Raw genomic sequence first — 65,692 nt, forward strand, 5'->3', positions numbered from 1 at the left:
TTAAACTATTGAATTAATCTAATTCGATTTAGCTCTGAAAATTAACTAGATCGAAATTGAGTTTACTAATTGATATTAACAGTAGTGTTTTCATTGGAATTACAGACAAAGAAGAGAAAAGAACAATCAAAGACCGGAAGGGGAAAACAGGTCCTAGAAGAAGAACCTAAGCCTCCGCGCGAGACACATAAATTGCTTCAGGTTTGCATTTCAAAAACATTTTAGCTGAATGCGTGGCTGCTAATGGAGAATTCCCCCTTTTTTCTTACCTGGTCAATGCGCAATTTTTGAGTTAGAGAAGACTGATCTTTTAGTGCAATGTATGAAATATTGTAGTACTGGATGCAACAGTAGGATGGTTGAAATATTTACTTGAATGCTTTCTTGTTTGTTGCTTCATAAATGATTACATTTAAAGAAAAGCTGCATTAAGAGCTAATGCTTGACGTGTAACCTAATGAATTTAGAAGTGCAAGTTCATTTTGTGGAAAAATCTTTGAATTCTGCGGTCTGCTTTGGTGCATTTGTTGATAATTGAAAGCATGTCTAAGATTCCACTGCACACTGATAGTCCAAATATTGTATGGGCTTAATCCCATAAAATTTTGCATGTCTACACTTACCAAACTAGGTAAGCTAGTTATATAGCTTGCTTAGCAAAAATTTGTAATTCATTTTCCTAGTGTAGGCATCGTGTGAGGATGCGATTTTTGTCAGACAAGCAAGTAGTTGTGATATCTTTGTTATTAAAAGGAGTTTTTGTTCAGGTTGTTGGGGGGACGGCTCGAAGGAAGAAATTGCTCTCACCAAAGAGCATGGATGTGCGTCCCATGATGGAAGTTGTAAAAGCTGCTGCATTTGGTATTTTGCAAGTGAGATTAGCCGTTAAGAGCAGTTTTTCTTTCATGTAACGCTAGATACACCATTTTGTAATGTCGTTAAATAAAAATTGTTCTCTGCTGTCTAGGCAGCCGGAGGTTGCCCTGCATCTTTGAGGCCTGGCCGTTGGTTGGACCTGTATAGCGGGACAGGATCAGTTGGTATAGAAGCCATCAGCCGAGGGTGTTCTGAGGTCAGCATTAAATTTGTAACAACTCTTTCTGTAACATATGCTAGATTTTATTTACTCATTAATAGTGATACTTTTATTGGCTTTTTGTGATTGAAGTTAGCTGTTGATTTGTGGAGCTTTATATTTTATTCAGTTTTTCGGTATCATTTTTTCTCTCATAGCATTTATGTTTGCAAACCCCTAGGTACATTTTGTTGAGATGGATCCCTGGGTTGTTTCAGATGTTCTGCGGCCAAATTTAGAATGGACTGGTTTCCTTGATGTATCAGTCATACATACTGTCCGCGTTGAAACCTTCTTGGAGCGGGCAGAACATTTTCTTGGTAAGAGTTTCTCTTCCTGTCGATCTGGCAAAGTATGTTAGGGAGTTACTGGTATCATGAATGAATAATTCTGATTCTCAAATGGAGATCTGTCTTTCTCTCTTAGAAGGTTTATTGAATATTTTATCATGTTTTCTTGTACATTTTGTGTAAAGCATTAGAAGGTTATTACTCGCTGCAAAAAATGAATCAAAAACAAGGTTCATTTACTTGCCCTGGAAATGTATAAAATACAAGGTTTGTTTGCAAAGGAAACAGAAAACTGAAATGTCTTGAACATTTTTACTGAAGTTAATTCTTAAATGCGTAATCTTGGATTTGCTACACTTCAGCCGAGGGTCTTTCGGAAACAGCCTCTCCACCTCCCCGAGGTAGTGGTAAGGTCTTTGTACAATTTACCCCCAGACTTCAGTGGGATTTTGCTAGGTATTGTTGTCGTTGTTGTTTGCATATGTCATTTGGAGGTAAGCCTTTCTTTCTTGCCTAACATGGTACTAACAGTAGGCTGTCTCTAACTGTTGCCATTATCGGGATTCCTTATCCTACTGATGAAATAGATTTCGAAGGCATGGAAATACTATTAAGCAAATGTGGATTAAATTGTAAATTTAGGTTTTTTAAGTCGAACAATCAGTAAAGATAGTTGTGATCCATATTGCAATAATCATTTGTCAGTAACGTTTCACAAGGAGGTCTCTAAATGAAACTTAACCCGACTTCTAATATTTATCATCAGGAGTTGGTGTTGGTAATTTCTTGGTAGAGGAGAGTGATAAGAGGTTTGGGTTTCAAGTAGGTATTACAGATATGGTTAGTGCTAACTTATCACATGTTTGGCGCTAGGCCAGTTCAACCCATTTTCTGGAGGTTGCCGCAATATTGTAGTTGATTGTGGCAAGTCAATCCTTTATACCTGCACCTTCACCATTCTGTACTTCCGGAAAATTTGCGAGCCGTATAGTTTCTCTTCTCTTTTAATTCACTCGCATGATTTCTTTGCTATTTCGTCTGGCAGTATTCAAGAACTAAACATTAGTTACAATTGAGGGATGATGTGTTCCAAAACCAAAGTTCTAGCTATGAAAATTTTATCATGCACTGAAATATAACAATCTAGGATTTGTTTCTTTACTTTTATCAGGTGAAGGTGGTATTTTTGATTATATAAGTGTTACACCACCGTATGCTGCAGTCGATTACAGTATATTAATGAATCAGATATCAAAATCATCAATAGTGGGAGAGAATACATTTATAGTAAGTGTTTCAGTAATTGTGCTTTATAAGTCCATTGCATTGATTATCTGCCCACAAATTTCTTTTGTGGTTGTAAGCATATTTTTGTGTATTCAGGTGGTGGAATATCCCTTGCGAACTGACATGCTGGATTCGTGTGGATGCCTTGTTAAGGTATTGAGAAGTTTAATATTTCTGTATTAGGACAGTACACGCCCCTCCCATGCTTGAGTGCATTTACCAAGACAATTCATTTTTGGATATTACCGTTATAAATATTGGTTATTGCTTAATGTGTATGCTGTGATATTCTCCATTCTGTCTCTAGCAGATGTGTCTGGATGGTGTTTTCTCTTCAGCAGAAACTGAATGTTTTTCAGAGCTAGCTAGATGTGTGGATCGTCAAATAATATACACAAGAACTAATCCTTTTTCTCTTGTTACTAAAAATACAGATATCTGATCGGCGGTTTGGTCGAACGCATTTGGCAATATATGGACCAAAGTGGGCACAAAAGAAGAAATACGTAGAGAAGACAAAGAGAAAGCAGGAAAAGCTGGATTTGCGTAGGGAAGTGGAGAGTTCGGCATCTTAAGTTTAGCTACTGAGAATTGCATTACACATCTTATAGTCAAGAGAGGGTGTAAAATGTTGTCAGACAGTTGATTGCCCCAGTTCTCACCATTTGTTCACATGGTAATTTTGCTTTGGTGGTCCTTTCCCTTGATACATCATGTTATAATCTACCCGGGGATATCTTCTGATTAATCTGATGGATCATTAAACTGCAGGTCAATTGATTCTTGGGGCATCCTGCATCCCGAGCTTCCCCGTTGGTATGCCGTACTTGACTCTCTCATAGTGAGCAGCCATCCTTAAGAAGGCATCACGAGTTTTCTGCAGGATTTTGCTTGTAAATGTAGATTTATGTTAGTGTTACCTAGTATTTTATACAATGGATTTTTAAGTTGTCACTTATATGGCCCTTGATAGTGGTAGCTTTAGTGCACCGGGCTGCCCCTTTTTCTTTTCACTTATATGGCCCTTGCTTAACCTATCCCTGACTGAAATGTCTGCATTATTATGCTAATGGATAACTCCAAAGAAATTTATTTTCAAATTTCAAAGCTTTGGTCTGATCCCCATAAATTTCGTCCAACGTCAAGTTGTATATGAAAAAATTGGTGTGTACTTTTCAAATTTACGAATAAAAAAACTGGATAAGGAGCATGATTTCTTTTGTAAAGATGGGTCAAGGAAAGATGGAATGGACCACGTTATTTAGTACCTTAATTTTATCAGAGGAAACTTCTTTGTCCTATATCTTCTCTGGACTGAGGAGTAAGTATGGTAGTATGTGGGCTTCTAATGGTTGGGAACCCCTGGATTCAGTATGATCAATTATCTAATGGCGCAGATAAGTGTGATTAAATGCTTTGTTTATTGAATATGGGTGCTGTTAGTCTCTAACGTAAATTGAATATACAGTCTGATATGCTACTTAACTTTTCTTATGTTGAATGTGTTATTTGTTATTTTATGGTGTTTTCGGGTACAAGAATCTGTATTTAGGCACAACAACTTCAACACTAGTTCAAGTTTAAAACAACAACACCATGAAGTACAAAACACCCTCAACAGAAGATCAAAGTGATCTTTCTAAGAAGTGTTTTTTTTTTTTTTCAGAAATTAAGATGAAACAGAAATATAAAGCCAAGTCCCCTGACTTTACAGAGTGTCCTTAAGGAATAATTCTCCTCACTATACCCGAGGTTTTGGAATCTTTCTCCCAGGATAGAATGGTTTTCAATCCAACTATAGTGGTACCTCAAATAATTGGATTCGTCGAACTCACTCAACGATTTGATTGATCACAAAGAATATTTTGAAGACCAGAAAAGTTTTTATTTCAGAAAATTTTTCATTCATTTCTAAACCTGTGGATGAAAGCAGGTTTATATAGCCATCAGATGCCTCTTCTGAAAGGTGACAATGGTTCACTTAAAAGGTGTATTTTTTGGAAGAGTCATATTTGTTCATTCGAAACATTGTGTCTTTTTTATGAACGGACACAACTATCTGAACAGTCACAACTTTTCCAAAACAATATGTCTTTTGCTCAAAGGTTGTGTCCCTCCATTTTCCATTCACATCAATTAAATCCAACAATCCCCCACATGAATGGAGAATAACTATTCTTTGTAAAACTTTACGGACAAGTATGTGATCATCAAGCAAAGACTGATTGCATCTGGATAAGTGGGTTTCCTTTTGAACTTTTCGTAGTGAACATGCATCGGATGCACTCGTTCAATCGATATATTTGATATCTTTGAACCGTCGAGCTTTAATGTACACCTAGACAACACATGTCATACAGCCAGCCTTTTACCGTTTATGGTTCTCACGGTTTTGTTCTTTTCATCTATGAACACGTCTCGGTTTCATGAGAGCTTAGAGAATAGACTTTTACTAACATTCTCCTTGAAGCGGCTTCCACTTCGCCCTCACGTAGGTGATTTTTAAATGTTCAATCCTATAGATTAAATCAAATCTACCAAATTCAGATAATCATTAAAAGATTTTTCACTTTAAGCTTTATCCTTGTTTACTAAATATTGTCTACATCATGAGAATGGGTTGGGTAATTGACAATATTGAACCTGTCAGACATAATTTTGTTTGATCTCTTTGAACCTAGCTCTTGGGATCTCCAGTCTGCTAGGTAGAGTTACCACCATGCTGACTTGTCCTAGGCCTTAACCCCATTTCCTTGGATGTCATTTCCACTCCTTTTCTAGATAGACCTTTTGTAAGTGGATCTGATACATTATCATTTGACTTCACATAGTCAACAGTGATAATTTCACTAGAGAGAAGTTCTCTAATGGTATTATACCTCCGTCATATGTGACGAGATTTACCGTTTGATACAAGAATAATCACAGAAATAGACTTATGTGGGTGTGCATTGAAAGCAACCAAGTGTATGTGCAAGAGAAGTGTAATTAAAGGCCCAAATACACACCAAAACAGCCCACTCCATGCACTAAAGGGGCAGCCCATTCTTGAAGGGCTTTTTTGGTCATTTTAACTTCTATTTGTTTTGTAATATATAAGGAACATGTTAGGTTTATTCACTTAGATTTTGAATGTTGAAAATGGTAGAACACACTTGAAACCCTCAAGTTCTCTCTCTTGTGAGGCTTGGACGAAACTAGGTTACAACATTAGGGTGGAATCTTTTATGGTGTTTGTTTGCTTGGAACTTGGGGTTCTTGAAGGATTAAGGTCCTCTCTCGTGTCTCTTTGAAGAGTGTAGGTGTTCCTACTATCATCATTAAGGGTCTTTGTGTGTCATCTACACTCAGGTTCTTAGTCATTATAGTAGTTTATGTCTCACTATCTATCCCTTTTTCTTTTGTAATCTTGTAACATTATATCTTGTTGTTGTGGAATCCGAATCTAGTTATTCTTGTTGTCATCTTGTTCATCTCGTTATTGTTGTGTTGTTGGTTGTTTTTGGGTGTCAAATGCACCCTTATTTCTTGTATTCTTGTTATACTTGTCGAATCCGAGTGAGGTCCCCTTTTGGTCCACATTTTTTCTTGAATTTGTGGATGTCTTATATCATTTGGTATCAAAGCCATCTTTGGTGTTGTTCTTACAATACCGATCTTGGGTTTTCTTGCTAAGAAAAAAAACTTGGGTGTTCTTGTTGTTCTTGGCTTTGAAAGTGTTGTTCTTGTTGTTTATCTTGGCCGAGATTGCTTGTAGCATCTAGATCTAGTAGTCCTTTGGTGTGTATTGTTGTTTCTTGTGTTAGTTACGTGATTCACTAACACTAAAAGGTGTCTAGATCTATATTTGAGCTTGAACTTGTTAAAGTTGTGTTGTGAACAAGGACCTAGGGCGAGAATTTGTGACTTGTTGTGTCCGGTTGGGTCTTGAATTTGTGAATATTGTTGTTGTTCTTGAAGGATTGTTGTGGTGTTCATCTTTTTTTTCATCTCATCTTACAACTTAAGACAACCAAAAGTGTAATATAGATTCAAAAAGGTGAACCTACAAGTTGTAAAGTTGTTTGTGAGAAGACTTGAGCCATCACTTCCTTGACTTGACATATACTTTTCAACCAGTTTTCCTTGTTTCAAGGGACCTTGTTTTGTGGGAATTGTACAAAGTCAAGTCTTGCCTTTTGAAGATTAGACTTAAAGGAGATTCAAGACATATACTTTCCCTCCAAAACCAATTGTTTCCATTATATAGTAACTAAAGTTTGTAAACTTCAACTAGTGACTAATTGTGGGGCTGTGACCAATAGTGTGCTGCCACATCACCCAAGTTACTATTCACACAAAAATTTTAAGCTCAAATTGTGATCTTTTAGTTTCATTTTGTTGTCTCATTAGTTTCGTTTGTTGATTCCAATACTAACTTACAAACTAGTGACAATTTACTAGATTGTAAGTTGGTTTTGAAACTATTTTTTCCGTGTTTACATTCCTTTGTGTGTTTTTATTCTTTTGAGTCATTGTACACACTCGGTATACCTCTCAACATCTCATGGATTACAAGAAAACTTACAACAATTGTGAGATCAAAAGTGAGAAAATCTGAGGGACAAAGGATTAAAGAGAGAGTATGAGGACCATTCTTGAACAACTAACTTGTTTATTGTTTTGTAGGTAACTTCTTGGCTACAATGGATAACAATGCTCTTGGTGCTATCTTGGAAAGACTTGAAACTATCAACCGAGGAATGGAAAGTATTCTCACGACTATGTCCACAATCCGAGGAGAGATGTCTACTATGAATGAGAGGTCAGATCGAATGGAGAGTCGAAGGAACTCTCGTGCTTCTACCCCTCAACCCCATGTTTCCTTAAGTGGTCATGACCAAAACCCTTCATCACCATTGCCTCCGAGACTTTGCCTACAAAAGTCAACCCTCCAAGTTCACGACAAAATGCCATCAGCCAAGTTACTAATTACCCTCAAAATCGAAAACAAGGTAGATCACTTCTTTCACAAGTTGATCAAGTCCCACAAGAAGGACTTGGAGGCCCATTCCCTCCCATTCAAGCTCCACAACCGAAGCTCCACATTACCAAAATATCCCCCTCAACTGAAACTCCACTTCCCCAAAACCGATATGTCCATATAGAGGAGTATGAAAGAAAGGGACACGAAGTATATGGAGTCTATGATGATTCTTATATGATGAAAGGAGACTCGAGTCGGATAAGATTGAAGCCAAGTCTTAAGATTGAGAGGAAGCTGAGGTTCAAAATGAAGATGTTGGCCGAGACTTGTTCATATTGATCTCTCGGGTTCTTCATGTTTTATGGACTATTTTGAGTGCTTTTTTTTAAGTGGCCAATTGAACGAAGTGGAGCCGTGAATTTGTGGGTAAATTCTTCTCAAGATGGAGAGAATGATACGAGAATAATAATGGAAATAGACTTATGTGGGTGTGCATTGAAAGCAACCAAGTGTATGTGCAAGAGAAGTGTAATTAAAGGCCTAAATACACACCAAAACAGCCCACTCCATGAACTAGAGGGGAAGCCCATTCTTGAAGGGCCTTTTGGGTCATTTTAACTTCTATTTGTTTTGTAATATATAAGGAACATGTTAGGGTTTATTCACTTAGTTTTTGAATGTTGAAAGTGGTAGAACACACTTGAAACCCTTAAGTTCTCTCTCTTGTGAGGCTTGGCCGAATCTAGGTTACAATATTAAGGTGAAATCTCTTTTGTTGTTTGTTTGCTTGGAATTTGGGGTGCTTGACGGATTGAGGTCCTCTCTTGTGTATCTTTGAAGAGTGTAGGTGTTCCTACTATCATCATTAAGGGTTTTTGTGTGTCATCTAGGCTTAGGTTCTTAGTCATTATAGTAGTTTATGTCTCACTATCTATCCCTTTGTCTTTTGTAATCTTGTAACGTTATATCTTGTTGTTATGGAATCCGAATCTGGTTATTCTTGTTGTCATCTTGTTTATCTCGTTATTGTTGTGTCGTTGGCTATTTTTGGGTGTCGAATACACCCTTGTTTCTTGTTTTCTTGTTATACTTGTCGAATTCGAGTGAGAGGTCCCCTTTTGGTCCACGTTTTTTCTTGAATTTGTGGATTGTTTGGGGTAGGTTTTGTGCTTTCCCTTATTTGTCTTATATCACCATTGTACATCATGCTCCCTGCCCTACCTATTGCTGCTTGACTATCACAGTATATACATACTGGTGCCACTGGTTTGAGCCAATAAGGAATATCTTACAAGAAATTTTGGAGCCATTCTGCTTCTTCACCGGCTTTATCCAATGCGATAAATTTAGATTTCATTGTAGAACGAGCAATAAAAGTCTATTTGGATGATTTCCAAGAGACTACTCCTCTAACGATAGTAAATACATATTCACTTGTGGATTTTACTTAGTTCGATCAGGTGATCCAATTTGCATCACTATATCCTTCGAGTACCGCAGGATATTTATTATAATGCAAGGCATAGTCTTGAGTGTATTTAAGATACCCCAAAACTCTTTTCTTTGCCATCCAATGAGTTTTGTTGGGATTACTCGTGTACCAACTCAATTTACTAATAGCACATGCTATGTCTGGTCGTGTACAGTTCATTATATACATTAAACATCCCAATACTCTTGCGTACTCCAATTGTGAGTCACTTTCATCTTCATTATTTCGAAGTGCAAAACTCACATCCAATGGAGTCTTGGCAATACCAAATTCCATATACTTGAATTTTTCAAGTACATTTTTGATATAATCAGACTGTGACAATGCCAACCCTTGTGGAGTTTTATGGATTTTTATTCCTAAGATTACATCCGCAACTCCAAGGTTTTTCATATCGAACTTACTCTCGAGCATTCATTTCGTTGCATTTATGTCAGAAATATCTCTACTGATGATCAACATATCATCCATATATAAACACACAATGACTTAGTGATTTGGAGTGTCTTTAATATAAACACATTTATCACATTCATTTATTTTGAATCAGTTTGCTAACATGGTTTGGTCAAACTTCGCATGCCATTGTTTAGGTGCTTGCTTTAGTCCATACAATGACTTAATAAGTTTACAACCTTATTCTCCTTTCCTGGAATCACAAAATCCTCAGGTTGTTCCATGTATATTTCTTCCTCCAATTCCCCATTTAGGAATGCAGTTTTCACATTCATTTGATGGATTTCAAGACTATATACCGCCGCCAAGGCAATTAACATTTGAATCGATGTTATCCTTATTACTGGCGAGTATGTATCAAAGTAATCAAGGCCTTCTTTTTGTTTGAAGCCTTTTACTACAAGTCTTGCCTTGTATTTGTCAATAGTATTATCCGCTTTTATTTTCCTTTTGAATATCCATTTAGAACCTAAAGGTTTATTTCCTGGAGGAAGATCAACCAATTCCTACGTATGGTTGCTTAAGATTGAATCAATCTCACTGTTGACTGCCTCTTTTCAAAAGGATGAGTCTGACGACGACATCACTTCTTTAAATGTTTAAGGCTCATTTTCTAAAAGAAATGTTACAAAATCTTATCCAAATGTAGTAGAAGTTCTTTGATGTGTACTACGTCTTGGATTCTCTACATTATGTACATTCTCACTTGGTTCATCTCGAGGTCGTTTAGACCCTCCACTAGACTATTCATGTCTAGTTTTATACGGGTAAATGTTTTCAAAGAATTTAGCATTATCTGATTCAATTATCGTATTTTTATTTATATCCGAATGTTCGGATTTATGAACCAAAAACCGCATGCTTTACTGGAGCACACAGTCCACAGTCTTAGGTCCTATCTTAACCCTTTTAGGCATAGGAACTTGGATTTTTGCTAGACACCCTTACACTTTGAAATATTTCAAGTTGGGTTTCCTTCCTTTCTATTTTTCATAAGGAATTGATTGCGTCTTACTATGGGGAACTCTATTGAGTATACAATTGGCTGTAAAGATAGTCTCCCCCCACAAGTTTTGCGGTAAATCAAAACTTATAAGTAAGGCATTCATCATTTTCTTCAAAGTTTGATTTTTCCTTTCCGCAATTCCATTAGATTAAGGTGACTACGGGGCCGTAGTTTGATGGACAATTTCATTCTCTACACATACTTCTGCGAAAGGAGATTCATATTCTCCGCTTCTATCACTTCTTGTCATTTTTATTTTTTCTCTAACTGATTTTCTACATCAGTTTTGTATTGCCTAAACACATCTATTGCTTCATCCTTACTATTTAACAAGTAGACATAACAATATGTAGTGCAATCGTCAATAAAAGTTATGAAATACTTTTTCCCACCACGTGATGGTGTTGACTTCATATCACAAATGTCAGTGTGTACTAAGTCTAAAGGACTGTAATTCCTTTCAACGGACTTATAAGGATGCTTTGCATACTTTGATTCCACACACGTTTGACACTTTGATTTATTGCACTCAAAGTTTGGCAAAACCTCTAAGTTAATCAGTTTTCGTAACGTTTTGTAATTAACATGGCCTAAACGTTCATGCCACAAACTATAAGACTCAAGCAAGTAAGAAGAATTTGAACTTTTATTGATTTCAACATTCATTACATTCATCTTATATAGGCCCTCGGTGAGATAGCCTTTTCCTACATACACTTCTCCTTTGCTAATTACAATTTTTTCAGAAACGGTTACACATTTAAATCCGTTCTTGTCTACAAGTGAAACAGAAATCAAGTTCCTACGTAACTCCAAAACGTACAAAACATTGTTAAGTGTCGAGACCTTTCCTGAAGTCATTTTCAAGCCCACTTTTCTTGTTCCTTCTACCTTAGCCATAGCGGAGTTAGCCATGTAGATCATTTCTTCTACTTGAGCCGGAGCGAATGACGAAAAAAACTCTTTGTTGGCACACACATGGCGGATGGCACCAGAATTCATCCACTATTCGCGAGGATTCCCCACCAAGTTGCATTCTGAGAACATAGCACACAGATCATCACATTCTTTGTTGGACTCAACCATATTAGATTGGTCCTTTTTCTTGCCTTTCTTAGGGGCATGACAATCCGTGGACTTATGGCCAATTTTGCCACAGTTGAAGCACTTTCCCTTGAATTTCTTCTTGGGTTGATTGCTTCCTTTTTCAACTTTCTTCCTTTTCTTAGAATTTGTTTGGTCATCTTCTACAATATGTGCTCCATTAATTGTAGAATTCCCTTTTTACCTTCTCTCGGCAGCCTTATTATCCTCTTCAATATGCAGCCGGACAATAAGATCTTCGACAGTCATCTCCTTACATTTGTGCTTCAAGTAGTTTTTGAAGTCTTTCCACATAGGTGGTAGCTTCTCAATGATCGCTGCTACTTGAAATGCATCTTCACAATCAAACCTACAAAACAGTTTATGTGAGTACTAAGAACATTTTCAATTTGTTCAACTAAGGTATTTTTCAAATATATACCTTCTGCTAAGAGATCATGGATGATTACTTGCAATTCCTGAACTTGAGAGACAACCGATTTTCTATCTATTATTTTAAAGTCTAGAAACCTTGCAACAAAGAATTTTTTAATTCCCGCATCCTCTGTCTTATATTTTCGTTCTAGTGCCCCCACAATTCCTTCGATGTCTTAGTTCCACTGTAATCATTGTAGAGGTTATCTTGGAGACCACTCAAGATATAATTCCTGCAAAGGAAGTCTGAGTGCTTCCAAGCCTCTACAATCATGAAATGCTCTTTGTTCGAGGTTCCCTCGGGCACCTCAGGGAGCATCCTCACTAGTGAACCTTTGAAGGCATAGAGTGGTGTGGTAAAAGAACATCTTTTGCTGCCATCGCTTAAAGTCAATGCCCGCAAATTTTTTGGGCTTCTCCGCAGGTGCCATTGGTTGCGAAGCATTTGCTCGACTTGTTGAGGCAATACTAGTTGCCCCCACAGTCGTAGTCGCATCTTGCATTTGACTTTCGTTAGTCATTTTTTCCTGTCACCACAAGATAATAAAATTTAGTATTTTCAGAATACTATTTATAAAGTTAAGCAACTTTAAACTCTTCTTCTTGTTTCTAATTAACGATGAAGTTTTTATGACTTCTAATCGTCAACCAAATGATCTTTAACTTGTGATGAAGATTTTATGTCTTCGAATCACTAGTTAAGTTCAAACGGAGTAAAAAACTTAAAGCTTTAATCTTCAAAAACAAGCAATACAAATTCTGCAGAAGATTATTCCTTAAGACTGTTATTTGTTATTTTATGGTGTTTTCGGGTACAAGAATCTGTATTTAGGTACAACAACTTCAACACCAGTTCAAGTTTAAAACAAGAACACTATGAAATACAAAAACACCCTCAATACAAGATCAAAGTGATCTTTCTAAGAAGTGTGTTTTATTTTTTTTTTCCAGAAATTAAGATGAAACAGAAATATAAAGTCAAGTCCTTCGACTTCATGGAGTGTCCTTAAGGAATAATTCCCCTCACTGTATCCGAAGTTTTGGAATCTTCCTCCCAGGATAAAATGGTTTTCAATCCAACTATAGTGGTACCTCAAATAATTGGATTTGTCGAACTCACTCAACGATTTGATTGATCACAAAGAATGTTTTGAAGACAAGAAGAGTTTTTATTTCAGAAATTTTTTCATTCATTTCTAAACCTGTGGATGAAAGCAGGTTTATATAGCCATCAGATGCCTCTTCTGAAAGGTGGTAATGGTTCACTTAAAAGGTGTATTCTTTGGAAGAGTCATGTCTGTTCATTCGAAACATTGTGTCTTTTTCTGAATAGACACAACTATCTGAACAGTCACACCTTTTCTAAAACAATGTCTTTTGCTCAAAGGTTGTGTCCCTCCATTTTCCATTTACACCAATTAAACCCAACGGAATGTTGACACTATGTTTCAAACTTTGAATGATTGATGTCATCTTATATCAAAATTTGGATGGTACCAATTCTAATGGGTTAAAGTTATTCTACTTCATCACTAGTATGCTAAACTTTGGTGCAATCATTGTATCTTTGATATTCTCATGTACACTTTCACATCTCAGAATCTCTTTTTGGTTGAAAGCTTTAGATTTGATAGGGACCATACAGTACTAGGCCTGACTGCGATTAGAAATACTGCTTAGCAGACTGCTTGCAGATAATGTGCCTCTTCGTAAATGTTTTATGCAGAAAATGGACATTATCTCGTTGAGTTTTAACTTTTATATACCTGACAAAGTGAAGATCTCTTTTATACTAATATTATTGTATTAAGTTTCTTTTTCTATAACTGTGGTATCCGGGCCAGTTTGTGTGCACCTCAATTAATTTCATAAGATTGTGCCAGCTCCCACCAACCTTATGTAACTTTGTCCACCATGCTAGATCAAATGAGAATAAATCACCTGAGTATTGAATTAAACATGAGAGTTTAGTGTACTGAAACACTTATTTTCCCTAGGCCTAAAGATTAAGGACTCGATAATGTGGTCAGAAGGTTTTAAATTCTTTTGCCGGCACTTCTTTTCAGGAATTCCATTTACAGATTCTTCGGATAAAGATACGAGACGTCAAGTATATTCCAAATTTCTGACACGTTCAAATCAATTCTGGATAAAGAACAAAGTTTTCTTTGATTTGCTTTCAGAGACGCAATGATTTTGGATCTGTTGACTAATTCTGTGTGTTCAAATCATCTTTTCAATGTCAGCAATCATGAATGACCAATTCGGTCGTAAACAAATTCAGAAATCAAATTTGATGAGTTCAACCTAAATTTTCCTCAGAATTTAAACTTGACAGTTCAACCTTTTTAACTTCTCTAAATTCGTTGCACACTTGAAATTATGGATTGAAAATGGATATTATTAGTATACATGTCGAAATTTTTGTGTAGTTAGTGAGGTAACCTTGGGTGGGTTGCAGTTGTACTAGGGAAGATATTCAGAGTAGCATGGGAACAATAAACATAAACAATAATTGGACATCTATCTTTGTTATTTACTGTTGTCGAGGCCTAAACTTTGTTATACACTGTTGTCGATCTATTCCTAGGCTATGTCTAGTTCTCTCCCCTTTTACCCCACATCTTGAATTATCCCCTTCCTTTTGTTGCTTTTGGTTTTGGACATAACCAATTTTTAACTTTTGCATGCTATATATTAATCTTATGGCAAATAAAAATCCTCGGTGAAAGAGCACCCGAACAACAGAATAAGATTGTTTATGTTTGCAGCTTCTGTCTACATAGTACCAGAGGATAAAATCCACTATATCCTTGTTTAAAATTTGGGGTTGGTGTGTTCCTCTGATTCACAAATGTGCATTGAAGAGCAAACACCGGAGAGGAATACTGGAATTATGTGTGGTGATGGTGCTGGTCGTGGCAGCTGTTTCTTGATGGCTCTTCTTTTACTTAGTTTTCTATGTTTTGTTTCTGCTGAGGTTTTAGTAAAGCCGGCAGCCAAAACTGTCACCAAAACAACTACTGGGACGACAAGCAATCAACATTTAGCTCTGCAAGAAACCAATCTCAATTATGTCAGTAAAAGAAGAGTACCTAGCGAACCTGATCCAATACACAACAGGTATTTTCAACCTTCAACATTCATGAGTAAGACGAGCATACTTCTATGCTTACGCAACCATGTTATGGTACACATGTATTTGCTTTTGAAAAATACTCCTCTACTGCCACAAAATATAACATGAATAGTGTTAAACCGTACTAAAAATAGATCGGTAAAATTGGACTTCTATTCTGACACATAGAATCCATATAGTCCCTGCTGGAGCTATGTTTAAGCCAAGGACAAATATGATATAACTTGCTAACGGACCTTTCCCTTCATTCATTATTATTAGATTACAAGTTATTGTTTCATTAATACTTATAAATGCCTCCTCAGGGAAGCAGGAGAACACATGGAAACACGCATCCGACCTTGAGCTTCAGGGAAAAAGTAAGAGGCTTGGCAATTGCTATTGCAAAGAGTATCAACTGTCAACAAGATTTTTTTTTCTGCTAGGAAACTTTAATTGTGCATTCTCTGTCTAAGTACTAAGGCCCCAGCACCATCTCATTGTAGAGAAGCTTACAATCAAAAATGAAAATTTAATCTTCTTTTTCATTAAATCTCCAATAAGCAAACATGTAGAAATGATCAGATAGTGTATCATCCACAAATTCTGAAGCATAATTTTCACTCACGTTTGGCTTAAGATTCGCTTCTGAATAAAGAATCAAACAATGCAGCAATTGGATCTTACAAACCATAAATGATGGTAAGGGACGCACTGAATATGTCTCGACCTTATAAAGGCCAATGCTCAGGTCAGTAGCAACAACAGCTAGATTAGTAGTATTACAGATTTCGAGAAACTATGTGACAGATTTTGCTTAGTATCTTGTTTAATGCATAAGTATGAGCAGCAGGGAAAACACAAAGCTAAGATACCAATAATACTTGCTATCTGTACGATAGATTTTGGCAGAACACTTCAGAATGATTTGACATTTCACGGTATAACACAGCAATATTTGTGGTAATTCTTCATAGAACCATATGTATCGTGCTTGATTACACTTGCACCTAAGGGAAGTGAAGAACTTACAATTATGCATTTGTGTTCAGCAGATGTGAAAAATCTCGTAATGCTTTTCCATTCATGCATCAAATGGGATTGCTGATCTCTTGTTTGTTAAAAAATAAGGGAAATTCGTCATACTGTTCAGAGAAACCTTGTTTCTCAGCCATGCTCTTCAGTGCTTCATATACCTGATACATAGACCACCTCTCCTTGGGCCGAGAAATTAGACAATTGCAAGCAATTTTGATGAATTTTACTATCTCTTCATCATGGCCCTTCCCACATATGTGCTTATCAATGGCATCTTTAATTCGACCAGAAACAGAGAGCTGATTTACCCAGTCCACCAAATTTCCCTTAAAACTTTCATCAGCTGCAGTGATTTCTAGTGGTCTTTGCCCAGTAGCCAACTCCAAAAGCACAACCCCAAAGCTATAAGCATCCCCTTTTAGTGAAGCCACCATTGTGCTTGAGTACTCCAGAGCAACATAGCCAAATTCACCCAACTCCCCGTTCACAAAACTGGTCTCCTTTGCGTCTGGAGGTGTCAACAACCTTGCCAACCCAAAATCCATTATTCTAGCATCAAAGTCCTCATCAAGGAAAATAACGTTAGAACATATGTTTTGGTGCAATATTGGCGGTTGGCAACCATGGTGAAGCCAAGCAAGGCCCCTCGCAGCACCCAAGCCAATCCTAAACCTAGTAGGCCAATCCAACACACTCGCGTTCCCATTCAACAACGAATACAAAGTACCATTCGACAGGTGCTTATAAACCAAAAGCTTTTCCTCCTCAACAACACAAAAACCCAAAAGTGGCACCAAATTAGGATGCCTAACTTGTCCTAGCTCATTCATCTCCATTTGAAACAACTTCTCACTCAACTTACAACTTTTAAGCCGTTTAATAGCAAGCGCAGAACCATCACGCAAAACAGCTCTAAACGTAGTCCCTGTCCTAGTCGAGTTAATCACACTCCTCGTACTAAAATTATTCGTGGCAGCCAACAAATCCGCCAACTTAACCTTCACAAGCGGTTTCTTAAGCAACGTAACCTGAGTAAGCCTATAACCTCTCAACTTATCCGCCCACCTCTCCGAATCAACTCTCCCTAACCCATACCCCATCTGCCTCCTCTTCCCGGCCTTCATAAAATACCAATACCAAGCCCCAAAACCCAACAACAAAGAAGCAGCAGCACCAAACACCCCAGCAGCAATAATAATAACTAAACCTTTCTCACTAACCCTCCTACATTTCCCTAACGGTCCACCACAAAGTCCATCATTCCCTCCAAAATCAACCGAATCAACCGAATCAAACGCTTCCGGAATCCTCCCAGAAAGCTCGTTATTCGCCACAGAGAAAGTCTTAAGCCTCCCTAAACTAGAAAAGTGAGGGGGTATATTACCATTAAGCTTATTATCATTAAGCATCAACTTATTCAAATAGGTACAACTAACAAGATCAACTGGTATAGTACCAGTAAATTCATTATTGGACAAATCAAGATTAACTAAGAAAGGCAACCAAGTACAAATGTCAGAAGGAATCGAACCCGAAAGTTTATTACCAGAAAGATCAAGATTCTGTAAACTTCCACAGTACTTTAAAGAATCTGGAACTTTGCCTTCGAGATTCATGTCACGAAGTTCAAGGTTAATAAGACGATTTTCACGGTCGTTCCAACAAGAAACACCAACAAATTTACAGATAAAACCAACTGTGGAGTTTGCAAAGTTCCATGAATTTAAGCTGTTTTTGGAATCTTGTAAGGATGTTTTGACACCTTGTAAGCATTTTATATCATCTTCAGGTACAGTTACAGCAGAAGAAGAATGAAGGGGTTGAAATAGAAGAAATAATAAGATGAATGTTAATTTGAAAAGGACCATTTTGGAGGTTTAATTGGCGTGTGTGTTTTGATGAATTTTTATTACTACATGAGAAATGGGATAGGAAAATGGAAAAGGATAGTAGAGGCATTGACTTTAAATGATGAAGTGGAAGCATTGAATAATGCTATTTGGGAGTTTGTGAAGTTTATTTATTGCTCATCGTGTTAATGGAATGGACTGTGGAGACCTAAAAGGTAAACACCTAAAAGATTCCCGTTTTGTTACTCCTTCGTTCTGTACCAAAATAAGGGGCCGTTAAGTTAATAATCTCGGAATAAAATAATAATTTTAAAATAAAAATTTAAATTATTTGTTTGATCGTAAATATTTGGGATGACTAATCTGGGACTAATAATTAATCCTCAGATAAGTTATCAATTCAATTGGTGGGACAACAATCTCAATACTATTTTTCTTTGGTATAAAATTATACAATGACTAAAATACCCTCAAAATCTATGATTTCATTTCACACATCTATATATACTAGTTTAGGTGTACGCTTCGTGCGCGTGTACCTCATTTTATTGAGTTCAAACATTACATTAAATAGGATATTTGTTTAAATAATAAAGATGAATATAGTAATTAAATTTAATATCTTTTGAGTATGTAAGGATGGAGAATTTATTTATTAAACCTAATATTTACCAAAAATATTTTTAAAATTCGATCGACATTCATCTACCATCTTAAAACATCAAAATAATACAAATAAATTAAATTTTACACACATGAAGTTTCTCAAAGTTGTTTGACACTCATCTACCATCTGTAAATAATAACAAAATAATACGATAATAGAGATATCAAAATAATACAATTAAACCTAACTTTTACATTAAAAAAAATTCTCAAAGCCGACTACATTTATCTATCACCTGTAAACTGCAACAAAATAATATGATAAAAGTAATATCAAAAAAGCACAATTAAACTTAAATTTTACACAAAAATTTCTTAAACCCGATCGAGATTCATCAACGAATTGTAAACTACTACAAAATAACAAACTAATAGAGATATTACGATAATACAATCAAACCTAACCTTTACCTAAAAAAAAATTTCAAAGCCGACACACATTCATCTAGCATCTGTAAATTAAAATAAAACAATAAGATAATAAAGATATCAAAACAATACAATTAAACCTAACCTTTACACAAGAAATTCTTCATCTACGACCTGTAAACTATAAAAAAAATTATAATAGTGATCACAAAGCTTCGATTTTGATCCAACTAATTCTTGTCTCGGCAAAAATTTTGACAAATAATAAAGATATATATATATACATATATATACACACACCTGTTGAATTCTATTTTGCTGACAAAAACAGTGAAGAAATTGAGGGTTAGAAAATCAAACATCCATCAATCTAGACATGCAATTGAATCAAGTTAGATGAGAATCAATGATATTCTTCCAATAGGCAAACCGGCTTGTTCTCTAATTTAACGTACATCTTAATATTTATAGAAGTATTTCCTTAATAGAGTCTTATTTTAAGAGTATTTTTCTAATTAAACAGTAGAAAGGAAAATATTAATTAATTCTTCTATCATATATTTTAGAAGTCTAGTGGAAAGAAAAATATTAATTAACTCTCCTACCATATATTTTAGGAATCCATATATTTTAGTAAGTTTAGTTAATATAATAAAAATAATTAAATAATAAATTTAAAAAAATAATGAAAAGACGGTAAAAAAAGTTAAATTTGGAAAGAATTTAATTGTAGGAAAATATAGGCTGTTTGTGGGTTGAAAGAAACCAAGTAGGAGTCAAATAGGATTAACAAAAAAAAGGGTGTTTTAATCAAGTATAGTAGGATAAAAAAACCTTATGTTTTACAATTAGTTAGGGGAAAAAAGTATAAAAATTTGAGGAAAAGCTAAATTTGGAAAAGGCTAATTATAGAGAAATTTAGGGTGTAGGAAAAAATTGTATGTTTTATAATTAGTTAGGGGGAAAAACCTATAAAAAATAGGGGAAAAGCTAAATTTGGAAGAAGTTAATTATAGGGAAATTTAGGGTGTTTTTTAGGTGAAAGAAACCAGGTACAAACCAAATTAAATTTGGGAAGAATTTAATTGTAGGAAAAATTTAGTATATTTATTTTGAAGAATTTAATTGTAGGGAAAAGGGCCAAAGACGGTTGTGTCTAAAGGGGACTCTTTTAATGAAGGGCAAAAAGTTCAATTCACTTTCCTAAAGTTCTTCATACTTTTAATATATTATAAATTATAGATTATAGATATAGATATAGATTATAGGTTATAGATATATACTACTATTTTAATTATGAATTTTAATAAAAGTTAAATACTTAATAATTTTGACATAAATTTTATATTTACATTAAGGACTTATTAGTAATATATAATAATTTATCAAAAATTTAAATCTAAAATTCTTATTCCATCATTATCTCCAATTATCCGCTTTCATTGACCCGCTTCACATAAAAATATCAACACCATTGTTGATTACATATTTTAAATTAAATAATTTTTTAATCGCTTGAAAATTGATATGGTACATATAAAATAAATTTTAATATATTATATGAGTGATATGTGTTTAAATGAAATGAAATAAACAATAAATCCTCTTTTACTTTAACAAACTTAAGTTGAAAGTTTTTATTTCAAACTAAATAAGAAGTAGTAAGATTTTTTTTTAAACGCATACGGCATAATCATGGAAAGGCACACGCAAAAAAAATTAAAGCTAAATAAGATAAAAATTTTATTTTTAAAATACACACGATATAATCATAAAAATGCGCACACATAAAAAATTAAGCTAAATAAGATGAAAGTTTTATTTTTAAGAATAAATATTTAAAGTTTGAAAAGAAATTATATAAAAAAGAATTAAATAAGATGAAAGGTATTTTTGTAATCACTTAATTTATTCTTATAAATTATACCATGCATATTAATTTGAATACAACAAATCAAACACTCAATAAAAATTAATCCCAGCATAACTAATCCCAATATAACGTATCACATTATAACTTATCCCATCATAACTTGTTTTCAAACCAAACGGCCCCTAAGTAAGTCAGGATTATACTCTCTCGTTAGCTTTTGTTGTTACTAATGTTTTAATTAAATTTTTATTTTTATCTATTATTTTTAATATATTAAGAGAAAAAAGTATTTATTTTCAGAATTAATTATTTTTCTTCATATTAATTTCAAGAACAATATAAACATCATCCAATAGGTATTAATATTATGATAAAATAATTATGTTATTAATTATTTTTTTAATGGATGTGTCAAGTAAAATGTGAGAAGTAAAATTGAACGGATAGAGTACTTTAGTTTATAATGAATAATTACTTATTTATGTTCGGTTTTATTCTTAGCATTAAGTATAATTCATTTTAGTATTATATTCAAAGAGTCATACTGTAATATTGTTCGTCATTTACTATTTTTTTTATTTTTGTGCCAATAAAAAAATGGATAATTAAAAATAAATGGAGAGAGTACTTAATAATTTATTGAGTTATTTTTATTTATTAAATGTTATTTTGAGAAATGAGCATGATTTTAAATAATTATTTTTAGTCACATTCCTTAAAAAGCAATAAATAGAATGTCAATTTTATCATGAAAAAATTACATATATACACAAGGGAACTATTACTTATTACATAAAATCTCTTATTTGAAAAGTAATTACAAAAATCTTATATTAATTGCATAGAATCCCTTCCTTTTAGATTTTCTCTCTCTTCACGTCCAAAACATCCGATTGTTGCACTATTTTTAGTTCGATTTTTGCTCTATTACTGCACTCCTTATTTTACGCCTAATTTCAAGCTACATGATTTGGGAGTTTCAAATTGGTTCAAATAAGGTCTATTACTTCAAATTATTATGAAAATAATTTATTTCATAATAAATTTCCATAATAATTAGTTGGTCTATTATTTCAAATTATTATGGAGATAATTTATTTCATAATAAATTTCATAAAATCAAATAATGCATTTTATTTCAAGTCATTCAAATTTGTTCTATATTATAAAAGAGAGGATCCATTATTTCTGCTATACCTTAATTTGAACTATAATATGCATTACAGATTATTATGGAAATAAAATCAGATCCAATTATTTCTATGGTCAACGACTTGAAAGTTGATTTGAACTAATATATCCAAATTATTTCTTCTTTTTGGTTGCATGTATAATTTTATCAAATTATCTGTTTTTGCAATGTCATACATAGAAAGTAAAGTATGATAAAAACGAATGCACTTGTATCAGACATAGAAAATAAAGTATAATACATTCTCATACATATAACACGTGTTGTTGTTGGAGTGTAAGCCATACATATAACACTGACATCATACATAAAAAGTAAAGTATAATACGTTCTCAATATAATGTGAAATGTTTTTACTTAAATATAAATCATACATAGAAAGTAAAGCATAGCACATTCACATAAATATAGAACATATTGTTATTGGAGTGTAAATCATACATATAACATTGGCATCATACATAGAAAAAAATGTGTAATGCATTTTCATACGTGTAAATTTTATAAACAATGTCAAAATATCATTCAAACTGGGTAATGTATTATAATTTCTCATACAATACTGTGCAAGTTTTTACTAAAAAATAAATACACTAAGAGGAGGCGGAGGCATCGTTGGCTGTTCGTGATGGCGCCGTTGACTGTTCGTGATGACACCGGTAGTGGCGATAGTAGGAGAGGAACGAGAAATGACGTCGATCTTGGAGGCTGGTCACCCTTGTGTGTTCACCGGCGTGAGGAAGAGGAGTGGAGCGGTGAATGGCGGTGACAGTTGTAAACCAACGGGGACGTCGTTGATTTTTTTTAGGTAGATGAAGAGAGATGTTTCATGATATTTTTTGAATTTGAATTACAGTTACTATTTTTAAGCATCCACAAAATCAGAATATTAATTAAATGTAAGAGAATAATTGGATCTGATTTTATTTTCATAATTTAAGGAGAAACAGTTTCCTCTTACATTGGAGTTACGTATGAGGTACATTGACATATATATGTATTTTCCCAAATCTGAAAGAGAGAAAGTCAATCAAGGATCTTATGTAATTAGTTTCATTTAGAACGAGATTTATGTTGTTTATACTTTTATTATACCATCCTTTAATTATAATAAATTCAATATTTTAAGAAATTCGATTAGTTTTGATAATAAAAGTAAAGTAAAAAACTAAGTGATAAATTATCTCTTGATTTTATGAATTTGACAAGTAAAAATTGACATATAAATATTTTAGTGTAGTGGACAAATAAAAGTAAATTAAAAAAGTATAAGAATATATTTAAAAGAATTACTATTTTTATCTTGAAATTTTAAAGTGATATTTTTATACTGAAACGAAGGAAATATTCTTTCTGTTTTAATGTTGAGAATGAAATTTTATAGCAATGGAAGTATCGATATACATACGGATTTAAAATTTTAAGTTAGTGGGTAAAATTCAGTGTAAAAATCCATTGTTACATGTTTTTCATTATGATGATATTCTATACGTTTTAGTATTTGAGTAATTTATAAAAAAATATTTTTTTCTGATGAAATAGGTTATTTGAGGTGATAAAAATAGTAAAATAAGAACATAATATTTTACATGAAAAATATTTGACTCACAATAGGTGTAAAAAATCAAGATCTATATCTCTATGGGATTTAACCTAATTTTACTAAAATAATGAGTTAGCTCAAACAACGATTACAACCTATATGTAACCTAAAGAAATTATAAACTCTAGTTCCTAAATTCGTTCAAACCACCCTTGGCTTGTATTCCCACGTCTTCAAGTTTTCCTAACTTGATGACTAACTCATATTCTAGCTAGTTTATAACACACTGAAACTATGAAAGCTTTGAACGATTATAACTTGAAGAACAATCCTAATACAATCAAGCTAAACGTATAGCTAGACTCTGCTCGATGAACCATTGAACCACCTGTTCCTTCTAGGGGTTCTCCCCGCAACACTTCAAGAGTCATTGTATGAATGCGCAAGCAACTTTGTGAAAGCTCTTCGATATTTATAAATATAAATACTTGCTTCGTTTAGGTCAGCTTGCTTTTCTATTCAAGGAATCTCATTCCCTTTTTGGAGACCCTTTGTTACATGGATTCAACTATTTATAGTAAGAAGAAAACTGTATCTCGATTTAGCATCGTTTCTTTCCTTAGTTTGTGTTGCTTGTGTTCAGAATTAATCGATCATCAACATCTCAACCACAGATTGAACTTGTGTAAATGAACCAAGTGAATCTATTTAATTATTTCTTGCTTCTATTTTACTGCTTTGTCAATCTTCAAAACAACTCACATTTCTATAATGATGCATTTGGCTATAAATAAATGTTTCAAATAATTGCAAAATACTATAGTAGTAATTTAATCATTAGTATTTAAAATACTGATGAATACTAAAACTATTCTCAAATGAATAATAGTTTCACTCAATATCTTCACCCTTGAGCCTGTATAAATTTATGCCAGGCACAATTATTTCCCCTACTGTTTCAACTTTAATTTCAATACTCTTATTTTGTTTTTCAACTTTAATTGCAGATTGACACAAATACTGTGTATTTGTACATATGCATTTTGCTTTTTCTTTTACTCGGTATATTAATATATTGAAACATAGTGATTTCACATCCAAAAGTCATATAGAGGGAAGAGGGAGGGCTTGGGCTAAAGTACTCTTTAATAATTACATGGGTTGTGGTGTAGTGGTGAATCTGCTCCATCCTTAATTAGATGTCTCGAGTTTGAGCTTTGGTTATGGAGAAAATTTTGTTGGGAGCGTTATCCCCAGAATGGGCACTATACAATTTAAATTAGCCACTCTAATACGAATACCTGACACTGAACGGAACCACCCCCTCCAAAAAAAAAACTCTTAAATAAATATGATTTCACACTCCGGACGTAAGCCAAAATGTATGTACTTGAACTTGAATGCTTAGGAACTCATTGAAAGTAACATTACCCTTGGTCAAAGTTTTATTCATTTCTCAGTAGGTCATAGTCATATCACATATACAAGGCATGATTTGATTGCCTACTGAACTATAAAGTAATTGACCTTATTATTACAAATTCAAATTATTAAATATTCTTGTAATTTTAACTTACTCTGCGGTAGTGCGTTTTGATGTAGTAATCAGAAAAGTTCCCTCTTCAACAAATTCCGATATTTGACCGCAGCCCGGGGCCGCCTTTATTTAATGTGTAAGTTAATTTTTGTCCATTAAAAATTGTTATTAATTGGATGCTGCACTAACAAGTAATAATAATCCACTACTTTGCCTTTTTACTATTTGTAAAAAAAATTAAAAGCAGTTTAATAAATCTTACCTAACTACACTCAGATTCAGTGCTAGCTCCTGTTACACCACTTAATTGGTAGTGCCCAGTTAATCCCCACACAAACTGAAAAATTGAAGACACCCTATGTCTTGTTCTCTTCATTCGTGTCGTGGGAATTGTGGGATGATTGAAATTACTCTATCATGCATTAACTAGAATTTCACGTTTGAGCTTTGAGAATGATTTTTTTTCGAGGTGAACTTTTTTAATAGTAAAACAAAATAGTACTATGGAAAGATTTAAATTGCATGTGAAGTTGGTTTATAATTCAAGTCTAACCAAATCAGAGGATTAGTGAAGATTTACGAAAATGTAAATCATTAATGCAATTTTTCTAAGTTGGGTCAAGTTTATTCACTGTATAATTTATTGCTACTTTTACAGGTAATGTGAGTGGCGCCTTTTGGACTTGGATAGGAGTAATAATGGTAATGGAAAGCATCGTTTATTTACCTTATTAAAAAATGATCAACAGCATGATTACTTTGTTTTCACGCTTTGGGTTTTTGACATTTGCAAGTAAAGTTCCCCATATTACTAGTGTATAACAGAATATTTTGCTTGTTTTAGATTTTAGAGGAGCATTTTCAAAATCTAAAGCTTAAGTGCACTTTGATGTTGATGACTAGAGTCGAGGTTTTATCACCAGAGATGAGATTGAATAGATGAAATTTCTTCGTTCTTAATTAGAAATTTCAATTTCTTGAACCTTTAGAAAGGACAATTTTTTTATCAAGGAGCTTTTTTCTTTAAATTGTTGTTATACCGTGTGAATTTAAATTATCAAACAAGTGAGTTTAGGATTGGAATTAGTTTTAAAACAGAAACAAAGAGCTAAATTTGTGAGCAAATTAATTGTTCCTGGACTGTAGGTAAGACTTTTGTTCAAGTATAAATAACATAAATATCAACCATTTTGGAAGTAATTACACTCTCTCTCACTTTTTTAATTATTTTACTATCTCTATTAATATACATAACATAGCCGACATATAAATAACATTCTGTGTATATGTTGAAATTTTTGTAATATGTTTAGGGAGTTGGATTTTTTGTAATATTGAAAATATAAGTTGTGTATTTGGAAACATAGCCGACATATAAATAACATTCTCTATATTTGTGTACTTTGTTTGTGTGGTTATTTTCTAGCAAAGCTCAATTGACTAATTTTATCCATGGTGGAGAGGTCTAATAAGAAAACAGTTTTACCAATTTATCCCCCTTCATTTTACTACCAATATGACGATGCATATACAAGGTCTCTGTATAATTTGGAAAAATTATGAGCCCCATGTAAAAACAACTCGACGGGTAGGTGAATCGTCAGAGTTTGACTGTCCCAAATTATATGTTCTTGTTTCTTTGTTGGTCGTCATTGTTTGTCTCCAATCATAATGCAAAGATAAAAGCTCGACGAATATTTTGAGTATCAGATGAATTTCGACACACTCTAATTTTACGGAATTCTATTTAAATTTTAACATATCTTGTCAATGTTTTTAGCAGATTCTGACCCATGTAGCAGCTAGGCAATATTCAATTCATTTTTATGGTAGGCAGAATCTGATAGTCTATTTGTTCCACGTTGAAGAGAGCAAATGTGTAGACATCTCAGAGATGCAATAAAAAACGTGGCCCATCTGCTGGAAGAGGTCCGATGTCATAGACTCAAATATGAGTAACTTTAGATATTTGACCCCAAATAGAAATGTCTGTAAAGAATAGTCTTCCTTATTTTTTTTTTTTGGTAATTCGAGATTTTATTAATCACCAAAGTAATGTCTTTACAAAACCGAAACGTAGCCCACAAGCTAGTTTCCCAGCGCCAGTACTAAGTACCTATATATACTAATAGCTACGTCCCTCCAGTATGCGTCGTGCCATTCCTGTAGCTCTAACACAGCATACACATGCAATTTTCTTAGCTATATCCTCAACATTATGTTCAACCTGCTGAAATATCCTCGAATTCCTTTCCGTCCAGATAGCATAAGTGACCTCGACATACAACAATTTCCACAGCATCCCAGGTTGCTTGTATGGGTTGTGTAGCATCCAACCAGTGTATTACTCGCTTCCAGAGTACCATTGAAAAAGTGCATTCCATAAACAGGTGATTTCTAGTTTCATGAGCTTGTGTTCACATGACACAGACAGGATCAACTTGCTTGTTCCACTTTAGCAATCTATCCACTGTGAGGAGCCTATTCTGTACTTGTAGCCAAACGATGAATATAGCTTTAGGTCTAGCCAAGTTTTGATACATTAGAGGTCACCAAGACACCTTGCTATGTTCACCCAACAACTGTAAATACACACTTCTGATTATGCTTTGCTTACCCCTAGGGGTATTTTGCGCCAAGTGCAACTCATGTTTAGTTCCAAGTATTTTTCTGACCATCCAACAAGTTTGTGCTGGTTCAACTACATCCTCCAATCTATTGCCTTTTATGTAATAGCTGTGGATCCACTTGATCCACAAACTATCTTACTCTTGTTCAATATTCCAACATAACTTCAGAATAGTAGCCTTGTTCCACAACTTTAGATTGATCAGGTTCAGTCCTCCCGCAGTTTTAGGTAAACATATCTCCTCCCATGAGACAAGAGCTTTTTTAGTAATAGTGTTCATACCTGACCAAATATAACTTTTGCAGTAGCCCTGAATAGCTTTCATCACGTTTGTAGGGATGATGAATAATTGCGCCCAGTATGCCTGCACCCCAAATAGAACTGATCTTACGAGTTGTATTATGCCTGCATAAGAGAGCTTCTTAGCAGTCTATAATGAGATTTTATTCACAATCTGATTTATCAATGGTTGCCACTGGAGAATGGATAACTTTTTGGTAGACAAAGGGACTCCTAGATACTTGAAAGGGAGAGAGTCATAACTAAACTCTAAGTTCTGTTGAATTTGAACTTTAACTTCGTCTGTGACTCCACCAAAATACACAACACTCTTTGCATGATTAACTTGTAAACCTGATGCTTCTGTAAAAGTAATAAATTTCTCATGTAAGAGCTTTACAGAATTAATGTCTCCTCTAGCAAATAGCAAAAGATCATCGGCAAAACTCAAATGAGTGAGATGAAGTTTTTTACATAATGGATGATTATTAAAATCCCTCTGCTGCTCCAGCTCTTTAAGACTTCTACTCAGGTACTTTATTACTATGGCAAACAGGAACGGGGACATTGGGTCCCCCTGTCTAAGCCCCCGAGCTGCCTCAAATGGTTTTGTTAACTCACCATTAATCAAGAGTGAGTAAGAGCCAGTGGTTACACATTGCATTACCCAATTAGTAAAATTTTGTGGAAAGCCCAATCCATCCATCGCCTGGTTTAAATAATGCCAGTCCATAGTATCATAAGCCTTTTGTATGTCCACCTTGATCATGCATCTGCGAGATACATACTTTCTGCTATATGCTTTGACTAATTCATGAGCAATGATGATGTTATATGCTCCTTTTTAACCTGGTATAAATCCTGCTTGAGTTTGTGAGATGACTGCTGCAATCACCTTTTGAAGTCTGAGGGAGAGGACCTTCACTATCAGCTTGTATAATATTGAGCAACAAGCTATGAGCCTAAATTCTTTAATAGTAATAGGTTTTGGTACTTTAGGCAAAATGGTAACTGTTGTATAATTAATTGGATTGTAGAGCTTTCCAATGCTAAAAAACTCTTTAACTACTGCACATACCTCCAAGCTGATCATTGGCCACGTTTTTTTTTAAAAACTTGGTGTTATAACCATCCACCCCAGGGGCTTTGTCATCACCTATAGAGTATAAACCAGTGTATATTTCTTGATCTGTCACATCAACACAAAGTTCTACTTTTTGTTGATGAGTCAAGGGTGGTCCATTCTTCATGGTAGCCAGATTCACAGCTATTATATTTAGTAAGGAAGTTCCCATGAGAGCCTGGTAGAAGGTGAGAATTTCTCTTTGAATAGCTTCTGGTTCCACCAACTGTCCCCCTGACAAAGAAGTGAGTGTTACTATTTGTTTTTTATTCCTTCTGTCTTTCATCACACCTGTGAAGTATTTTGTATTTGAATCACCCAATTTAATCCACATAGCTCTAGATTTTTGTTGAATTATGCTTTCTTCAATGTTACTCTATTTCTCCAGCTGGACCAGTATTTCCCTCTCTTCTCTAGCCAACATATCTGAGTATTGAGTTGTCATGGATTGTTGAGTGGTTTTTAGTTTTTCTCATAGCTGTTTCACCATGATAGTAGAATGCCGGAAGTGAGTATTATTGAGCTTTTGCAAGTGAGGCTTCAACCTTTTAATTTATGCCATATAGTTTTCAGTAAGCAAGCCTGTGAGTTGGTCTGCCAATACCCCTACACAACTGGTATAAATTCTTTATGAGTAGCCCATATGTTAAAGAATCGAAATGGGATCTTAGTAGGGACAGGACAAGAGTGAAATTGTAATATCATAGGAGAGTGATCCAAGATATGAGGCAACTGATAATCAACCTCTAAATATCCATAGTTTGTCATCCATTCATCATTCCCCGAAGCTCTATCAATTCTGCTATATATTCTGTTATCTCCACCCTATTTGTTGGACCATGAGTAGTACTCACCCTTCCAGGCTAACTTATTTAGAGATAGATCATGCATACAAGTTGCAAATTCTTGAATTTCAGCCCTAGTAACAGGGGCACCATGTACTCTGTCTTGGCTTTTCAACAATGCATTAAAGTCACCCCATATCAGCCAAGGTTTAGTTGTCTGAGCTGCAATTGTTCTGAGATCAAGCTATAAATTCTTCCTCAAATCAATAGTATTGAACCCATAGATCATTGTCATGCAACACTCTACTTTTTTGTCTCTACTCAATACATTACAATGCAAATATTGTGCCCCTTGTGCTATAACTTCAACTTGATAAACATTGTCATCCCAAAGCACCCAAATTGTACCATTATCAGCCTTACTAGAATTATGTAGCATGTTCCAGTCTGGCACTATACTTTGAGCAATACCCGTAGCTTTATTACTTTTAACACTAGTATCCAGAAGTCTCACCAAATTTAGATGATGATCTTTCATGAAATTACTTTTTTCTCTTTGCTTATACCTTTTATTTACACCCCCACATTCCAACTTAAACAAGCCATCATTGACTAGTTGAAGGACCTCCCCCTTTATCCAATGGAGGTTTATCAGCCACCACAACATTGAGAGATTGTAGCACTGCGAATCCATTCCTAGTATCTATTGATAGAGTTTGAGCATAAATCTTTTCACTCACTAGTTGGTCACTCTTAGTCTTTACTGGGGTAAAGTTTTCCTCTCCAGTGTTACCTGCTGCTCCCTTTTCCGTTGGGGTTGAAGTCTTGACACCGTCAATTTCACTTATGGAGTTGACCTACTTTTGTTCCTTTACCTGAGGCTTTGCCTCCTTGGGTAACTACGTAGGAATCATCTTAGGAGCCTTTTGTTTCTGATGCTGCACTTACTTTTGAGGAACAGGTAGGGGTTTCTTGGCTAGAGGACATGTGTGTCCTACCATCATACATCTATCACAGTATTCTTGGCTTCCAGTCGAAATAGATAGGTTGTTGAAATGTATTCCCCTTTGCATCCATTATTTTTGATCTCATTAGGAATGACCTTAGTAACTTCAACCTCAATCAACATTCTAGCATAGAAAATCCTTGTTGTTTTAGTCCTACATTCATCTGCAAACAAAGGGATTCCAATTGCACTCGTAATCCTGCTTAGAGAGTCACAACCCTAACAATTTAGTGAAAGTTTAGGGAATGTTACCCACAAGGATATTTCTATTAGGAATTCTGACTTAAAGTCCAATGTAGGCGTCACTGTTTTAGAATCATAGGTTTATTGTTAATACTATGTGGACCAGAGTACAATACCTCTTTCATATCTGGTTCAAACTGGAATTTCACAATGTAATACCCTTCATCATGATAGTATAATTCAGGTTTAGCCACAGCTGACCATTGTTGAGCTATGTATCTTTTCATAAAATTAAATCCAGGCATTTCCCCTATCACATAGAGTACCAATGAGAATTTCCACTTACTCTCCTCCTTTTCTAGGTCTTGCTGGTCTAATTGGACAACAACAGTACCATTAACTCGCTTAGGGGTGACATATTTTAGTGACATCCCATTACTAGCTACTCTATTACCTGCAAACAGATTACCCCATTGGTTGCCTTCTTTTTTCTCAGTTGGTGTTTGCATAACTTTCTCATCTCCATGTACAAGCAACTGATCTTTTACCGATTCCTGGGATTTCACTGGTCGCTTACCCAATGCGATTTCACTATGCTCGGCAATGTTCATAGTACTTTGTTTCAAGGAATTGTTGTTGTCAATCCTCAATTCCCCTGATATTTCCTCTGGGCTCCACACTAGTGACCGTTGTGTCGTTCTCGAATGAACCGATTGAGCTCGGGTACCCGTTATTTCACTTGATGTCGTATTAGCTTGTTCCCTCAATTCCTTCATTTGACTTCCCGCAGCTTTGTTTCCTCTTGCGTTCTCAACCATGGACATTATCTGCTTCCTAGGCCTCCCTCGCCGTCTCTGACCCGCCATACACTAATATACTTTTTAATATACTAAAAGTACCATTTTGCCCTTCTACACCTCAAATATATTTTTAAACTTTCCATACCCATTTATCTCTCAAATTTTTTTTTTATTATTATTTTCACTTTTTTATTTTTCCTTTACTTTTATTATTCTACTTTTTTTCAGTTTTTAATTTTTTCCTTTAAATTTATTATTCTATTTTTTATTATTTTCACTCTTTATTTTTTTCTTTAATTTTATTTTCATGTTTTAATTTATTTGTCTCAACCTTTATTTTTTTCTCAACCATTATCAATTTCTTCATTTTTTTCCTTTTTAAAAACATATTTGTCTTTAACCTTTATTTTGTATTTTTATTATTTTTTTTCCAGTTTTTTCTCAATACTCTTTCTCGCCGTTCATCTTTTTTCCTTATTTCTCAAATACTCTTTCTCTTACTCCTTTTTCTCTTCATCCGATTTCTCTAAATCTTCAAACTTGATTAACAGAAAAAAATGGATGTTGCTTCTGATGAAGAAATAGAGCGTCTCTCAGTGGATGTTGCTTTCAATTTTTCAGGACTTTTACCTTCAAACTTAATTGATATCATTGTTGATGTAAGCTTCTACTAAATTCACTTTATCATTTACATGTATTTTACATCAATGTCTGTTAGTATACTAAAAAAATTGCAACTTCACTTTTTATATATTTTACCAATGAAGAATTCTTTGTCAGCCTATCTTTCTTTAAATATGTTTATCGTGAGCTAATTCTTTCCTCTAGGGCAAGAATTATAGAGGATCTATCAAATCATTACAGAACAAAATAGTGTCGACTCTTATCCATAGGGGCTAGTTGTTTCTTTGTGGGATAAGTCTTGCCTATAGGGCAAGAGTTATTGAGCATTTGTTTAATTAATAGACAATGTGGTAGGATCAATTCTTGCCCATGAGGCATTACTTGTTTCTATGGGCGCTCAGCCTTTGCGTCTATGTCAAGATTTATAGATCATCCACTAACTTAGTAATATTATGTACAAATGATGAATGTTGAAGTCAAATATGCCAATAATTGGGTTTTTTCTGTTAAGTTTGTTTAACACTTTAATGTAACAACTTTGTTCTAATTTTGTAAACTGAAATGACTTGAGAATTAGCTTACAATGAGGTATGATTCAGACTATTTTTCATATAAGCTTCAAAGTGTCTGTGTTGGGCCAGTGACAGCTTATTTGCCTGTTTTGTGCATGTTTTTATGTGCTGCCAAAGGTGTTAGTGTGATCTTTTATTCCTTTTGTTCTTTTTTATTTTGGTCAGAAATCATCTCTATAAGATTCTAGCTTGGCTATTTGTGCTTTTTGGTCGTTTTCTCCGGTCATTGTGCTTATAAGCCTCCTGTTTCATGTTCTTTACATTGTCAGTTAAGGCTAACTTTGAGTGTCTATACATGTATTACTATAATCCTCTCATTTCCAAATAGTGGAAAATTTGTGTGGAGGAGAAGATAGAGAAAGATGGGGAGTGGGGTAATAGGAAAACAAGTCATTGATTGTACGTAATGGAGGTAGCTGAGATGTTACCTATGAAAGAAAAATATGTTTGAACTAGTCAATACATGCAACATTTTAGCTCTATAGTGTTAATTTTATTAGTTGGATAGTTGGATACTATCCTTGGAGCAATATCAGATCTCTTAGAGTCGATACACCTAACGTTTTGCTTTTCCTATCATATTGAGAGTTAATCCACGTATTGACTGATGAAAAATTGATAGTGGATTTATCTTAGATAATTTAGGTAGATGCAGGTGATATATTCGAATGGCAGAGCTAATAGAGCTAGAGTAGGAGCTACAACAACTATAGCACAACACTTTTCTTAGTATTAAAATCTTTACATGACGAGTTATAGAAAATTTGAAAGAGGAAAATACAAGTGTGAATTGATAAGTGGTGAGTCTATTTGATTGATATTTATTGTCATCCCAAAGTACAATTAGTTATTAAGTTGTATACGGTCTTATTCATCACTTAATTTGTAAGTAATTCATAGTAACAATTGAATTTGTATAGTGTTGTAGGCTAAGGTCCATCAAATAATGAAATAAATAATACTAACCCACTTTATAAAAGCAATGTAGGTTAGTGACAACTTGTTTGCCTGTTTTGTGCATGTTTTTATGTGTGTCCCAGATACTGTGCTGGCAAAGGTGTTAGTGCGTTACTTTATTTATTTTGTTCTTTTTTATTTTGGTCAGAAATCATCTTTATAAGATTCTAGCTTGGCTATTTGTGCTTTTTGGTCATTTCCTCTGGTCAATGTGCTTATATCCGACCCTAGTGATGGGTTGAACTTACATACACCTTGACGAATATTCCATTTCTGTAGGGTCTCTGTCAACAACAAGTACTGGGCAACTCTATCCACCAAGGCTAGAATAGATAGTAAGAAATCACCTAATATTTTTGTTTTTGCTGGATTTTAGACATGAGACCTCGTAGTTCTCAAACACTTCATTGACCACTCGACCACAGTCCCACACCCTTACCCTTGAGTGCAACAAGAAAATGCTTGCTCTTGTAATTATTATTCTTTTGATATTTGTGTTTGAATAACCAAAAAATGTCACAGGTCAATAATCTACGTAATGCAATGAATCTCAAAAGAGTGTGTTTAGTTTGGTTTACAGACTTGAATCTGGAGAACGTCTAGCTTTAGAAGGCTAAAAACTGAACATTTAGTTGTTCACCAGTTATCGTTAAAAAATTTTCACAAGGAAATTTTATGATTTTATTGAGTGTATTAAACCTGTTTTTCTGTTTTGGTTTAATTTATATTCAGTTGTTGATTAGTTGAACTATGTTGAATTGCTTCTATGAATGACAACATGTTAAGGCTTCATTTACATTGCGTAAGCGTACAGAACTAGAAAAGTGAATAAAGAAGTTAGGACCTACTATTAGTAGAAGAAGTTGATTTTGTTCATTTGTGTGTGAAGAAAAGCGATTAGAGAAAGGAACACCGTGAATTGTTGCTTGTACTTATCTATAACTTTGCAGGACCTGTAATGAGAAATAAAAAGTGGAATCACTGGAAGCTTATTGAGTTAAGGTCTTCATTTTCAAAAAGAGTGAGAAAATCATGTAATTGGGCAAACTATTTGTATTTAATGTACATATTTGTGATTTTTGATCCTTTTCTCCGCCATTGTGTTTGTAAGCCTCCAGCTTCATGTTCTTTACATTGCTAGTATGCTAACTAGTTGGATTGGTTCCAATTATTACTTAATTTACATACATATAATAAACACTTAATAGTAGGTTGTTGATTTGCCACTTTGTAATTACTGCTTAGCCGTTTAGGAGAGAGCTGGCTTTGTGCACATCTTCTCCAGCTTACCCTCAACGGCTCAACTTGTTCTCCAGTGCTTGCTGAAGTAGAGAGAAAAGTTGGGCACTTAATAATGGCTCATAAAATTGTTTCTAGTCTTGCCTCTAGAGCAAAAGTTATAGATCATCTGCCAAATCAGTAGTGTCAACTCTTGCCCATGGGCCACAACTTATTCATTTATGATCTAAAAGTCTTGCCTTTTGGGCAAGAGTTAGAGACCATTTACTAAATTAATAAAGATTATGCTAGAGTCAAATCTTGCCCATGGGGTATAACTATTAGTTGGGTGGACTTTGTGTCACTCTGTATTTCTTTAATATTGAATATATCTGTATTATTTTACTGTTCAAATCATAATTCAGTGTTAAGTTTCTAACTTACTTTAGTAATCGTTCTTTTTTTTTTACAATTTTCATGCAGAAGGTGACATCTTCTATTAAGACTCGTCTTGACACTTCTTTAGATGGGATTATAAGCTATATTATGGTAATTTTTACATTAGATTTGTTACTCAATAGAAACAACATCATTATATCAATAATTGTGTTGATTGTGTTGTTGACATTATTAATTTTTTTTATATAGTCTCTAGAATCAAAGTGTGATTCTATTGTGGAGCTTATTTAGGAATTACATAAACCATGTGACGGGCAGGAGTTGGCATTGCGAATTTCAAGGGGCTGAATGAAATGCAAGAACAAAATGTGCCTATTCTTGAAGATGAAGTCAAGTTTGAAACCAATTCTCAGATTTATGCCAAACTTCAAAGTGGAGAAATTGATCTTTCAACACTTCATGATGACTTGCTTTCTAGGAAAAGAAAGCGATGCAAAGTATCAGATGAAGATTATGGTCCTAGTTTTATTCTAATAACTTCAACGCCACCTGATATTTCTATCATATTTCTATAAAAGATGAATTTTGTACCGCTGAAGACGTGAAAAATTCTTAAGAGGATTTAAGTTTTTCTTTTATTTTTTTTATGATGTTTAAAGATGGTCACTCATGTTATAATTGACAGTGTTTACTTTCAACTTATTTGCCACGATTTTTGCTTATCCTTTTGTAAATTGTTGCATTATTTTTTCTTGTTTTATTTTTCTCGTTAGTTTAATACTTGCTCTTTCGACTTTTTGATATCAAATTTTTCGATTTTGATCTTTTTTACTTGTGAGTTTATTTTTGTCAAGTAAAGTTATATAAAGGTCATGATATATTCTCTTTTTTGAGTTATCAACTTATGTTAGAGTATCTCATAAGTTAGACATAGTGAAATGGTGTAAATTATTTCACATACATTAATTTTTTTTAAAAATTCCTAAGATACATTTTGTCTCTAAGGAAAGAACTACACAATATTCAATTAGTTAGACTTAGTGGAATAGCATAATTGTTGTTCCTTTGATGTCTAATTCTTGCCTCTAGGGCAAGAATTATAGATTATTTGTCAAATCATTGCAGACTAAGACAATGTCAACTCTTGCCTATGGGGCAGAACTTGTTCTTTTGTGATTTAAAAGTTTTGCCTCTAGGGAAAAGGTTATAGATCATTTGTCAAATCATTACATATTACAGACTAAGGCAATGTTAACTATTTCCCATGGGGTACAACTTATTTATTTTTTGTGATTTAAAAGTCTTGCCTCTAGGGCAAGAGTTGTAGATCATCTGTCAAATTATTACAGACTAAGGCAATGTCAACTCTTGCCCATGGGACACAACTTGTTCTTTTGTGACTTAAAAGTCTTGCCTTTAGGGAAAGAGTTATATATCATCTGTGAAATCATTATAGATTACAGATTAAGGCAATGTCAACTCTTGCCCGTGGGGCACAACACGTTCTTTTGTGATTTTAAAGTCTTGCCTCTAGGAAAAGAGTTGTAGATCATATGTCAAATCATTACAGACTAAGGCAGTGTCAACTCTTTCCCATGGGGCCCAACTTGTTCTTTTGTGATTTAAAAGTCTTATCTTTAGGACAAGAGTTGTAGATCATCTATTAAATCATTATAGATTACAGATTAAGGCAATGTCAGCTCTTGCCCATGGGGCACAATTTGTTTTTTTATGATTTAAAAGTCTTGCCTCTAGGGTAAGAGTTGTAGATCATCTGTCAAATCATTACAGATTAAGGCAATGTCAACTCTTTCCCATGGGCCACAACTTATTCTTTTGTGATTTAAAAGTCTTGCCTCTAGGGCTAGAGTTGTAGATAATCTGTCAAATCATTACAGACTAAGGCAATGTCAACTTTTGCCCATGGGGCATAACTTGTTCTTTTGTGATTTAAAAGTCTTGCCTCTAGGGCAAGAGTTGTAGATCATCTGTCAAATTATTACAGACTAAGGCAATGTCAACTCTTACCTATGGGACACAACTTGTTCTTTTGTGATTTAAAAGTCTTGTCTTTAGGGCAAGAGTTATAGATCATTTGTCAAATCATTACAGACTAAGGCAAAGTCAACTCTTGCCCATGGGGCACAACTTGTTCTTTTGTAAAACTCTTGCCTCTAGGGCAAGAGTTATAGATCATCTGACAAATCATTACAGACTAAGAGAAAGTCAACTCTTGCTCATGGGGCACAACTTGTTCTTTTTTTATTTCAATTCATTAATATATCATGTTAGCATTACCTTTTAATATATAAAAAAAATTAACATGCTAAGTAACTTTTAGGAACAATCAATAAGAAGGTATTGGGTTAAATACTTCATCACAAGTTAAAACTTCAAATAAATAAGAAGACATTCGTGATTGAAAGTCAAAAGTACTTGTTACTAACTAAAATATGGGATCAAAGAATCCTATGATAACTACTATTTTGATCCAACTTCTCGAATAAAAAGTAAAACTAATCATGTTTTTTTTTTATTTTTCTTTCTGTATCTTCTTGCATATGGATGAAGGATAGGAGTATAGTGACAATTTGATCTGTTGTGCTCGATTTTTTTGCATGTCGAACATCTATAATATTTTCTTGAAGATTCTGTTCTGCAAGGATATCTGGTTGTTTGTTTTCTCCCAAGTAGAACTTTCATATCTCGGGGTTTTGTGATCAGATCCTTTACAAAAAATCTAGTTGCATAAATGGGGTCTACCTGTAAATAAAATTATAAATAAATGATAATTTATATTTATTGTAATCTTGAAAGCTATAGAATGCTATTAAGAGAAGAGAAGAGAAGAGTGATTCAGTCATCTATTTACAGGAGCAGAACCAATTATACAGAGCTTCAGTAATCAAACAAATAGAGCACAAAATCACAAAGAATCACACATCTAACCTATAAGCTGAATCTCAACTATAGAAAACCTTAGATATACAACCAACACTAAATCACAAATAAACATGTTTCTAGTATATGAGCAGATAGTCAACTACACAAAATCCACGATCAAACATCTAATATCAAATCATAAACAATCACACATCTAACCTATGGGCAGGCATCCGCTATAAAAATAACTAACATCCAATGCACATGTTTGCAGTTTTTATATATGTGGCCAATGCACATGAGGTTTGGAGTGCCCTTATAGGCATGAGATGCCAGAGGCCAGGGAGCTGTCATAATAAAACATTAAGGACCATTATTATGGGTATGTGCAACCGAATCTTTATCTTGTTAATTTGAATATTTTTCGTGTTCTTAGGTGCTCATATGACTATTTTGATATTTAATCTCCTGATGTCAAAATGTCAATATATGCAGGCAAGAGTTATAAGTCATTTGCCAAATCATTACAGATAAGACATGTCAACTCTTTCTCATGAGGCATAACTGTCTAAGTCTTGCCTCTAGGGCAAGAATTATAGGTCATCTATCAAATTATTACAGACTAAGGCAGTGTCAACTCTTACCTATGAGGCATAACTGTCTAAGTCTTGCCTCTAGGGTAAGAGTTATAGGTCATTTTCTAAATCATTACAGACTAAGGCAATGTCAACTCTTGCCCATGGGGCGTAACTTGAAATGTATGACAGAATCTGAAGAAGCTAAAATCTCACTTGAAACTACTGAATAACACACATTATAGGGTGATTCTGAGAGGGTTGTTTACTTCAGAGATAGGTTGCAAGTGATACAACATAGTTTATCAACTCAATACTCTAATAGTATAACCTTGAAAGTAAAGGATGCACTGACTATTCTTGAGTTTTATGCCATTGGTATTACTATAAATCTTTTATGAACATTGAAAGTATTTTAGTGCACCTCCACAATATGCAACCTAGTATGTTATATGTGTGTAAATTGACACTTGCTTTCTGTAAAATAAAGAGCATAAGCTGCAATGAGAACATAAGCATAAGTTAAAACTCATCACTAGAGCCTCTACTCAGACAAAAAGCAGTTCATATACAAATTTAGGGCGAGCACTAAAAGTTTCACCCTAAAAAAATACCAAAATTCTACAACGCTGGAATAATAAAAGCAAGAAAACCATTTTAGTGCACTTCCACAAAGGGCAACCTAGTATGTTATACATGTGTACGCTTCCACAATAGGCAATCTAGTATGTATACATGCGCGTGCAATGACCTTGCTTTATGTAAAACCAAAAGCACATACATTCTACCAAATGCAAATTGTTCATATACAACTGCAAAAATTGAGCGAAAGATGAAATTTTTTAATCAACAACAAACTTGAGCAAATGCAACTTGATAATCGACAGTTGAAACTAATTAAATTAGGAAAAAATTGCCAAAGATGTTCATCGAAGCAAATGTAAAGAGCACAGAGCAAACTTTATGACTTATGAACACAATTTGAACAAACAAGTAGCATCATCAAGTCAACAAAATCACAGCAAAAACAAACTTATTTATAAATGCAAGTAAAGCCACAGAACAAAACAAATTAAGAATTATGACGAACAGAAATCTCAAAAGACAACAACAGCATCATCAACATACCTAGTGTAATCCCATAAAGTGGAGTCGGAGAGAGGGTAGAGTGTAATCAAAATTACCCCTACCTTATTCCAACTCATAGGTAGCGAGGATGTATCCAATCGACCCTCTGGATCAAGAGAAAAACAGTCCAAAGCAGCCCAACAAAAAAGTAAAGGAAGTACAAGGAACAACACATAGTACTAACAGAAAAGTAACTATAACAAACCCCACTAATACCAATGGCACAAATCCTCATCATCTTCTAACAATTCCTCCTCATCTTCTAATGCTAATTATACCATTAGTTTGAAATACTTGGAACTAATTTCTTGTACCACCTTGACCTTATACGTTTGGCCTTACCAAAAAATATTGCGATTAACGTTAACTCCCATATTAATGCCCCTCAACAACTCAAACATAATTATAACTGCAATAACGAACTCCCCAAAACTTGTTGAACACAATTCCTCAATGAAAAATATGTTACTACAATAACAGCATAGCCCAACTTCAGCTTACGTTCACCTCCCCAAAAATTAAATCAATATGCTAATTATATAACGAGCTAAAATTACCACAATGCATCAATAAGCTAAAATTACCACAATGCATCAATAAGCTAAAATTACCACAATGAATTTTGATGATAAAATTCATACCTGAAGAAACCTTACGGTTAAAGTCAATTCTGCGAACATGTTTGAAAGTCGATTATGCGAATTTGGAAGAAAGAGCGAAAGAAAGAGATTTAACAACGAATATATTGGAGGAGGGGTAATTTCATCCAAAAAAATATGACTTAACAAGTAAAGGCTATTTTAACAAAACATTTTTATTTGGGGCTAAAATTTGAAAGTCACCCTAATTTGGGTCTATTTTTGAGAATAACCCGAAGAAGCCTATCTTTTTCGTCCTTATGGCTAAGATCAAGTGTAGTATTTGTTTTTACTAGTTTAACTGTACAGATCTTACATGTATAACGTTTGACTATTTAATATAAATAATTTTATCTATTATGAAATTTTTTTGTGAAGTATAAAAAGTTCAACTCACTTTTCAAAAATTATATATTTTAGTGTAAGTGTTTGACACCTAATTTTTGTCCTCTGCGACTGAATTTATTCCAAAGTTTCTTCAATATTAATAAAATTATAATATTTATTTTATCAGAATAAAAGCTTTTTAAAATATCTATCTAGGTAATCTTTCCATTTTAAATAGCAATTATATAGTTTCGTATTCAATTATATGAAATTACATAATTTTGCTACTTAATTATTTATTTTACGGAATATTAAATTTTAGTCGTGGCTTATCTTGAACATTAATTCAAACTGTTTAAATCATGATTTAGTTATAATTTGTTCTCAAAAATAATTTATCTAAAGGAATATGTATTTGATTTTATCAAACTAAGAAACTTGAGATTGAATTAGTCGTTAATTTATTTCAAGTCTTGATTCAATTTAGTCAATTTATAAAATTGACCACAATTGCAATGCAATTGATCAATTGATATCCAATTTGGTTAATATTTAAATAAAGTTGACTAAAATTTTAGTGTAAGTTTGTCATTTTAAAAATGGCCAAATTTCTACCCCTTTCTCATTTTTTAAAATTTTGGGCCACAAGCCAGCCCATTCCCAACCATGCCCATTCCTTTCAAAGTTTTCAACAGCCCACAATTACATAGCCCCAATTCACTCTAAGGTTCAACCCCTTCTCAATAATACTCACCAGCCGACCCAATTAGCCTCCTGACTCGACCCATCCCGATTCTTTTAAGGGAAAATTTCAGAAATAGCAACTATAGAGTCTTGATTGTAACTTTTATAGCAACAGTTTCAAAATTATAAAAAATAACAATATGTATTTTGTATTTGAGTAAACTGTTGCTATTTAAATACATATACAATTAAAGATTCTATTCCTAATTTAACTCAAATCTGTTTGAGTTTAATAAGGAAAAATGGTTCCTTAATTTAAGGGACATTTAATCTTACAGATTTCTTAACCTTTTAAAACTCTTTTTTTTTACCACAACCGTTAAATTACAGCTACTAATTCAAATCAAAAACGGTTTTCATAATCAGCATCTCAATTCAAATCCAAAATATAGATTCAAATCAAAATGTTTTCCTTCAAGTTATTTTTTATGCTGATCGACTGACATTTTGAAGAAAGGATTAAAAATACAACGGTACAATTACAGGTATTGATCATCAAACTTAATTCTATTTGTGGTTTTACTAAAATAAAAGTGCAAAGATTGATGAAGAAATTGTAATAAATTAGTGTAGCAGTCGAAGGTTTCAAAAAATTGGAGATCATATATCAATTTTCTCAGTTGTCAAAAAAGATTATTTAAATCGATTTTTTCTTTTCAATTTCAAATTTGTCCTTATTGTTCTGTTATTTGAAAGTTGAGATGGAATTTTTATCATTAATTTTAAATTTTAGTCTAGGATAACTGGTGTTCGACTAATTTTTTTTCTTTTTTGAATTCATTTTGCAGTTTTGTATAAACGAATTAGTTGTTGTTATAGTACGTATTTGATATTTTATTTTATTTTTACTATTTTTTTGTGTTCTGGAGATTGACAATGAAAAACATACCTGTTCTTGTTAAACACTCTTATAGATGGACATATAAACAACATTATGAAGATTACATATGTTTCCAGCTATATGTATTTATAATATACAAATGTGGTACTTTTATGTGTTCACTGACAGTTTCATATGTTTCCAGCTGTATGTATTTATACTATACATATGCAGTTTGTCTATACGAATTAGTTGTTTTATATAGTACGTATTTGAGATTTAAACAAACTTGATTTTATTTGTGATTTTCATAAAATAAAATCACAAAAATTACTGAAAAACTTGTAACAAAATTGCATAGGAGTAGTAAAATTTAAAAATCTGAGATCGTATATCAATTTTTTCGATTCTAAAAAAAAATGGTTTGATCAAAATTCTTTTTTTAAAATTCAAAGTTATCTGTGTTGTTATGTAATGTAAAAATTGAGATACAATTGTTATACGTTAAATTTGAATTTTAGTTGATGATAACTAGTATTCGAATAAAAGATTTCTTTTCATTGAAATTCTTTTTACAGTTTTGTATATATGAATTAGTTGTTGTATATAATACATATTTGATATTTAATTTTATTTTTACTATTTTTTGTGTTTTAGAGATTGACAATGGGAAGCATACCTGTTCTTGTTAAACACACTTGTAGATGAACATATAAACAATATTATGAAGATTACATATGTTTCCAGCTGTATGTATTTATAATATACATATGCAGTACGTTTATGTGTTCACTGGCAGTTTCATATATTTTCAGCTCTATGTATTTATTATATACATATGCAATATTTTATGTATAAAAATCATGTATTCTTATATGTATTTTTTTAATATGCAGGACATATATTTTCTTTGACATGTGGTATACTTGATTCTGAAAATGATGCATCTTGGACTTGGTTCTTTAGGAATCTGAAGAAAACATACGGTGAAAGAAAACATATAATGAAACTACAAGCATCATAAAAGTTGTTGGTGGTGTGTACAATGATGTACCACATTATGCATGTATGTGGCGTCTATTGGAAAATGTACAATAATATTGTTGTAGTTTAAATGTTGCAGTTATAGTTTAAATGTTGATTTGTTCATGATGTAGCTAATGTCAAAAAATAATTGCTTCATTTTTCACTGATAGTTATATGATTGTAATTTTTTATAAAAATATTTGATGTTATTGAACTTGTTATAGTTAAATTGTTGCAATTTTTTTTACTGAACTTGCTTAACTTAATTCATTATAAATATATTGTACAAGACATAGAACATCATTGATTTATACCTAAGAAACTGGAAGCCACACTTACCAAATTTTTAATCTGAAAAAATATATATGAGAATCTATTAAGTACCTATGTCCATCTATAAATACTAAAAATAAGTTAACATACCTTTATGTATTAAATAAAAAATACATATAAAGACATATCAATTACGTAATCAAAACTTTAAATACATATGTTTTTTTAAAAAAATATATGCATTGATCATACATAAATATGCATTATTCATAGATATATATTCATAACTGAAAAAAATCTATGGATAACTCATAAATACATATGCATATTTGCTTAAATACATATGTATATATGGTAAATTAATGCTATTGTTACAAAACATCTTGTACTGATTCTACATTAACAAAGACTTAATACGATCTTCAATGTCGTTGACCGTATGACATTCTATATGTGGAGAAAATTTGGGCAATACTCTTTCCATGTATATCTGATCACGCAACACCTATACACCACAAAAATACAATTATATATAAAAACAGTGACATATGTATTTATAATATACATGTTACAGTTTCATTATATAATATATCATAAAATTATCCTATGTATTTTGTGAATACATCACTGTTTCAAATATAAATTATCAAACATCAAAATACAAACATTGCCTTCCTCTTAGGAATATCAAATACAAGTGAACAATAAATATAAATATTAGCAATAACAAAAAAAAAAACATATCTAACCAATAACAAATACATTTCAAATATTTCAAACAAATCAAATACATATGTATTTTATTTATACATAACTGGTACAAAAATTCTGCTTATCAAGAAGAAATAAGTACATATCATAGTCAAAATCTAATGAATAACAAATACAACTTAACATAAATACAAATCTTAGCAATATGTATTCATAAAACATATCTAAACTGTGGCATGTATATACTTTACATTTAAAAGCAGTGGCACTTTGTATTTACAGAATACATATTATACTTATATTACAACATATAGATATCTATTTTATGAATACATGAATGATCCAAATTTAAGTAACCAAAATATAATACAAATACATATCAATTTCAAATACAAATATCTTAAATATAAATAAATATCAAAAATATTTTAAATATAAAAATTATGCTTATGAAGAAGAAGTAAGTATATGTCATTGTCAAAAACTAATGAATATAAAATACAACTTAACAACAAAAATAAATCTTATAAGTGGTTGCTATTGATTCTTCTTCTAATGAAATCAAAACGTCTATATTTACACTCCTCCTTTATCTTCTTGATCATCATATGTGGTTGTGGTATTGCTTGATTTCAAAGTGCTTCATTCTCACTTGCCATATATGCGATAGATAAGTGAAGCTAAAACTGCCCAAACCAATTTTCTACTAATCTTGCCAACTACGTGTCTTGCCATTCTTCAATAGCCGTTGCACCTCCCTAGTGTTATGCTCATCCATTCCAGTGTTGTATTTAAGCATTGCTGTGAAAAAGAACAGGCAAATAATAAATGCTTATATAATATGTAACTATCATTTTGACCCCCCCCCCCTTCCCATTTAGTCAATTTTTAGTTCTGGTTTGCACTTTGTTATGCATAACCAGCCAACTAATGAAGTTGTGCTTGGAGATATTTGACTTATTCTTCAATGTCCAAGTCTCTCCATTTAAGCCCCAATTTAATTTCTCTAGCACTAGAAGTTCTCTTTATTTTCTACTAAGCACATAAATCTCTAACTACTCTAAAACACTACTAGCAGATATTGAATCTAAAGTAAACTTAAACATAACTAAAAAGAAACGCATATTTGGTACAAGTTCTTCAGCAAATTTCTCACTATAATTATACTGAAACCACAAAAATTATAAAGTTTGTTGATTAATACCTGTACTTGCACAGTTGTATTTTTAAATTTGCTTCACAATGGTAGTCGATCAGAAAAAATTAACTTTAAAGAAAACTTTCATCCGACTTCTTTTTTTCATCGATTTTTAAATTTTTGTGAATTTTGGGGATGAAGATTTTATCAATGCTTTTCGTTTCATGATTTTTAAGTTTTTACAGAATTCCTACGCTGCTTCGATCTCAACTCTTCAATACTAGTAGAACATAAGTTAACGTCTTCATCATGTGTTAAACCAAGATTAAATGATGGAATTTCATCGGAAACTAGATTCATTGGTTGAATATTTCTAACTGAACTACTACTATTTGCATATTCTGCAATTACAATGAAAATCCAAAAAATACAACATGAAAAAAAATTCAAAATATCACATAATCTTCACGTAAATTTCAGATCCGAACATAAAAAGAGAAAGAATAATTTTGTGTAGGTAAAAATAAAATAAAATCTTTGAATCAAAATAAACTACCACTAATTCTTCACTCTATCATTTTCATCTCTCGTTGAGTAAAATCAACTGTTTTATTTACAGTAAAAAGTTAAGTTTTTTGAAAAATCAAAGACAAAAAAGGTTACCATATATAATTTTGACAGTGTTCATGGAAGATTACAAGATTTAGAAAGAGAAAGAGAAAAAAAGAAGTGGGTGAAAGAGTCATCAAATCTTTTTATGTGCTCTTTTGAATGTAAAATCACAGACGAAGGTTCAAGAAAAATGGCGACAAATACAGAAAAAAATAGACCAATTCGCAGAAGAATATTAAAAAAAACCGACGACAAAAAAATACATACAAAAATTTATATGAAAAATATAACATGCATTAATTCTAAAAATAAACTTACCTTAATAGATGGAGAGAGTTTTTATCAAGATCTTGAGAGAAAAAAATGATATTTGAAAAAAAAAATCAGGGAAATGAAATTGGTAAAGTAGCGTGAATATAGGGTAAAGTAAAAAAAATGATTTAAAGACACGCGCTTCTAAAAAAAAAGGTAAAATATTTCTAGTTTTGTTATTAGTTATAATTTTGAGAAACTATTGCTATTAGTTGTAATTAATGTCTTAAGGTTGCTAGTTTGTGTAATTTTTCCTTCTTTTAATCCTTCTTCTCCACAAATAGTCAACAATAATGCTAAATGACATACATAACAACGACAACACCAGCGTGCAGCTAGCAATAATAGCGATAAATAATAGCTGCAACAACAGCTCAGCACCAACAGACCAGTTCGTACAAAATTCACCTTGTCCGCATTTAAAATTTAAAAAAAAAACTCTTTTCGAAGTTTCTCAAGTACCTCTCTGTCCCTCTCCCCCCTCCCTGGCCAAAACCAGTCCCAAAATCTCTTATAAATACTTATTGAAGAACAAGGTGAGAGGAAGAGGATTCTTTAGAGAAAAAATAGGAATTCGAGAGGAGCATTCCTCTAATTCCATGTAATTGAGAAATTCGAGAAGAAAATAGGTATTCAAAAATCAATTTCGGCAAAAAAAAGATAAGTTCTGACGAGTCAAAATTGGCATTGAAAGTCTGTCGTCAAGGTTTGATGCCCCAGTTCCTGTCCGGAAACAAGTGAATGTCTCACCCTTCTGCACCCGATATGTTGCTTTCAACTAGTCTGTTTTCCCCTCGCATTGAATTGAGGTAACTCTGTTTGAGGTCGCATATGAGAAATAATTAAAATGGCCTTGCATGAACCTACGTACACATATGTGTTTGATATTTGGATTTGAAGCTTAAAGTTCAAAAGTTTTCTCTTTTTCTTTGTATGTTTTGGAGTATAAGAGCGTTTAAAAATAAGCATCGAGTTGTTATCGGCATTCTATTCTCGCGCATTTGTTTAAAAATAATGAAGATTGGATAGTGATTAGATTATTTGTGTTAAGGATTCCCCAAGGATTCTTTGATTCGATCGAAGAGGGGATGAAATCATTTTTAGTAACGTGATGAGCTTAAGTTTGCTTGATATCTATTTTGGTCGATTCCTGTTGAATCACTTTAAAATTTTTCATCCATAACATTTATTTCCCGCAATTGATTGGTGTTGTCGCTTAGCCTCGTCATGTCTTGATGTGTGTTTTTAAAGCCAATGCAACTTTAGAGAATGACTCTCATTGTATACGACCATTTTCGGCACGTTGATGTTTTCTTTTTCTCTCTAAACCATGCAACCTTTTCTGTATGCATGATTCTAGATATAAAATATATGTATATGTATATGTGTCTATGTCAAGAAGGCTATTCGCAGGATGCGGTGGGGTAGGGCGACAGGGCCAGACGAGATTCTAACAGATTTTTAGAAGAGCACTAGTGGGGCAGGTTTGGAGTGGTTAACAAGATTGTTTAACATCATGTTTAGGGTGGAGAAGATGCCGAAAGCATGGAGGTAGATTACGATGGTTCCATTAGATAAGAACAATGGAGACATTCAGAGTTGCAACAACTACAGAGGCATTAAGTTGTTGAGTCATACTATGAAGGTTTAAGAAAGAGAGATAGAATTGAGGCTGAGAAGGATCGTGAATATCTTTGAGAATCAGTTTAGTTTCATGCCAGGTCGCTCAACCACTGAGGCCATTCACCTTGTGAGGAGATTAGTGGAGCAGTTTCGAGAGAGGAAGAAGGACTTGAACATGGTGTTTATTGATCTCGAGAAGGCATATGACAGAGTTTTGAGGAAGATTCTGTGGAGGTGCTTGGAGGCTATAGGGGTGACTGTGGCATACACCAGGTCGATCTAGGACATGTATGATGGGGCGAAGACTCATGTGAGGACGACAGATAGAGATTCAGAGCAATTTTCAGTTCTGATAGGGTTGCACCAAGGATCAACTCTTAGTCCATTTTTATTTGCCTTGGTGATGGATGTTTTAACGTGACATATTCAAGAAAAGGTGCCTTTGTGTATGTTATTTGAGGATGATGTGGTACTTATTGACGAGACTCATGGAGGAGTTAATGATAAGTTAGAGATTTGGAGACAGATGCTTGAGTCTAAAGGATTTTTGTTGAGCAGAACCAAGACTGAGTACTTGGAGTGTAAGTTTAGTGATGTGTTGCAGGAGGATGGGGTGGTGGTGAAGTTGGACTCTCAGGCCATTCAGAAGAGGGAGAGTTTCAAGTATCTAGGGTCTATGATTCAGGGTAATGGGGATATTGACGAGGATGTCACTCATCGTATTGGGACAGGGTGGTTGAAATGGAGGCTCGCTTTGAGAGTCTTATGTGATAAGAAGGTGCCCCCAAAGCTTAAAGGTAAGTTCAACAGGGTGACAGTCCGGTCGGCTATGTTGTATGGAGTAGAATGTTGACCAGTTAAGAACTTCCACATCCAAAAATTAAAGGTGACGGAGATGAGAATATTGTGATGAAAGTATGGACATACTAGGAAAGATAAGTTGAGAAATAAGATTATTCGGGAGAAGGTGGGAGTTGCTTCGGTGGAGGAAAATATGAAGTGAGGTTACATTGGTTCGGGCACGTGATGAGGAGTGGCTCTGATACTCTAGTGCAGAGGTGTGAGACACTAGCTGTGGATGGTTTTAAGCGGGGTAGAGGTAGATCGAAAAAATATTGGAGGGAGGTGATTAGGCATGATATGAAACAGTTACAACTTACGGAGGACATGACCCTTGATAGGAAGGTATGGAGGGAGCAGATTAGGGTAGAGGGTTAGGGGATGGGAGTGCATCGGTAATAGTAAGGGAGCATTTTTCTGTGTCTGTAGTTTCTTATTTGTGGTGTTGTTTGATGTCTATGATTTTGGTTAGATAGTTCTTACTATTATCTTGTGGTTGTAGTATTATCTTGTTGTTAGCGGTGTTAGTTTATTTTGCATATTGTACTAGTTTATATGGACTTATCTTTTGTGTTTGTTATACTGTTATCAGTTCTAAGTTGGGGGTCTATCGGAAACAGCCTCTCTACTTCACCTGAGGTAGTGTACACTCTACCTTCCCAGACCCCACTATTTGAAAATACACTGGGTATGTTGTTGTTATGGTTGTGCTCCAAAGCAAGTAACTTGATAAATGGAAGCAAGAGGCAGTGATAACAATGCTTGATGGGTTAGTTAACATTGGGCATTATATTTTGTCCCCTGTATCTTTTAAACCCGAATTTAGTTTTACTTTTTAGCCTATTATCTCGACGATTCTTCTCTTTTTTTTACTTTAATAAAGATTTGTGATAGATGATTCAATATTAAGAATGTTTAATTATGCTTGAGTTTTTCTTTAATATTGACAAAAAAAAACTAGTATCATCTTAAGTAAGAAGATGTATTATGTTGCTTTTGGTTTTCCTTTATTGACTTGTCTTTGAACGGATTTTAATATATTTTTTCCTTTAACATGCACTCTTTAATGAATCCAAATGGACTCTCCTCCTCAACAATGCCCCCCCCCCCCCCCCTTTATCGAGTCAAAACTCTTGCCAAGTTTACAAGCGGATTGAGATACATGTTCGAAGGAACTGATACAGTATTGGTATACAACAGATATATGCAAATATATAGGACTTACAAGTCAAATATTACTGGTATACTCCAGTATATGGCTTATAACAACATTTGAGGCGGGGATATCAGTTCTTATACACTGATATAAAGTGTATTGCAGAAAAAGCAGCAGTACTATTTTAAAGTCGAATATACAGTTGGTATGCACTGCAGAAATGGACCTAAAATCCATAAAGAATAGGCCGAAAAGTTGGACCAGATTTGATAAGGGCTCAATCTTAACTCTTTTCTCTTTAGTTTTCATTTTAACTTGTTTATTTGTATTTATTTTTACATCTTAATTAATAATCTAGATAAATCCCCTTAGATGTCACTATTTTTATTTATCTTCATTTTTTCTCATTACTTACGTGAATATTTCTATCCACTTTATTATTTTAAATAAATAAATAAAATATATGTATAATCTTCTTAAAAACAAGCTTTAGAATCAAGACGACTCTCTTTTTGTTTACATATCAATTAATCTTATTTCGGCTAAATAGATTTTTTCCTAAAAACATAAAAGAAATAAATTTTCTTTCTTCTAAAAATAAATTTTCATATGATTGATTGAATTTTCCTTATTTATTTTGGTTTAGTATTTCTCCTTAAAATCTATTTTTATTAAAGTCAAGATTTTAATTAAATAGATTTTCCTTTAAAAATGACCCTTTCCCTTAAAAAAAAAATTGATTTGCCTTAAAATTATATTACTAAAATTTTTGCTCAAATACTCCTTTCAAAGTCAATTCTTTTATCCTAAAAATAAACTATTTGGACATGAATGAAATAAATTTATTTTTTAAAACTGCTCAATCAAGCTTGATATTTTCATAGAAGATCGACATTTTCGTAAATTTAGTCACCCCTTTTGAGTTAGTTAAAAACGATCTTTCAGTGAACCATTTTTAAACGGATGCTCCTAAGTGCCTTAAAAACCTTCTTAGGGTGTTGATTGAACCCTTACTCAGTTTCTCTAATTTCAAAGATTTATTTTTGTTTTTGAATCTTTAAAATCTCTTTAAGTTTTCTTTATATTTTCTATAAAAATCAAGTGGCGATTCGATAAATTTTTTCAAAGTTATTTCCAAAATTTCGTGAATTTTTTAAATAGTTTGAAAAAGTCGAAACCATTTTCTTTAAAATGAAATTCAAAGGGCATAAAACAGAAATGACGACTCTGCTGGAGACTTAACTAGGTTCTAACCAAATATGTGTACTAACTTGTTTGACTAACTATTTGGGTTTGTAATATTTAAACTGTTCGTTTGTTTATGTGTTTAAATTTCCGCAATCTTAAATTGTTGCATTTTATGACATACTTTCATATTCAAAATATATAACTTTTTGGGATTTCGTGGATGTACCGGCCCCTATTGTTCAATTCCAAATCAAGTGTTGGAAATACGACATTTTATTAGCACGTTAGGCGTTTGATGACTGTTCGTATTTCCAAAACCAAGTCGTCCGCTTGGGAATCTGGTCCAAACAAACTCTAGATAAAGCAAAACCAAAACTCTCTTTTAGTATAAGCCTAGGACGACTCAATACCCGAGGGGGTATTGGGCCGAAACATGACCTATGTCTATTGACCACGAGTCAATCACAGATGTATCATATTTATGAGTTGAAGGAGTATATGTTAATTAATCTAATTCATTATCCTTTGGGGTAGGGAGAAGGCCGGGAACATATAGACAATAGTGTTTTCTTCTTTTATCCCTTTCGTGAGACCTTGTTCTTTTTCTCATGTTATTTTCCCTTTTCCCAAAGATTCTATCCCTTTTCATGCAACATTGTAGTCTTTTATGCCCTTTTTATACATTTGTTAATATTTTAGGGATAATGAATTGATTTTAAAAGACATATACTCTGTTCAAATCCACTAAGCCAACCCTTGGCTCAAAAGGGTTATCCAATTAAGACACGTTTATTATTTTATTGTTGTGTAATATAATTGTCTTATGTGATATAATTGTTTTATGCACTTATGTGCGTTGTTGAATCAAGCGTAAATTGATCTACTCTTCAATAAAGTTTTAGAAAACCTCCAGGCCAAATATACGTCTACCATCCAAAGTCCGCGCAAAACATTACAGGTCTCAAGTCTCCCAGAAAAGTCCTCAACCAGTCTTTCACTAACTTTTTTTAAACACATTCCAAGTTTTTTAAAAAAGATCGATCATGGATTCAAGAACCATTCGACTGAAGAGACGAATAGTGGAGTTAGTCTAAGTAGAGGGGATGTGCAAAATAGAGACCAAAAGAGTGGTTAGGAATATCAATCAACTTGACAAGCAAATTGCTAAAGTTAAATAATAAATTACACAGGAAAATAAGAATTTTGAGCATAAAACTGAAGATTCGGCTGAAGGCTATGATAAAGAAGGCGTGCGACAAGCCTTACCTTCAGATGCGAGGGAAAAGTAGAGTTGAAATATCAGTCATACCTCCCGTACAAGATCAAGATATAGAAGAAGCAGAATGAAGCGGGAATTTCCGTATCTATCTAGGACCTATGCATTGGTCTTTATGTTGATGTTTTCCTAATGTAATGAACTCTAAATGAGATTTCCATGAAATAAAGTTTTATCCTTGCCTATTTGAACTACGTATGGCTAGATTTCTCCTTTGTGAGATACGTAGATAGTCTTTCACCTCGGACTCTATCATTTAAAATTATTATATCTCGCTTTGTCAAGGAAAGTCATATGGGTCTAAAATTAGAAGACCTAGAAAAAATCCTATCAAGACCCATTTATCAAATAATCAACGGACAAAGTCCTACCCATTAATTTCTTTCAAGTCGATACCCATCCGTGGATCAATTTACCTAAGATGAAAACAACTTTACGTGTTTACTTTATGTTGGATATCTTACATTACATACCACCAACAGGATCTAACATATTTGCCTTTGGAGTTGTTTTTACTTTATCAGGTAATCAAGTAAGTAGAAATTGATCAGTGTTGACAAAAAAATGGATGAACACCAATACTTCACTAGATCTAAGGCAAATAAAAATTACTCCCTTGACCATCGCCTAGTTGAATAGGAAAGAATGACTGGCAATAGCAATGATAATGCTCTTACTAAAATTACTGTTAGGAATGGTGCGATAACGGTACAAGGTGATATGATCGCTGAATTAACCAGGAGAATACGTGAGCTTCAAGAAGAAGTACAATGAGCAAAAAACATGACTAATTTGGCCATTGCCGCTAATATGACCGTCTTGGATAACCATGCGCTTCCACTCCTATTTCCTTTCTTAGCTCTCCCAATAGTGGAAATCAACCAAACTGCATACCCTTCACTTTTATACCTAGAACTCTGGCCAATCCCATCAATCCATCGTGCCAAACCTATATTCCTCCCACATACAATACCAACTGCGAAAATAATCCAAATGTTTACCATCCTAAAAACTTCACTCCAAATGACCAAAAGACCTCCACAAATGCCTTGACTTCCCAAAATACTCACCCTATTTTCAATCTCAATTCCAACGTTCCCCAAAATCCAGTTCCCCCATACCAAAACTTTGCTCATACCACTCCAAATCCTTAGATAACCCAAAATATACTCACGTCACTATCTATGCTACTGTAATACATACATCTTACCATACATTCCTCTAAAATTTAAAAATTAACCACTATAAGAAGATAAAGAAAGAGTGTAAGGCATCTGAAGACAAACATGCTAAGAAGTTACTGATGATAAGGAAAGAGATTGCTAGGATGAATAAAACACATGGTTTGCCCAATTCAACAGGTTTCAGTTATGATGACCATTGCATTAACCCTGACTTGAACTTGCCTGAATGATTTAAAGTACCTAAGCTTGAGACATTCAATGGTACTAGAAACCTATGACCCACTTGTGAGGATACTGTGACCAAATAGTAGACGCTGGTAGAAATAAGGCATTACTGATGAGACTCTTCAGTCGAAGCATGAATGGGGAAGCGTTAGAATGGTTTGCTTCACAAGAACTAAAGAAGTGTTCTGAATGGAGTGCTTTAGCCATAAATTTGGTTGATAGATTTGCCTACAATGTAGAAATAGTTTCTGATCGATATTTTCTAAACCGCATCAAGTAAAAGTCTAATGGATTCTTTCATGAATATGTCTATCATTGGCAGAAAGAAGCAGCAAAGATGTGACCTCCTATAACAGAAGAAACAGTCATTGTGTTTACTCAAGCTCGAGAGGGAGAGTTTTATGATAAAATAATATCAATAGTTCGTTCTACCTTTGCTGATTTGGTAAAGATCGGTGAAACAGTTGAGGAAGGACTCAGGGCAGGAAAAATCAACAAAACCTCTGCACAACTTAGATCTTTAGGATTCCCAAAGAATAAGAGAGAAGATATGTCTTTCGAATCCTCTAGTCCAAACCCAAAGTCAAAAAAATCATTCGAGTTCATTCTGGGAAAATCCCATCACCATCTATATACCCCTCAGCTCTACAAAATCCTCAACCTGTGTTTTATACCCAACCTAGACCGCAAGCTCCACAACTAAATTTTTCTACCAATCAATTGAATTACCCACCTCCATTGCCAAATTATCAGCCCACTTATTCAGCTCCACTCCCAAATTTCCAAGCCTACCAAATAGCCCCAGTTAACCAGAATTAGCATCAAGTCCCTCCCCATACTTACCAAAATATTCTTTATACAAATAAAAAAAAAAGTCACCAGAAGTTTCATTGTTTTGGCTGAAACTAGAACTCAACTATTTGAAAGGCTAAAGAAAGAAGATCTCATCCAACCTATCCCACCAAAATCTGCCAATGCCAATTCTCAATTTTTCCATGACAATCAACATTGTGCATATCATTCAGGAGGTGTTGGACACACAACTGAGGATAGTATTAATTTGAAGTACAAGATTTAAGATTTGATTTATCAAAAGATAATTTTGCTTCAAACAGTGTTGCCAAATATTACCACCAACCTGCTTCCAAACCATTTGGGGGCAATAATTAGTATGATAGAAATAGATGGTGAGTGGGTGTGAGCAAGTTTATAATGCAGGCTAGCCCGAAAGAGATAGATAAAGTGAAAGATATAGAAAAGATAGTTGTTGTCTTAAGTGTTACCGCAAAGCCCAAGTTGTAGAATTCATAGCACCTCGTCAATCTTTTTCCTTAGTGCTCGAAAGAGAAAATTTATGGTAGAATCCACTGCACTGCAAGGAATGACTAGATCTAGGAGATGCTACACTCCGGGGGAGCTTGCCAATGATGTATACAAGAAGAGTGCTCAAAAAAGGCCAATCACTGAAGGGGAAACCAAAGAATTTTGGAGAATAAAGCAGCCGAAAGAGTACTCTATTATAAAACATTCAGAGAATACCCCTATTTAGATTTTTATTTGGACATAGCTTATGAGTTCGTAATATCATGGACAAGCTCTGCTAAAAGTCTTTGAAGAAGCATACGTGCCCGTAGGCATATGTATTGAAAATTTGGTGCCCATGATCAGTAGAGTGGTTGGAGCCTATTGCATTAGCTTCATAGGATATAAGTTATCCTTCAAAGGAGTGATTCATAACAAGGCATTATATATCACTATCAGATGCCAAGATAAGATCGTTAGCAGGGTATTGACTGATGATTGACCAGGTTTGAATATTTTTCCATTATCTGTTCTGACTCAGTTGAACTATGATATAGGAAAAATACATCAAAACACAATAAATGTAAGAGATTTCTATGGGGTTCAAAGAAACACTATCGCGGAAGTCAAGTTGTGTCTTTAAGTGAGGCTTGTAGAATTCCTGGTCGAGTTTCAAGTGATGGACATTTCTATAAGTTACAATTTGCTCTTATAAAGGTCTTGGATCCATACAGTAGGAGCCGTTTCTTCAACATTATACCATTCTATAAAATTCATCTTAGAAAATGATGAAGCAGTCATCCATGGTGAAGAAAGCCATCTAAATCGCCTTAATGGTTGTATTTCTGTAATTAAAGAAGTCCCAAAAATGAGTGATTTTTATACGATAGAGATCGTGGATGAAGATGAGAAAGACCTAATCCCCTTATGAGCCAATGTCATCGATCTACAAGATACTGGCCACTGTTATGCTGAGATGCGGTTTTGAGCTCGGATGCGGCTTAGAGAAAAACTTGGATGGAATCATTGAACCTGTTGTGATCCCAGAAAAGTTTTTCAAATATAGGTTAGGCTATATTCCAAGTAAATAAGGTGAAAGAGAGACAAGGAAGGAAGGCCCAGAATTAGCAAAGAAGTTACCTACGCTCTACCAGTCATTTCCTGTATCTATAAAGCCTACAAGCAATGGTTTTAAGGATGGAATAGGGAACTTGTTTGAAGTGTGTGACGCTATTATAGAGGATTTCCCTGAGAAGACCGAGATCAAGAAAGATGAACCAGGGGAGAAGCTGTCGAATCAGACTTCCACTCCAATCATGACTCCTCGGTTGATGTGGTAGATGAAAAGATGAAATTTAACTCTTGCAAATTTAGTGGTAGTTCGAATGAGGATTGATACCCACCTTTTAAGTTTTATTTACCTCATTTTTGCTTTATATGTTTCCCAAAAGGCTCAGACCGCACTAGTGCGAATCATAGCCAGCGTTTGTAACGTTTTAAGTTTCAATGAAAGCCTTCCTTATTGCAAAAATGTTTTCCAGTTACTTTTATTGAATTATCTATAATATAACTTATGTTGATTATGATTTCAGTAATAATAATTTAAAATCTGTCAATGTTATGTCATGTCAAAAACTAAATGAGCAAAGCAAAGTAAGTGATGATGAATGAGAGGACTGTGATGAAGAAACAATGACCCGGGACTGATTCTCAGAGGAACTAAAAGATTTTGAGGATCGAGAAAAACCCAACCTAGAGGAGACCGAGGTTGTTAATCTAGGTGATGACGATGAAGTCAAAGAAGCTAGAATTAGTGTCCATCCTACAGAAGCACAAAAAAAAGAACTCATCGGGTTTCTTGCAGAATACATTGATATATGTGTTTGGTCCTATAATGGCATGCCATGATTGAGTACAAATGTTGTATTGCATAAGTTTTCAATTGATCTGGGGTTCAATCCTGTGAAGCAAAATTTGTAAAATTTAACCCAAATCTAAGTCTAAAAATCAAGGAAGAAGTCACTAACCAGATCCAAGCCAACGTGGTTGAGGTAATATTGTATCCAAGATGGCTAGCCAACATTGTTCCAGTACCGAAGGAGGATGGAAAAGTCAGGATTTGTGTCGGTTATAGGGACTTGAATAAAGCCAGCCCTAAAGATAACTTTTCATTACCTAACATCCATATTCACTGACAACTATGTGAGGTATGAAATACATTCATTCGTGGATTGCTTTGTCGGGTATCATCAATTACTGATGGACGGAGAAAATACAGAGAAAATGGCCTTCATCACACCCTGCGGTGTTTATCACTATAGGTTGATGCCATTCGGTTTCAAGAATATTGGTGCTACGCATATGAGATCCATGACAACCATATTTCATGATATGATCCATAAAGAGAATGAAATATATATGGACGATGTGATTATCAAATCTCTCAAGAGTTCGAACCACTTGGCTCATTTGGGAAAGTACTTTGATCGGTTGTGGTAGTACAATTTAAAGTTGAATCCTATCAAGTGTGCTTTTGGGGTACCAGCCGAGAAGCTGTTGGGTTTCATAGTTAGTAGAGGGGATATTCAGGTTGACCCCTCAAAAATTAAGGCAATCCAAGAACTGCCTCCTCCAAAGACGAAGAAGGAAGTTATGAATTTCTTAGGGAGATTAAATTACATCAGTATGTTCATAGCCCAGTCAATGGTTATTTGCGAACCAATCCTCAAGATATTAATGAAAGATGCGTCAAATAAATGGACTGAGGAAAGCCAACGGGCTTTTAACCGGATCAAAGATTATTTATCCAGTCTACTAGTACTAGTTCCTCCAAGAGAATGAAGCCCTCTGTTTTTGTATTTATCGGTTTCAAATAATGCATTTGGATGTGTCTTAGGGAAACATGATGAAATTGAAAAGAAGGAAAAAGAAATTTATTACTTGAGTAAAAAGTTCACTCCATATGAGGCTCGTTACACGCTATTGGAAAGAACGTGTTGTGCATTAAACTGGGTGGACCAAAAGCTGAAGCATTACCTGAAGTTATATACAACGTATCTCATCTACAAAATAGAATATTTGAAGTACATATTCTAAAAGGAAATGCCCACAGGGAAATTGGACAAATGGCAAATGCTATTGAGTGAGTTCGACATTGATACGTTACTCAAAAAGCAATCAAAGGGCAAGCCCTAGCGAATCATCTGGTAGAGAATCCAGTTGATGAAAAATATGAACCACTCTTAACTTATTTCCCAGATAAAGAGGTATTGTTCGTAGGAGAAAACATTACTGAAATATACCCGGGTTGGATATAGTTCTTTGATGGGGCGATCAATTTCAAGGGTTCAGGAATTAAGGCGGTCTTAACATCAAAAGTTGGTGAACATTATCCGATTACGCCAAACTGCATTTTCCATGCCCCAACAACATGGATGAATACGAGGCTTGCATTCTCGGCCTCAGACTAACCATTGATATGAATGTTCGAGAGCTATTAGTCATTGGAGATTTTAATCTATTGGTTCACTAGGTTCGGGGTGAACGGCCAGTAAAGAAACCTAAAATCACACTATACGTCGAATTGGTACAAGAATTATACAGAAGATTCAAGAAAGTGGAATTCAAGTATGTTCCAAGGATACAAAATAAGTTCGCCGATGCTTTGGCCACTATATCCTCCATGATTCAAAATCTAGAACAAAGCTATATTAACTCGTTAGAGATAAGTTTAAAAAAACAACATGCACATTATGCACAAGTTGAGGAACAACCAGATGGAAAGCCATGGTATTTCGATATCAGGAGGTACTTTGAAGCTGGGGCGTATTTTGAAGATGCAACTGTCAATCAGAAGAAAATGATCCGTCGGATGGCTAATAATTTCTTTTTGAATGGGGAAGTCCTTTACAGGAGGACCCTAGATTTGGGATTTCTGCAATGTGCAGATTCTATTGAAGCTACAAAATTACTTGAAGAAATTCACGCCAAAATGTATGGACCTCATATGAATGGGTTCACTCTAACCAAGAATATCCTAAGAGCTGGATATTTCTAGATGGCCATGGAAAGCGACTGTAACAGGTTTGTGAAAAAATGTCATAAGTGTCAGATACACGGGGATCTGATCTGAGTCACCCCATATGAACTTAACCTTATGATCTCGCCCTGGCCGTCTGTATCCTGGGTATGGATGTTATCGGCCAATTGAGCCACCAGCTTTGAATGGACACAAATTTATTTTAGTTGCTATTGATTACTTTACCAAGTGAGTAAAAACTGCATTATACAATGTGGTAACCAAGAAAGTAGTAACAGATTTTGTTAAGAACAACTTGATTTGCCGATTCGGGATACCCGAGTCGTTTATCACGGACAATAGAGCAAACTTGAATAGTCATTTGATGAAAGAGATATGTGAACAGTTTAAGATCACCCATCCAAATTCAACTGCATATTGCCCTCAAATGAATGGAGCAATAGAATTTGCAAATAAGAACATCAAGAAGATCTTACGAAAGATGGTCGATAGTCAGGGATCATGGCACGATATATTGCCTTATGCCTTGCTGGGATGTCACACAATAGTCCAAACTTCAATTTTGTAACTCCTTATATATTGGTCTATGGAACAGAAGTAGTAATACCTACTGAAATCGGAATACCATCTTTAAGAATCATCCAAGAAATTGGATTGAGTAATGAAGAATGGGTCCGCGCCTACTATGAACAACTTGTGATGATTTATAAAAAGAGGATAATCATCGTAAGCGACAGTTGATTATATTAACGATGAATGATTTTTGCTTTTAATAAAAGAGTAAGAGCTCATACGTTTGAAGTTAGACAATTAGTGCTCAAACGCATCTTCCCTCACCAAGAGGAATATAAGGGAAAGTTCACTCCTAATTGGCAAGGCCCATATATAGTCTGCAAAGCGTTATCGGGAGGAGCCTTGATTTTGTCTAAGATAGATGGCCAAAGGTGGTTCAAGCCAATCAATTCTAATGCAGTAAAGAGATACTTTGTCTGATGTGGTGTTTCTTTGTGTTTATTTTCTTGTAATTATTTTTCCCATTTGTAATTATTTTTATGATTTGTAGCAGCTTCAAAATTCCCCCATCCTTCTATGTTTGAACTAAGTTTGAGTTGAATTCTAAAGAATAAGATACTTAGGTGGCCTATGCTGGCGTCAGTCAACCTCTAAGGAGAAAACTCCCTTTACCTTGATGTATGAATTACGTTTGACCTGAATTCCCAAGAAGAGGATACGTAGGCGGCCTATGTCGGCTTCGATCAACCCCTTAGGAAACTTTATTTAGATTATCCTAAACTACGTGATGACCTGAATTCCCAAGGATGGGATACGTAGGCGGCCTTTGTTGGCTTCGATCGCCCTTTTAACTATAATTTATTCTCTTTTATATTATGGAAACTACGTTTGACCTGATTACTATTCAACGGGATACGTAGGCGCCACAACGGCTCGGTCATATCACCCCGAAAATAGAAACTGGGCCAAAATTTTTGAGAAAGAATCTCAAAAATTTAAAAAACAAATCATCCTCTCACAATCCAAATGAAATTTTGGGAGAAATATCTGTAACTAGGGCAAAAGTTTTGAGGAAGACCTCAAAATTTCCACTATGCCGTACTAAAGAGTTCAAAGACATGACATCTAAGATTTATCGATGCCGAAAGAGCAGAGTCAACTTCATGGTCCTTCAGCTACAAAGGCTCACCGCTAAAACTCTTCAGCCACAATGCAAAAGATCTCCAGAGCTCACTAACAGAATGGTAGATGTGTCAATGCCTCCAGCCAAAAGTTTTCATTAAATCTAGTACATGACATGATTTAATTGACAAAGACCTCTCCCAATCTTATAAAAAGATTATATAAAATTCAACTATGTGTAAAGAAAATACTTTAAATTAATTTATGTTATGATTTTTCCTTACACCACTAACTCAGAGAGTCAAAGCAGGATTCGAAATATGACAAACACCAGAAGATAAGGAGAACCCGGTGATAACGATGCCGGGAGCTGAAGACCAAAGTGGTCAACACAAATCAGTTTTACCAAAAACTAACAACTTTTTTGTGGATGCAGGTAATCCTAAAGCCAACAAAAACCAACAAAGCCACCAGTTATTGAGCATGTTCCTTTGATTTAATGGACTACAACAAAGCGAAATATTCAAAGGTCGATAAAAAAAGGACAGGATGGCCAGGAAGCTGAAAATAGTTGAGTTTTCAAAAACTAACAAGTTTTCTATGGTTACAGGTATCATCAAACGGGGAAAGAAAAATGACGATTTACTCATATCCCCAGTAAATCAAGGATGCGATGTTCAAAATGGTACATGCATAAGGTCCAAGTGCTAGTGAAATGGTCAAGATAATGTTTTATACAATCGATGCACGGTTATTTATATTTCTCCTCATATCCCTACTACATCATATCATGCCTAAAGGGCCATGAAAAAAGGTCCATGCAAAGATGGCCATAACAAGAGGGTTATATCGAGAGGTTCGTGCCATAAGGGCCATGCCAAGAGGGCCATGCCGAGAGTGTCATGCCATAAGGGCCCATGCCATAAAGGCCCATGCCAAAAGGGTCATGCCAAAAGGGTCATACCGAAAGGGTCATGCCATGAGGGTCACGCCAAATGGGTCATACCAAGAGAACCACGATGTAAGGGTCATGTCTTGAAACCATATTGCCTTCTTCGACTAGTTTCGAAGAGACAAAAATCCAAGGGCATTTCCATATTACATTTGATACCTATGATTGATTCAAAGTTTTCTATATCTGTTAATCACACAAAGGCAAAAGAGTCTATTGTTGAACGATATTCTGAAGCATTTCTATATATATCCGATAATCATGTAAAGATAAAAGAGTCTGGTATTAAAGGATATTCTGAAGCATCCATATCTAATCAAATCACGCAAAGGTAAAGCAACCTGGCGTTGAGAGATATTCATCAGCTTCAAGTGAATCAATTATCAAAGATCTAATGCCATTCACTATTGGATCTCAAGAAACATATGGTCCGAAAGTTGTCTATAAGTCGTTATTCGAAGACGTATGACGTACTAGATTAGAATTGGCAATCCGAGGGTCATTTATAGGTCACATTATTTGAGAAAAGATAGTGTGCAACATTATCCATGAGTTGATAGTCCATGCGTCATCCATAAGCTGCAATAATATCCTAACCAGATAGTGTGCACGGTTATCCAAAGATCGATAGTTTGAAGGCTATCCATAAGTCACAACTAATTTTTTACCAAAAGATATGCAAGATTATCAAATTGATAGGTCCAAGGGTTCTCTACGAGTTGCGTCATATCCACGATCGATCATGTGCAGGACTACCCGAAGTCTACCCTTTGAGAGATATCTATAAGTCATATTGTATCCAAGGTCGGATAATGTGCAGGAATACTTGAGAGCTAGCCATTGGAGGAATATTTATAAGTCGTCTCTTATCCAAGGTTGGATAATGAGCAGGATTACTCAAAAGCTAGCAACTCAAAGAATATTTGTATGTGGCCTCATATCCAACGTCAAATAATGCCCAAGATTATCCAAAGATTGACAATCAAAGGGAAATCTATAGGTTGTATCGACACGAAAGATGCGCAAGACTTACCCAAGATCATATGCAAAAGATCATTGTTGATAGCCGAAGATGATATCGTTCCACGCAAGATAAGAATTATAGGTAACCAAAAAGGTTGCCGCATCAGCATAAGATTAAGAGATTGTTGGGATCGTCCTACACAAAGTGTCGTCGGTGTCCAAAATGGCCCCCACTTTGAAGACATATTCAATTGATGAAAGATCTTTTTTATTTAATGACTAAGAGGGTTGTTGTGGTTATTATTGCAAAATATCGCCCTCCGAATAAGTACATAAGAGGACGACTTCACTTTTCTAGGTAGCAACTCACGCGTCATATTTATCACAACCAGTTTTGTTTGAGATATCATCGAGAGCATCCAAAAAGGATAAAAATCTCAAACCAAATCATAGGTGCGGACGACTCCAAAAAGGATGCAGCACAACATGGAATTTTTTCTTAGCAGCAAACTGGGACATAGTCCGAAGAAGGATATCAAACTCTTTGGACGCGAGTTAAAAGACAAATTCTACCACCATTAAACCACGTCCCTATCAGAAGGCAAGTGGGTGTTTTGGGATTTTGGTTTCAGTTTCACTTTTGGTGTATTTATAAACTCACGCCGAAATTTTTCTTTTTCTTCAAATACGGGTGACGTACACCTAGAGCTTTGGGAATTTTATCCATGTAACTCATAATTATATGTGTGAGGTCTCCACATTTTGTAAATGAGATAAATTAAAACCTCTAATCCATAGCTCAATTGTCCGTCGCTCATCTTGAGCCAAAGGTTGTCTTAGCATAAAAGACTACCCTTTCCACCGATCGAGTCGAACTACATGAAGTCTGATTCCCTGACTCCCAAAGATATATAGGTTGGGCTCTTAGTTGAAAACTCAACTGCATTCCAACCTCCCCCCAATCCGCTTATTCCCCAGCTTTCTAATTTCACTAAATTTCAAAATCGAGTTAACTTATGAATTCTTTGAAAAATTGTACATAAAATTCAATGGTCTGAGTTCTCATGTAATTTGGGATATGTAGGAAACCCGATACTAGGGTCCATCCATGACTCTATAAAACTCGTGCGTAAACCAACCTTTTTCGAAAGCGAATTTATGGTCGAACAAAAATTAGGAACGTCAAGCCCCCTTTGTCCACCCTACTCAAAGGAAGGGGGCAGTTGTTGATACCTAATTTTTTGCGCTCCCTGACTGGATTTTTTTCTGAGTTTCTTCAGTATTAATAAAATTATAACATTTATTTTATCAGAATAAAACTTTTCAAAATATTTAGCTAGGTAATCTTGTCATTTTAAATAGCTATTACATAATTTCATATTCAATTATATGAAATTACATAATTTTGCTACTTAAATATTTATTTTACGAATTATCGAATTTAATCGTGGCTATCTTAAAAATTAATTCAAATGCTTTAAATCTTGATTTAGTTATAATTTGTTCTCAAAACTAATCTATTTGGAGAATATTTGTTTGATTTTATTAAACTAAGAAACTCGTGATTGAATCGGTCGTTAATTTGTTTCAAATTTTGATTCAATTTAGTCGATTTATTAAAATTGACTATAATTGAAATAAAATTGATCACAATTGCAATGCAATTAGTCAATTGATTTCCAATTTGGTTATTACTTAAATAAAGTTGACTAAAATTTTAGTGTAATTTGATCATATTATAAATGACCAAATTTCTACTCCTTTCCCATTTTTTAATTTTGGACCACAAGACTAGCCCAACAATAATAACAACAATTTCAGTCGGCCCATTCCCAACCATGCCTATGCCTTTCAAATTTTTCAACAGCCCACTATTACATAGCCCAATTCACTCCAAGGTTCAGCCCTTTCTCTATAATACTCACCAGACGACCCAATAAGCCTCCTGACCCGACCCATCCCTATTCTTTTAAGAAAAAAAACACATAAACTAGCATACTTAATTATTAAATTATAAAAAATAACAACACTTTTATCAAATTATATTTTACAACATATGTATTTATATTTTTATAACAAATGTTTATAAAAATACAACTTACTTTATTATATAATTATGAAAATGTTGCTATTAAAATAAGTATGCTATTTCTTAATTGTGCCCAACTTTTAATCCTCTTCTCCTCAAACAGTCAACAACAACGCCAAATCACGTATATAACAACTGCAACACCAGCTTACAAATAGCAACATTATCGACAAACAACAACT

General features: G+C 34.1%; 4 protein-coding genes across 5 annotated transcripts in view; 3 read left to right on the top strand and 1 right to left on the bottom strand.

The window, feature by feature from the left end:
* Nucleotides 1-3,759, top strand: part of LOC107858796 (putative rRNA methyltransferase YlbH) — a 4,400-nt gene extending 641 nt beyond the window's left edge. The window contains exons 3-10 of the mRNA XM_016703582.2: nt 106-201; nt 768-872; nt 968-1,072; nt 1,257-1,395; nt 2,537-2,652; nt 2,749-2,805; nt 3,087-3,328; nt 3,424-3,759. Of these exons, the coding sequence (XP_016559068.2) occupies nt 106-201; nt 768-872; nt 968-1,072; nt 1,257-1,395; nt 2,537-2,652; nt 2,749-2,805; nt 3,087-3,227 (759 nt within the window). The 3' untranslated portion in view covers nt 3,228-3,328; nt 3,424-3,759. The remainder of the gene's footprint in view (nt 1-105; nt 202-767; nt 873-967; nt 1,073-1,256; nt 1,396-2,536; nt 2,653-2,748; nt 2,806-3,086; nt 3,329-3,423) is intronic.
* A 10,997-nt stretch (nt 3,760-14,756) lies between these two features.
* Nucleotides 14,757-18,289, bottom strand: LOC107858797 (inactive LRR receptor-like serine/threonine-protein kinase BIR2). Of its 2 annotated transcripts, XR_007052166.1 has the most exons (2): nt 16,241-18,289; nt 14,757-15,142 (listed from the first exon to the last, which is right to left on the bottom strand). XR_007052166.1 is itself a non-coding variant. In XM_047406532.1 (1 exon), exon 1 carries the CDS (start codon nt 18,112-18,114, stop codon nt 16,300-16,302), a length of 1,815 nt encoding a protein of 604 aa, XP_047262488.1. In that variant the 5' UTR covers nt 18,115-18,289; the 3' UTR covers nt 16,112-16,299. The 2 variants fall into 2 exon arrangements, 1 of the variants encoding a protein (XP_047262488.1); XM_047406532.1 differs by lacking the exon at nt 14,757-15,142 and having other exon boundaries at nt 16,112-18,289.
* Nucleotides 14,945-15,675, top strand: LOC107858798. Its single transcript, XM_016703585.2, has 2 exons — nt 14,945-15,213; nt 15,535-15,675. Exons 1-2 carry the CDS (start codon nt 14,945-14,947, stop codon nt 15,572-15,574), a joined length of 309 nt encoding a protein of 102 aa, XP_016559071.1. The 3' UTR covers nt 15,575-15,675.
* Nucleotides 18,290-32,638: 14,349 nt separating the features above from the next.
* On the top strand, nt 32,639-59,889 carry LOC124896214. Its single transcript, XM_047407743.1, has 2 exons — nt 32,639-32,740; nt 59,365-59,889. The coding sequence occupies exons 1-2, from the start codon at nt 32,639-32,641 to the stop codon at nt 59,887-59,889; spliced, it is 627 nt and encodes a 208-aa protein (XP_047263699.1).
* The last annotated feature ends 5,803 nt before the right edge of the window (nt 59,890-65,692 follow it).

Source organism: Capsicum annuum, chromosome 2, assembly GCF_002878395.1.
Source record: "Capsicum annuum cultivar UCD-10X-F1 chromosome 2, UCD10Xv1.1, whole genome shotgun sequence".
Taxonomy (NCBI): domain Eukaryota; kingdom Viridiplantae; phylum Streptophyta; class Magnoliopsida; order Solanales; family Solanaceae; genus Capsicum; species Capsicum annuum.

Bases quoted from the DNA above. Each gene is read 5' to 3' on its own strand.
- LOC107858798 (XM_016703585.2), top strand. From the start codon at position 14,945: ATGTGCATTGAAGAGCAAACACCGGAGAGGAATACTGGAATTATGTGT. The intron at 15,214-15,534 runs GTATTTTCAACC...ATGCCTCCTCAG, and splicing joins CCTGATCCAATACACAACAG to GGAAGCAGGAGAACACATGG.
- LOC107858797 (XM_047406532.1), bottom strand. From the start codon at position 18,114: ATGGTCCTTTTCAAATTAACATTCATCTTATTATTTCTTCTATTTCAA.
- LOC124896214 (XM_047407743.1), top strand. From the start codon at position 32,639: ATGGATGTTGCTTCTGATGAAGAAATAGAGCGTCTCTCAGTGGATGTT. The intron at 32,741-59,364 runs GTAAGCTTCTAC...TTGGTTCACTAG, and splicing joins TAATTGATATCATTGTTGAT to GTTCGGGGTGAACGGCCAGT.